This window comes from Onychomys torridus, chromosome 3, assembly GCF_903995425.1.
Source record: "Onychomys torridus chromosome 3, mOncTor1.1, whole genome shotgun sequence".
Classification (NCBI taxonomy): domain Eukaryota; kingdom Metazoa; phylum Chordata; class Mammalia; order Rodentia; family Cricetidae; genus Onychomys; species Onychomys torridus.
Genome location: NC_050445.1, coordinates 111463336 through 111534460, shown reverse-complemented (window position 1 = coordinate 111534460; position 71125 = coordinate 111463336). Strand labels below are relative to the sequence as shown.

General features: G+C 46.0%; 2 protein-coding genes and 1 pseudogene across 2 annotated transcripts; all 3 read right to left on the bottom strand.

The window, feature by feature from the left end:
- Window positions 1-7060: 7060 nt before the first annotated feature.
- Snrpg (small nuclear ribonucleoprotein polypeptide G) lies at window positions 7061-16338 on the bottom strand. Its single transcript, XM_036181801.1, has 4 exons — window positions 16213-16338; window positions 11035-11057; window positions 10020-10144; window positions 7061-7234 (listed from the first exon to the last, which is right to left on the bottom strand). The coding sequence occupies exons 1-4, from the start codon at window positions 16242-16244 to the stop codon at window positions 7184-7186; spliced, it is 231 nt and encodes a 76-aa protein (XP_036037694.1). The 5' UTR covers window positions 16245-16338; the 3' UTR covers window positions 7061-7183.
- A 1136-nt stretch (window positions 16339-17474) lies between these two features.
- Fam136a (family with sequence similarity 136 member A) lies at window positions 17475-23547 on the bottom strand. Its single transcript, XM_036181657.1, has 3 exons — window positions 23402-23547; window positions 22475-22615; window positions 17475-18799 (listed from the first exon to the last, which is right to left on the bottom strand). The coding sequence occupies exons 1-3, from the start codon at window positions 23486-23488 to the stop codon at window positions 18611-18613; spliced, it is 417 nt and encodes a 138-aa protein (XP_036037550.1). The 5' UTR covers window positions 23489-23547; the 3' UTR covers window positions 17475-18610.
- Window positions 23548-39004: 15457 nt separating this feature from the next.
- On the bottom strand, window positions 39005-40622 carry LOC118579276 (annotated as a pseudogene).
- Window positions 40623-71125: the final 30503 nt, after the last annotated feature.

The window sequence follows — 71125 nt, the reverse complement described above, 5'->3', positions numbered from 1 at the left end:
GCTCAGTGGTAGAGCGATTGCCTAGCAAGTACAAGGCCCTGGGTTTGGTCCTCAGCTCCAGAAAAAAAGAGGTCATCTTCACATCTCTCCAGTAATGTATTTTAAAAATGGCACACAGCAGTCACAGTGGGTGAAAGCCTCCAAGAGAGATACCCCATGCAGACCACACTCATGTGGAGAGTTTTATTGGCGGGAAGGGAGAGAAGGGAACTGAGGAGAGGAAGGAGAAGAGAAAAAGAGACAGGAAAGGGGGGAGAGGAGGTGCAGATGCCACCTCATGGGGATAGAGAGAAAGTGGGCAGGCCCTACTCTTTTATGAGGGGATATAGCACAAACACAGAAAAGACCACATAGCAATGAATGCAGGAAGTTGTCAGGACCCTAAGTGGGCCAAGGTATTGCCTGTGTATTGGCCAGGTCCCCGAGGGTGGGTCTGAATGCTAACATCCAGACCCTGGACGGGTGCCATTCATCACCTGGGTGTTCAGAGAGGAGGTAGGGAGACCCTACACGGGTTATAAAGGACAAGACTCTTCTTATGGAAAGGAAATGTCAGTCTTCTCACTAGGAAAGCTGGTGTCTGAGCTACCATACTCAATAGGACTTATTACTAATGAAACCCACTAACTGAATAGCCACACCTTAGAGGACCAGGGTTACACCAGACAATAAAGGAAGCAAACCAGCTAACAGTTATGCACAGGAACCCTCAATATGGCAGTTGCCCAGTGTTCAGGGGTTCCAACATATCCTTTTGGGACCATATTCTTTTTTTTTTCTTTTATTTATTTTTCTTTTCTTTTCTTTTTTAATGCTGAATGTCATTTATTGAAGGAAGGAGGAGGTCTTAAATACAGGCTTACAGCACAATGGGGGAACCCCGGAGGGCAGAAGTTCCCTACTGATGTTTTACAATCTTGCATCTAAGCTGTTAGTGCCCAATATGCAGGATATAGACAAGGAACTTCCCTTAAGCATTCAGGAGGGTGGAACCCAGCAGGGAATTAGCAGGGAGGATATCAAGGTCAAGGTCAGCAAGCAAGGCAACAGTTACCCAAAGGGGGGGGCAGGGCCCTTCAGGTCCCCCCCCTTTTACTAAAAAATGAGCTTCTGATTTAGGTTGCGTGGGACATCAGCTTACCCGTCATAGAGATGCCTGCCCAGGCCACAAAGGCGCTGTCTTAGGTTGGTGAGCACCCCCCATGCATTACCCATCTCTGAATATTCATTATCATACAGGCTCAATCGTGTGAGAGCTGCAGAGTTAACTGTTGCCAAAGATCTCTAAGTGGCGCTGGGCTTACAATCTGTGTGTTCAACACAGAAAAGACCAACAGAAGTCTTAACCCACCCATAGCCGGTAGGCTAAAGGCAAGTGAGCCATTCCCTTCCTTAACGAGCCTTACTGCAAATTGGAGTCCTTGTAAGATGGTATCCTGAGAGCAAATGGAACTTGAGTTTGTAAATTTATAATTTTGAAAGCCAATCGAAATGTATATAACTATTGAATTAAATTTATCATGCCCAATAGAATGAAAGATTAACTAACTATGGTAGCTACTTTTGCTGCCAGGGTCTCCACTGTGCTAGCTGTAGTAACCAATTATGAAATGGCAATCCCCGAAACAGTAGTAGCGGTGGGACCATATTCTTTTGAAAATCAGCAAGTGGGTTTCAGCCCAGATACCTGAGGCCATGGGAAACTACACATTGGTTCTGGTTGATGTTTTCAGGGACTGAGACACATCCCTGAAACACAGGAAAATCTCCAAGTGGCGTGAGTTTACATAAAGACATTATTCCCAGCTCTGGAACATCTGACTTCTTAAGGAGATAATGGTCCTGTTTTCATCTCCATAATAAAGGAGTGGGGAGAGGCTGGAGGGGAGCAGAGCTCCAGGTCACTGGAAACACACTACCCAGAGACCTTGATTGACAGACAGCTAATGGAAAAGATAAACTGCACAGAGTGCAGGGAACGGGAAGATGACTCATGGGTAAGAGCTGTTCAAGTATGAGGACTTCAGTTCAGATCTCCAGGTTGCATAACAGCCCATAACCCTATGGCTGGGAGCAGTAGAAGCAGAGAGAATCTCTGGGCTTCAAGTCAGCGAGTTTAATTGAAATTCTTGCCCCAGGACTCACCTTACACTTTCCTTCTAGGAGATTGAGTCATCTTAGGAAAACAAACAAACAAACAAACAAACAAAAAACCTGAACATTCAGACACATGCCAGAGTCCAGCTCCAGTAGGGGTTCAGGTCCCAAAGAGGAGGTGTAGAGTCAGTGAAGGGGAAGGGAAGGGAGAGACTGAGAGGATCTGAGGGATCTGAGGGTGAACTGGCATGGCTGCCTGCTTATTGAAAAAAAAGCTACACCTATTATACTCAATAATTGCACAATAGTTTAGCAGACTCAATGATTCAGGGATGAAAGTGGCCATTAATTCTATCACAGCATTTCACTTGTTCCCTACCTCCACTCCCCGCCCCCTTCCTGCCAAAACAAAAGTGCTAAGTTCAGCAAGTATCTAAATGCCTATTGTTCTCTAAGTTCAGTAATTCCATCAGGAGCCCTCTTATATCATTGTAAGGGTCACAAGTTCCTTCTGCCAGAAATAAGGAGAATTACTGCTTTAAAAGAATTTATTTATTTATTATGTATACAGTATTCTTATGTAAGTATGCTTATGCTTACCAGCTAGAAGAGGGCACCGGATTGAATTACGGATGGTTGTGAGCCACCATGTGGTTGCTGGGAACTGAACTCAGAGCCTCTGGAAGAGCAGACAGTGCTCTTAACCACTAAACCATCTCTCCAGCCTGAGAATTACTACTTTTAACAAGCAGGAACTTTCCTCAAGGCCCTGAGGGAAATGGAAGCCCTTATCCAAATGCCTGACCTTGGAAAAAGAACTTCCCTGGGGTCCAGACACGCCACTACAATTTAAGAATCATTTTCCTTCCTCAAGGGGCACGATGCAATGTAAGCACTGAGCTGTTCCCTAATTGTGTCCCTTTGTGTCTTAGTCTTACTATATGGGCCTGTTTCCTCATGTGCTCCCAAAAGGCAAGGTCCTGGTGTCTTACTCTTTTCCATTATATGGTACCATTTTGATTCCTCTACACTTATTAACTGAACTCTTGCCCTTAATGGCCTCAGGCTTTGGATCTGGGCTGCACACCCTTCATACTTGGGGTCAGGTGTGTCCAATTAGCAAATCTTCAACCTTCCGGTTCTTCATGTAATCAGAGGGTCACAACGGGGATTCCTGTGCGCAGAGTCAACACACTATATGGTTCCACAGTGGTGGGAATTTTCCCCTAAGAATTACTTTGTTAAAGAGGTGCCATTTTATACATTTTCATCCTTCAAAGTCCACACAAAATTTCCAAAAGGAAGAGGCATAAGGGAACTCCCATAACACATAGAATCATTAAAAATCAAAGTAAAAGGGTGCTGGAAATCATGATCCACAAAGTCAAAATGCTGGAACTTTGTCAGGCAGCAATGGAAACCATGCAGTCCACACCAGAGGCCCAAGGATCAAGTAATGAGAAATGAATAGGCCTTATTGTGTGCTCCTAACCACTCACTGCTATGATGCTATGGTAAGGCAGGGAGGCCTTGGGGGGTTGGGCCAAGGTGCTCTGATGGGGGAGGGAGACATGCTAAGCAGACACAGTGGTGCTTCTGTGGCAAGGTGGGAAGTTACTCACACCCCAGGAACAGCATCCGCATGGAAGTTTATTTTGAGGGGAGGCGAGAGAGAATGGAGGGAAGGAGAAAGAAAAGAGAAAGAGGGGAGAGAGAGGAGAGGGAGAGGTTCTTTTTAAAGGGGACTTCATGTCAGGACGCTGGGTGGGCTCCCAAGGGGTGAGCCAGAATGCCGATACTCACACCTGCAGGTTTTAGTTATGTTATGGAGTCACAGCTGAATGAAAAGGACCACCAGGCAGACTCCACCTTGGTTACTTGCAGTTTTAGGCTGGGTGGTACTCCTAGAAGGCACCATGAATGAGATCACCATTAATTTTAATTTGTTCTTGTAGCCCAGACTGAGCTCACTGCAGCCCACTGTGGATGGATACATCCCTTACTGAAGTCCATCATTAGGCTGTAATAGGTTTTCTGCCCTCCTTCCCGCCCCATAAGAAGTTTCTCCCTGACGCAGTAAGCCAGACTAAGCTGAATTGAAAAAGAATAGCCAAGACTGAGTAAACGGGCTTTTTGGCACCTTTCCTTTGGAGGCTCTCTGAGGAGGCAGTTTGGAGAGGTGGTGGTGGGGAATGGGCGTTCCAGACCATGCAGGGGTGAGCTGGAGGCTCCAAACAGCGGCTGCTCTAGGCAAACTCATTGAGAGAAATTTTCTTTTTTTTTGGGGGGGGGGGGTGGTTTCGAGACAGGGTTTCTCTGTGTAGCTTTGCCTTTCCTGGAACTCTCTTGCTGGCCTCGAACTCACAGAGATCCGCCTGGCTCTGCCTTCAGAGTGCTGGGATTAAAGGCATGCACCACCACCGCCAGGTGAGAGAAATTTTCTATTTGACTCAGGAATGTGAAATTCATTTTCTCACTACCTGGTGGGAACTACTGCCTCTCTTTTTCAAAGCAGGACCCTATAATATTTACAGTTAAGGTGAGGGAGCCACGAGTAGGTCAATGCCAGTCACAGGATGGACCTGGACCTGAGGGATGACTTCAGACAGACAAGTTTGGCTACACAGGATGGCCTTATTTACTGAAAACTAAGTGACTCTCAGAGTTGCCTGAACTACCAACAGATGTGTAGGACGAATGTCATTGTCACAGCAGCTGCATCCCTGGGAGTCACAAACAAAACAAGTAACAGTCTCACTATATAGCCTTGGTCGGGAGCTTACCACAGAGACCAGGCTGGTCTTGAACTCAGATATCCAACTACCTCTGCCTGGCTGGATTAAAGCAGTGAGCACCATACCCAGTCACAACTAGAAGCTTTAGCTGAGTACACAGCAGCCACCTTTGATCATGGCTTGTTAGAGCTACTTGGCTGTTCTAGAAGCTCCCCTGTGTACCCTGTGAAAACCATCCTTCAGTTTTCAACTCAGGACTTACTCAGAGTCACAAAGAAGGTCTCAAGTCTTAGAATGACCGAGGGCTAGAATGCGGCCTTGATTAGGAGGCGGAAGTCCTGACTTGGGTGGAATTGCCATATCCAGGAAGGTTGTTCTCTAAAGCCTGTTCCCATTCTTTACAATTCCTCCCAAGCAAGGCATGGCAGCACACAGATTCCTAGCACTTGGGAGGCAGTGGTAAGCTATCGGAGTTTGAGGCTAGCCTGGCCTACACAGCAAGTTTCAGGATAGTCAGAGCTGCATAGTGAGACCCTGTCTCGAAACCAAAACTCCAACAAAAAAAGATTAAAAAGAAAACTACTGCCCACCTTATGCTTACATAAGAAGCAAGCAGCGTTACTTCCTATGTTACTGCTCTTGTACTAAACTTGGGGTTATTTCACCGGGGATGGGGTGGGTCACAGTTGGGTGTTTTGAACCCAGACCTTCAGCATGTTAAGCACACCACCCCAGGGCTACTAGTCCCATCAAAGTACACTTACAATGCAGTATCCTAACCTGAAATACTCTAAAACCTGAAGCTTTTTTAACATTTAACATAATGCCAGAACTTCTGTAACTCACATAACTTGTTGCAGGCAAAACCAAGCATGCTAAAACACTGTATAGTTTAGCCAGATGGCTCATTGGTATAGATGCTTGCTGCCAATCCCAATGACCCGAGTTTAACCCCTAGAACCCAAATGGTGGGACTGAATTGACTGCTGCCAAGCTGTCCCGACCTCCATACACGCACTGACAACACATATATACCCACAACAAAAATAAAAAATGTAATATCAAGAGGCAACACATATAGTAACGAATATATATGAACTTCTTGTTTAGGTTTGGATCCTGTGGTAGCTTCACTAAGAATGGTCCAAGGGGTATGTACTTGAATTCTTGGTCCCCAGTTGATGGAACTGTTCGGGAAAGATTAGGAGATGTCGAACTAGAGGTGGGCTTTGAGATTTCAAAAGCCCAAGCCTTTCCCAGTTAGTTCTCTGACTACAGATATAAGCTCTCAGCAACTGCTCAGCACCAGGCCTGCTGACTGCATGCTCCTTGGAGGGTCATGGACTCACCCTCTAAACTGTAAACCCTTAATAAACTTTTTCCCCCCCTATAAATTGCCTTGGTCATGGTGTTTCTTCACAGCAATAGAAAAGTAATGAAGGCAGATCCTATCCTAAGTTGGCTCATGGCATAAAATTAAATATTCTAAAATATGAAATAAGGGACTCAACCCAAATTTGAAGTCACAGGAGGCAAAAGGCACTAGAACTAATGTTTGAAAGCCACATGTTAGTAGCCAATCTGCTTAATGTTACTGATTTCTTATCTGCTATGGAATAATCCTGTATTCTGTGAATTATTCTTATTGGTTAATAAAGAACTGATGCTGGGCGGTGGTGGCGCACACCTGTAATCTCAGCACTCGGGAGGCAGAGGCAGATGGATCTCTCTGAGTTCGAGGCCAGCCTGGGCTCCAAAGCTGCAGAGAAACCCTGTCTTGAAAAACCAAAAAAAAAAAAAAAAAAGAACTGACTAGCTGGTAGCCAGGCAGAAAGTATAGGTGGGACAACCAAACTAAGGATGCTGGGATGAAAAAGGGTGGAGTTAGAGGAGTTGCCAGCAGACACAGGAAAAGCAAGATGAGCATGCTGTACCAAGAAAAGGCATCAAGCCATATGGCAGAATGTAGATAACAAATATGGGTCAATTTAAGTGTAAGAGTTAGCTAGTAACAAGCCTGAGCTATCAGCTGAGCATTTGTAATTAATATTAAGTTTCTGAGTGATTATTTGGGAGCGGCTGCTGGCACAGGAAAACTACCTACACTTACCTCGTTTCACACTGAGCCAAGAAGCTTCCACATGAATGCATGAAATAGCTCACCCAAGAACATCCGCTGAGAGAAGAGTAACCCCTCAACTTCTACATTCCTAACACCAAAATTGCACTCTGAGTATCACAAGAGTTTATTTAGCAAAAAGTTTCATATGAAAATGTACATGACCCAATTCTACACTCCAAACAGTCCTTAGGTGAAGGATGTGACTCCTCCTCTGCTGACCAGCCATTGTTTAGACTCTTTCCAAGGCTTCTAACATGATGATGCTGTTTCCTCGTATGACCTAGAGAAAGAAGTCAGTTGAAAAGAATAATTCATTTCAAAGACAAATCATAATACTTTCCCACCATGACACATCAGTGAGGCTTTCCTCAAGGCACAAGGACCAAGTTAATTTTTAAATCCAGACATGAATGAGGTATGGTGGCACAGATCCTTTAATCCTAGTAACTCAAGAGGCAGAAGGATCTCTATGAGTTCCAGGTCAGCCAGGGATGCATACCAGTTTTGAAAGGGGAAAGGGGTGCACAGCAAAACACAACTTGAAGCCTCCTAAGTCTATCAGAAGAGACTGTTATCAGAATTGAAAAGTAATGATTATTACTATAAACTTTTGATTTGAAATGATGCAAAACAATCATTTAAATGGAGTCTACCTTTACCCTGCTACTACCCAACCTTAACAAAAATCAGAAAGTCCAAGGGGTTGGGCACTCAGACCAATGAGGTTCTACTTTCACCATGGAAGGTGTGGTGGTTTAAATGACCCCCCTCCCCCCATAGGGAGTGGGCTTTGAGGTCTCAGAAGCTCAAGCCAGGCCCTGTGTCAGTCTCTTCCTGTTGCATATGGATCTAGATGTAGAACTCTCAGTTACCTCTCCAGTACCATGCCTGCCCGCGTGTCACCACACTTCCCATCGTGATCATGGACTAACCCTCTAAACTGTGAGAAAGCCTCAATTAAACGTTTTCCTTTATCAGCGTTTCCGTGATCATGTTGTCTCATCACACCAACAGAAACCCTAACTAAGATGGGAGGTGTAGGAGGATATGACCTCTTTTTCTTGTTTTGTTTTTTTTTTTGAGACAGGGTTTCTCTGTGTAGCTTTGTGCTTTTCCTGGAACTGGCTTTGTAGACCAGGCTGGCCTCGAACTCACAGAGATCTTCCTGCCTCTGCCTCCCGCTGGGATTACAGGCGTATACTACTGCCCGGCAGGATATGTGATCTCTTATCACCACAAGAAAGTCTCACAAACAAATCTGGGCACCACTTAGGAGGATTATGGTACATAAGATATGTCCTACAAGACAAACAGCAATTTAAAATCTGTATTCTATTGAGGAATACAAAAACCTTTCTTTTGTAGCCATAGAACTACTGCTTAATAGATGTAGCAAAGTCTGTGTCTAATATGAAAGCTCAGCTACATATGGTGATTGATTAAGCCTGTAACCCCAGCCCTTTCAGAGCCTGAAGCAAGAGTACCCTGAGTTCCAGGCCATTTAAAGTCAGACCCTGTCTTTTAAAAAAAAAAAAAAAAAAAAAAAGTGTGTGTATGCTTTCCCTCTGCTTCTGGTTTACCTTATTTTCTGTCATGAATGGCTGTCATTATGTTTAACATCCATGCCAAGAATGCAAAGTAGTGCCTTGTGTGTGCTAGGAAAGCATTATAACACTGACCTACATTCCTAGGCCCCAAACCTGATTATTTTATATGAAAATACTTCTTATGTGAAAGTTTTGCCTGCATGTATGTATACACACCATATACATGCCTAGTGCATAAGGCCTGGAGGGCACTGGATCCCCTGGAACTGGAGTTAAGGATTGTTGGGAGCTGCAGCGTGGGTGCTAGGAATCAAACCCAGTCCTCTGCAAGACCAACAAGTGCTTTTAAGTGCTGAGCCAGGGCTGGAGAGATGGCTCAGTATTAATAGCACTAACTCTATCTGTACCTCCAGTTCCAGAGGATCTAACATCCTCTTTTGGACTCCATAGGCACCAGGAATATACATGGTACACAGACATACATGCAGGCAAAACACCCATACATATAAGAATAATTAAACAAAAACAACCAAGCCATTTTTGCCAGCTCCTGAAACCTGTATCTTAACAAGGTATCCTGGGCCATCATATATGTTAGAGAATTTTTACTGTAACCAAAAGCCTGGTTATGTATGTCCATTTCTTTTTTTCAAAAAAATTATTTATTTGAATGCCAAATGCCATTTATTGAAGGAGAGAGGGGGTCTTAAATACAGGCTTACAGCACAATCTTGCATCTAAGCTGTAACGCCCAATATGCAGGATACAGACAAGGAACTTCCCTTAAGCATTTGGAAGGGTGGAACCCAGCAGGGAATTAGCATAGGGAGGATATCAAGGTCAAGGTCAGCAAGCAAGGCAACAGTTACCCAAAACGGGGGGGGGGGCGGGGGGGGGGGGGGGGGGGCCAGGGCCCTTCAGGTCCCCCCCCTTTTACTAAAAAATGAGCTTCTGCCCGGGCAGTGGTGGCGCATGCCTTTAATCCCAGCACTCGGGAGGCAGAGGCAGATGGATCTTTGTGAGTTTGAAGCCAGCTGGGTATACAGAATGAGATCCAGGAAAGGCGCAAAACTACACAGAGACAGAGAAACCCTGTCTCAAAAAAAAAAAAAAAAAAAAAAGCTTCTGACTTAGGTTGTGTGGGACGTCAGCAGGTTACCTTACCCATCATGGAGACACCTGCCCAGGCCACATAGGTGCTTTGTCTTAGGTTGGTGAGTGCCCCCCAGTATGCACATTACTTATAGGGCAAAGCTTTCCAACAGCTAACCGTTTTAAGACCTATGCTGAAAAGGCTCTGCAGAAATGAGATCTTATCTACAGGTACCTGGAATATTACCACAGCTGAATGTGTCCATAAATAAAAGCAAAGAGGAAATGCAAAGTCCCAATCTTTCCTTTTATTTGCCTTTCATTAGACAACTAACTTGGATTTAATCTGAGAAATTGATATAAGGGAAGTGAAGACATATCCCAAAAGACAAAAGAAAAGGACACCCTGACATCCACCTTACTTACCACCATGCCGATGTTATTCTGTTGCCCACTAGTTGCCATTTCCACACACTCATCAATCACAAGATTCATAAAGGGATCAAAGCCTCGGAGTATTCCCTGTACATGTCGGCCACCATTTAACTTCACTGTAAGGAGGGAAAAAAGTTTCAATAAAGCCCTTAACTGTTAACCACCCATCATAGATCAGGTAGGAAAAGAAAGGTTGTTGGGATGTGTGACCCCACTACCCTTCCTATCTGACCAACACTGGGTCTTCTTTTCCTATATTTTATAGCCTTTAAGATCCTATGAAGACATTACCTGTGATGTCTCATGACTATAATCCCAGCAGTTGGCACAATAAAGGACTGATTCAAAAGGAGTTTGAGACCAGACTGGGCCACATAGCAAGACCCCTTATCAATGACTCTTCACCAATAAAACCTCCTTGATGGGTTGGGGATTTAGCTCAGTGGTAGAGCGCTTGCCTAGCAAGCGCAAGGCCCTGGGTTCAATCCTCAGCTCAAAACAAAACAAACAAAAAAACTAAAAAACTTCCCCAACATAAATGAGTATAGTATTACCTTTACACAAAGGAACTGAAATGCCAAATAACAAGATTCAAGGTTAAGAGCTGTTATATAGTGGAGCAGAGAATCAAATGAAGGCTAAAGCGCCTGTATTTTAAAATTTCAATATACTACACTGCATGGGTCAGGTTTCTTCTATTTAAGTCTTTATTTTCTACACATTCACAGGAAACAGCAATTGATAAAGTTTCAAATATTACAATATAGGAAACTCCTAATTCTGTCAATGTCAGGGAGGCACAGATGGAATAACCTAAATTATTAGGTATTACCTGCCAATTAGAAATTAGGCAAAGAAAAGTCAAGCTAGAACTTTGAGAAACCTGATGAATGGAGATGAATTAGATGATTTATATACTTTAAATTTCTATACCATGTCTCCAAAGATTATATATTGCTAAGACAAACAGAAAGAAACTGAATAATTGAAACAGTGGCAAACTTACATGATAACTTCTTGTCCATAAATCTGAAAAAGCAAGAGTAAAAATTATGATTTACTTAAAGAAAAATTCTAAGCATAAACAAGCACAGAATCAGTTACCGTCACACATACACAAAATAAAATAAGCCTTAAAAAGTATTTTGCAGGCCAGGCGGTGATGCCTCATGCCTTTAATCCCAGCACTTGGGAGACAGAGCCAGGCAGATCTCTGAGGTTGAGGCCAGCCTGGTCTACAGAGCAAGATTCAGGACAGGCTCCAAAACTACACAGAGAAACCTTGTCTTGAAAAACAAAACGAAACAAAACAACCCAAAAAAGTATTTTACTCAGGTCAGTGGTGGAGTACATCTTTTAACCCCAGTACTCAGGAGGATCTGAGTTTGAGGCCAGCCTGGTCTACAGAGCAAGTTCCGAGACAACTAGGGCTGGTGAAAAGATTCAGTGGGTAAGGACATTTGTTGCCAAAACTGATTTTGCTTCCTGGAACCCAAATGTTGGAAGCAGAGAACGAATTCCTTAAAATGTCCTTCAACCTCCATATTTGGCACATGCTCTGGTACACGTACAAACCAATGCAAAAAGTAACTCTTGGGCTGGAGAGATGGCTCAGAGGTTAAGAGCGCTGCTTGCTCTTCCAAAGGTCCTGAGTTCAATTCCCAGCAACCACATGGTGGCTCACAACCATCTGTAATGAGATCTGGTGCCCTCTTCTGGCCTGCAGGGATATGTGCAGATAGAACACTGTATACATTTAAAAAAAAAAAAAAAAAAAAAAAAAAAAAAAAAAAAAAAAGATTTATTTATTTATTAAGTAACTCTTTAAAATTTGTACAATAGAAACACAGCATTTAAAATAGTAAAAATCTGGTATTGTTTTTGTGTGTGTACGAGTGTACAGTACCAGAGTAGTTGTCATTAGCAGCCAGAAGAGCATTAGATATCCTAAAACTCGTCCTGGGCAGTTGTGACTTGCCCCAGGTAGATGCTGAGAACTGAACCCAGGTTGCTCTTAATTGCTGAGTTAAGAGCCTCCAAATCCCACACTGTTGTCACTGGCTAGTATATTTAAACTATTTTAATAGGCAACATAGTGAGTATTTATACTAAGTACAAAGACTTTGTTACATTTTGGTTATTCCTAAAATAACAAAACTGTATGTCATTCAGCAAATATAGCTAACGTTGGCCTGAAATTCTGTAGCCCAAGCTGACCTCAATTTTGCAATGCAATCTTCCTGTTTCAGGTGTGTGTGTGTGTGTGTGTGTGTGTGTGTGTGTGTGTGTATGTGTGTTATAGGGATGTGCCAACAGGCCTGGCAATAAATAGTGTTTTATTTAACATTAAACATTAAGTTTAAGTGTTCAGGATACAGCTCAACAAGTATTAGTGAAATAAGTGTATACATTAAAACTTTAATTTGGATTAAATATGAAAATCTAATTCCATAAAGACATATAAGATCATTTAAGACAAGCAGTCAAGTCACTTAAAACTTACTGTGTATTTGTGTCTGTGTGAATGTATGCTGTGCATAAGTGGGTACTCAAAGAGGGTGTTAGATCCCCCTGAAAAAGCAGGAAGCACTCAGAGCCACTGAGCCAGTTCCCAAATCAGCTTTTTTGGGAGACAGAATTTCTGTCTTTATAGCCCTGGCTGTCCTTGAACTCACTCTGTAGATCATGCTAGCTGTGAACTCAAAAGATCTGCCTGCTTCTGCATCTGGGATTAAAGGAGTGTGCTACCATAGCCCTGCTAGCTAAAATTTCTTTAAAGCTTACTTTGTGTTCATCATGGTGCCAACATAGAAGTCACAGCACAACCTCAAGGAGTTAGCTCTCTCCCTCAACTGCTGTCTTCCAGGAACAGGCTGGACCATTTCCTTCCCTTTCTCCCTGTACTGATGATCGACTCTAGAGCCCCAACCATTCTAGGCCAATGCTCTTCCACTGACCTATACCTCCATCTCTCTTTTATCTTTCCGTTGGGACAGTCTTACTTAATGACCCAGGCTGGCTTTGAACTTTCAGTTCTTTGCCTCAACTTCTCAGTAACAGATATTTCAGGCTTGTGCTACCAGACCCGATTTCATCAAGTTTTAATGTATAGAACATCACAGAAGAATTCAAATATAAACTTAAGCCACAGAGTCTGATGGAAGTGGGAAATAGATATATCTACAAATAACATTTATAAAACTCTAACCACCACCCCTCCCCCCCTGTAGCCTTGGCTGTCCTGGAACTAGCTCTATAGACCAAGCTTGCCTTATACTCAAGAGTTCTGCCTGCCTCTGCCTCCCTGAGTGCTTGGATTAAAGGTGTGTACTACCATTGCCTGGCTTAAAATACTAAATTTTAATAGGAGTTATTTCAAAGCAACAAACACAGGAACATGCTTAATTCTTACAAGTCATGTATATTATTACCACATCATACAGACGGAGCACCAAGGCTCTGTGTGGTGGTAATGAGAACGGCCTCTAAAGGGTCACATATTTGTGTGCTTAGTCCCCAGCCGATGAATGTTTGGGAGGAATTAGGAGGTATATTCTTGTTGGAGGAGTTGTCCCTGGGGTTTTGAGGTTTCAAAAACCAATGCCAGTCTGGGCGCTGGTGGTGGGTTCCAGGACAGCCAGGGCTACACAGAGAAACCTTGTTTCCAAACATCAAAAGCAAACAAAAAAAAAAAACCAGGCCCAGTGTCTCTCTGCTTTGCTTGCTTCTCATCATAACCATGGGCTAACACTCTAAAATTGTAAGTGAGCCCCCAATTAAATGCTTTCCTTTATAAGAGTTGGTCAGGGCGTCTCTTCCCAGCAATAGGACAGTAAATAAGACATCAAGGTTTAGAACATTGTTCTCAGTCATATACCAAGTAAGAATATGGCTGCTGGACTGCAGATGGAGGGGCTTCTGGACTAGGAAATCTGGATTTGACTTTGCAGCAATAAAGTGTTACAGCAGAGTCAACCAGTGGCAAGATTTACTGTGGCAACAAATTCTAAGAGGTGCGAAGGATGGCCCTGTTGTAAAGAGGGTGCTCTTCCAGAGGTCCTGAGTTCAATTCTCAGCAACTACATGGTGGCTCACAACCATCTGTAATGAGATCTGGTGCCCTCCCCTGGCATGCCAGGCAGAACAACTGTATACATAATAAATAAAATCTAAAAGAGGTGGGGAGAAGAATGCACTTAGGCTAGGGAGCTCAACTTTGAAATTACTGAGATATCTGGCTAGATGTGATTAAGAACCACTGAGTTATACTAAACTAGGCATGAAAGCTGTAAAAGGATTTATGAGAAATAAAGGAGGCAGATCTAACAGTATTTCAAAATTCATTAAATCTAGGGATGACAAAGGTATCAACTTCAGGGAACAGGGGATAAAGTTCAGTGGCAGAGTAACATGCACAAGGCCCTGCCTCAACCACAACACCACAAACAAGCCAATAAACAAGTCAAACAAGACTAATACAGACACAATCACTAGTTCCAGTCTTTGAAAGGCCCAAGTAGTGTTTGTTAAGAGTCAAAGGGCATTTAAGATTACAAGGAGAGAACAGTCCTTTTGTTTAAAACCAATAACCATTTTTTTTTTTTTTTTTTGCCGATTTCCGATGAATCCAGACAATGAAAGACTTCATTCACTAGCTCTTTAATACAATCAACAGTGCACTCTGTGCAGTCTAGCGGCTATGTGCAGATCTCAGCATTACAAATGGGACAGGCTCTGACCAGTCAATGTCTGAGGAGACCAAAGCTTTAAACTAGGTCTTGTTTTACGGGGTGCAGGAAAAAACCCTGCAAAAACTAGTCTCCGGATTAGAAAATGGCTGTTCCTCCACGGACTAATTACCAAGGCCAGATACTACTACACATTCAAATTTAACCTGCATGCAAGAAGGTAAGCAGGTGTACGTCTTGCAACAGAAATCTAATCTTTGGGGCTGAAGAAATGGCTCAGCACTTTTCGCTTTTCCAGAGAACCCGAGTTTGGCTCTTAGTACCCACGCCAGGAGGTTCACAACCTCCTACAACTACTGCTCCACCGGATCCGACGCCCTCTCTGGCCTCCGCAGGCACTGCATCCACGTGCACAAACATAACACACACAATTAAATATTTCTGTGAGCATTAAAAAAAAAAAAAGGATTTATTCTCGATGAATGCAATAGAATGCGCACATTTATTTAAACAGAACACACTGCCTCACTATAGACTTAAAATTTTTTTGCCGGGCGGTGGTGGCGCATGTCTGTAATCCCAGCACTCGGGAGGCAGAGGCAGGTGGATCTCTGAGTTCCAGGACAGCCTGGTCTACAAAGCGAGTTCCAGGACAGCCTCCAAAGCTACAGAGAAGCTCTGTCTCGAACACCCCCCCCCCCCCGATTTTTTTTAAAAGGGGACAAGAAAGAGGAACGGTATTTCACATAAATACATTCTCTTTTTGTTTGTGACAGGGTCTCACTTTTTAGCCTAGACTGGCCTGGAACTCGAGGTAATCCTCCTGTCTTAACCTCCCGAGTACTGGCTCCTTAGACGAGCGCCACCACGCACAGCTGCAAATGATTTTTTTTTTTTTTAAATACGAGACAGGGTTTTTCTGTGTAACCCTAGCTCTCTTGGAACTCGCTTTGTAGATCAGGCTGGTCTCTGCCTCCCGAGTGCTGGGATTAAAGGCGAAAGCCACCACGCCTGGCTTTCCAAATGCACTTAAAAAACATTTTCATTTTACGTGTAGTGGTGTTTTGCCTGCATGTATATCTGTGTGATGGTGTCAGACCTTGGAGTTGTGACAGTTGTGAGATGCCACGTGGGTGCTGAGACTTGAACAAGAGTCCTCAGGAAGAACAGCCAGCGTTCTTAAGCGCCGAGCCATCATCCATCTCTCAAGCTCCTCACATGCACTTTTTAAAGTTGTGAGTTTCCGGTCCCTCACAGACAAGCCCGCGCCTCGGTGTTGACCGCAGCCTTGGTCCCGACCCTAACCAGCCCTCTGGCCGCCCATTCAGAGTTCAGCTTTGGGAAAGCGGAGGAACCTCCGCTGCGGTAACCATGCCGACCGGACCTCAGGGCCACTTCCGGCTCCCGCGAGCACCGGGACCTGCGGCCGCAGCCGAGGAAAGGCGAGAGGAGGGTTGGCGCGTCCCGGGGGCCTCGGTCGGGCCGGCTTTACTCACTTCTTCAGCTCGGGAGGGTGGGCCTTGCTCATGGCGACTTTTCAGCGGGCTCGGAACGATGGAAAAGAACGGGCGGGCTCACAAACGCACGCGCAGCAGCCGGGCGCCGATGTCTGACGTCACTACCGCGCGAGGCAGGCATCACTTTCATCTCGCGATACTGAGAAGGACGCTTGCACCAACGCCACGCTTCCCGTTGCGTCGCCAGTGACTGGCTAGGATTGAGAGGCGGGGCCTGGGCTAAGCGTCCTTTGTGTGAAATGGGGACGGCAGCTTTCGCGCTTCTTTGCCTTTCTCGTTTTTTCTTAATTGTCCCCTTTCCTCTTTCCCCATGCCCTCCCCGTTTTTGATGTAATTCAGTCGAGCCTCGAGCTCACCGTGTAGTGGAAGCTGGCTTAAAACCCATCTTCCTGCCTCTGCCTCCTGCGCTAGGATTACAGGCTGCCGCACCACGCTGTCCTTGATTTCCTAAGCGTACATCCAAATTAATCAATGGCTCCTCTGCACCAGAGCGGGAAGGGGCCGAGGCTGATTCTGGGATGTGAATCTGGAGTCTGGAGCCTTCTTGACCCACAGTCCTGCAGTTCTGCTTCCAGAACCCCACTTAGCACATCACGGCCCCTGTACATAAGACGTGAGGTGTACAAGAAAGCCCTGAGGTCTTGAGCCTGCCTCTGCCTCCTGGGTGCTGGGAGTAAAGGTGTGCACCTTCCTAGGGGTGGCCCCCAGTGACTTGGGCTTTCTCACTTCAGTCATCAAGGAAACGTCCCCACGGACATGCTGTCTACAGTTCTGTCAGTTGAAGGAAGTCCAACTGAGGTTCATACCATGTGACTAGTTTGTGTCGTTGACAAAATACCAACCAGCACAAGGAGTCTTAACTGTATGTATACTCTTCCCACCACTTGCCGTTAGGGGTCTCACAGTATGTAGCCCAGGCCGTCCTCTCAACCTTTAAGTACTGAGTTTACTGGTATGCACCCCTAGTCCTCTTATTTTCTGGAGGGGCTTTCGAGACAGGTCTGTGTAGCCTGGCTATCCTCAAACTCAAGAGATCCACCTGCCTCTGCCTCCCATGTGCTGGGATTAAAGGTGTGCACCACCACTGCTTGGCTCTGGGGATCTTTTTTACATTAACAGACTAAGCCATGATGCTCTGACTTTCCTTTAGTGCTTTCCATCTACTACTATGCACTCTCAGGATGTCTTAAGATTCAGAGGCATACTGATATATCACTACCCACTAGGAAAAAGTTGGAGTCCATGAAACTTTATTTAAAAACAAAACCACTTGGAAAATAGATCACAGGCTTGACAGCAAACTGACAAGAATTATCAGTTTCAAGTAATTAATTGATATAAATACAACATAGTGCTTATCCAAAAGAGAAGGTGCCATGGTGGGGCAGCAACACCGCACTGCAAAGCCCCAGGCAAAAATGGCGTTTGTTAGGTGTGCCCGTGGAGCTCTACAGTGGTCCCAGCTTCCCTTGGCCCAAGCTGCTTACTTTTAGGCTTCCTTGTCGTAGAGAATTACCTCTAAAAGGCTCTGTGAGTTCAAGGGGCCGAGGGAGTAATACTGGGTTTGGACTTTTATTCTGTAAATTTAGGTTTTCCCAAACCTAGTACTTCTCAACAGTTCCTATTGACTGTTTATTCTCAGCTACTGGTATGTGACTGACAATCCAACTCCCGTGCTCTTCATGGGGGTGTGTCACTTTGCCATGAAGTCAGAGAAGGAAGCTGTTTCCCATGCACAGGATGATACTGCCCTGCTTCTTCAGGGGCTTCCAGAACGACAGACTTTGAAGAAACGGACTTCCCATCTCGATGGCCAAAACTTACAAGGGACCTTTAGAAACTATTCAAACCCCTCCCTCCTGCACCTTAAACCCAATTTGTGCACTTGTATGTAAGACAACAGAAAAGATCTAGGAGGAAACCTTTTCCTCCCTCTAAATGACTGGCCCAGAGTGTTGTTTCGGAGCACGTGCAAGGTGTGTGTGGTGAACAGGAGCTTGGCAAAGAGACACACTTCTCAAACGTTACCAGCAGGTTGGAGAAAGCTGCCAGCTCAGATGTCTATGTAGTGGGAACCTAAGCCCTGGTATAAGGGCAATCTCTACTGCCAGAACAAGCACTGGCACACGACAGTTTACATCTAGAATTCTCCCCTGTGCTGGCTGTGATCCAAATGTTAGCACCAGCTTCTTCCCACTTCACCTTCTAAGATCCAGATGCAAAGGAGCTGGTGTGCAGAGGTGAGTGGCATTTGCCTGGAACTTGCTGAGTCCTGAATTTCCCTCATTCATAAACATTGCTTATATAAACACTGCTAAACTTCCGTTCTTCCTTGTAAATGGCGTGCCCTCAGCCCCACGCTCACTGGTAAACAGTTTTATTTCCCGATGGATGACAGAGACTCCTTCATCTTTTTGGTCATTGTTGGGATGAGGTGCATGTGGTCATCCACACACTTGGCCACACAGCTGTCCAGCTGTCGCTTCACCTGCAGCTCCTTATTTCCTGCGTCTATCGAGTCTTTGGCTTTGTCGTTGCAATGCATGGTGCACCGGGCCAGGCGGTCCTGTGGTGAGGAGGAAGAGAGAGAAGGCTGAGGAGCTGGCTTCTATTGTCTGAGTGTTGGGCCCATGCTAGGCTCTGGGCTACAGGCTTCATACTGATTGCCTCTCTGCCCGTTACTAAGTGCAATATTTTCTTAGCTAAAACAAAGTACCACTGGGAAGGCGCAGAGTAAGCACTGTTAGAAAGCAAAGGAATGAAAAAATGAATTTTATTCAAGATGGTGGCAGCAAACAAACGACTATTGTTAGATTTTTTCTTTTCTTCCATTTTTCATGTGCGGTGGTGTGTGTTTTTGGATGTGTGTATTTGTGGAGGTGGAGGCCCAAGGTCCACGTTGGGAACCATCCTCCATTGCTCTTCCATAGTCACTGAAGCAGGGGCTCTCAATCAAACTCAGAGCTCACTGATATGTCTAGTCTTGCTTGCGAGCTTGCTCTAGAGAGTCTCTGTTTCTGTCTTCTGAGGCTGGAACTACAGGTGGGCTGCCATGCCAGAGACAATGGTTTCTAGTGAGCTGAACTCCGAGCATGTGTCGCATGACAAGTGCTTTAACCCCTCGATCATCTCCCTAGAACACGTTTTAATTCCTTAATGCCTGTCTTTGCTACAGAAAAACAATCCAAACATTTGTCAAGCATCTACCGTGTGCCAGGCTTTCTTCTAACATGAAGTACAGAGAGGATCAAAGCATAAGTGTTCCTGCTCACATGGGATTTACAGTAGACATGTGAAGAAGAGACCTGGACATGTGAATCAGGAGTTCAGGAGTAAGGTGAGCTCTGAATGCAAGCACGGTCAGGGGTATTTGACATTCTGGCTTCTCTTGGCCATTCTGCTATCTACAAACTTTATGCTCAAGAAATGTAAAACTACCGGACGTAGTGGTACATGCTCCTAATCCCAGTACTTGAGAGGCATAGGCAAGGAAGGATCTCTTTGAGTTCAAGGCCAGCCTAGTCTACGAAGCAAATTCCAAGACAGCTAGGGCTGAAATCCCATCTCAAAAACAAACAAACAAACAAAGCCGGGCAGTGGTGGCACACGCCTTTAATCCCAGCACTTGGGAGGCAGAGGCAGGCAGATCTCTGTGAGTTTGAGGCCAGCCTGGTCTCCAAAGCGAGTTTCAGGAAACACGGTGCAAAGCTACACAGAGAAAACACTGTCTCGAAAAACCAAAAAGGGTTGAGGATTTAGCTCAGTGGTAGAGCGCTTCAAGCGCAAGGCCCTGGGTTCAGTCCTCAGCTCTGGAAAAAAAAGATACATATAAATGTCTCAAAATAGTATAAAAAGGTTTTTAATTTTATGTTGGGCTGCGTATGGCCCAGAAGCCACTGCTTGGGCACCCCTGCCATAGGATATTAAGTTATGAGAAAAGAAACCGGGCAGAGGCTGGAAAAGGAAAAAGCCAGCAAAGGCGGCAGAGATAAATGGCCTAGAGGGTGGAAAACCAAGAGTGAAGTGTTCTGTGGCCAGATGGTCAGGGCAGAGGGCTGAGCACTGCCTGCTGGACCTAGTCCCATGGGTACCCTCCTCATCACCACCATGAACAGCTCCAAAAGTAAAAGTTAGCCTGGAGTGATTGTGAAGGGAAGGAGAAACTTCTATAGCAACCCAAGAACCAACTTTTTAAAGATCTCATCTAGAAACTTCTCCAAATGAAAAGGTGCAATGCTCTGCCGTTACTACTTCACAATGGCTGGGCCTTTGAAGAGTTTTGTACATCAGAGTGTGAGAGTGTATCCCACGTTAGGTGGAACAAGAGTGCTTGCTTCCAAATCCGACAAAACACACTTAGAGGGAGGGAGAAAAATGAAGGTATTTTCAGGAAAAGGAGATTTTAGAGTCACTGTAGGGCTGGTGTCACAGGCTTGTAATCCCAGCACTTGGGAGGCAGACACTAGGACTGCTCTGATTTTCAGGCCAGTCTGGGCCACAGAGCTGAGACCCTGTCGCAAAAACCTCAATACTAATGCTTTTTATGACTGAGTTGTTTGCACCATGGAAGTCTCTCTCCAGGTGTCCAATAGGTGACATTTTGGGAAGGGTTTAAGACCACAAACACTGTGAAGGACTGACTCTAGTCTGCACCTTTTAAACTGTGTGTGTGTAACTGGCACGTGTGCTGGGTAAGCCTATAATATCAGAGGACAACTTGTGGAGTTGCTTCTCTCCTTCCACACCCCCCCACTCCTCTGTGTAGTTTTGGAGCCTGTCCTGGATCTTGCTTTGTAGACCAGGCTGGCCTTGAACTCAGATAGCTGCCTGGCTCTGCCTCCTGAGTGCTGTGATTAAAGATGTGCGCCACCATGCTACTCTCCTTCCATCTTTATTTGGATTCTGGGGATCAAACTGGAGTTGCCAGGCTTGTGTAGCAAGTACTGAGCTATCCACTAATCTGCATCTTTTGCAGACCTTAGCCCACTTCTCAGGAAATGTCATTATTTTCAAAATGAATCAGAGAGGAAGACCTCATGAGATCCTCCTCTTAGCTGAGGGGCTACTAGCAGTCCTGTGTTATGTTGTGTCCCCCCCCCCCCCCCAGGGTTTCTTTGTGTAGCACTGGCTGTCCTGGAACTTGCTCTGTAGACCAGGCTGGCCTTGAACTCAGGGATCCTCTTGCCCCTGCCTCCTGAGTGCTGGGATTAAAGGGGTTCGCCAACACTGCCTGGTTGATAGTTTAAAATATTTATGTTTGTGTTCCTGAATATATGTATGTGCACCATGTGTGTGCAGGAGCCCGCAGAGGTCAGAAGAGTTGTCATATCCCATGGAATTGGAGCTGCAGATGGTTGTGAGCTGCCATGTGAGTGCTGGGAACCCAACCTGGGTCTTCTTTAAGACCCGTAAGTGCTCTTCCTCACCGCATCTCTCCAGCCTTGAGCTAATGGCAGTTCAAGGTTGCTGCAGGAAGAAGAGTCCTTTGCCTTTAGTGATGCCAGCACTGTAAAACTGCCCTTGCTTGTGCAATCTACCTTCATTAAATCCAGAGTGAACAGTGAAAAAAAGGAGGAGGAAGACTTGTAAAAAGGGGTCCAGGAGAGGAAGGGTAAAAATGTTCTCTAAATATATTACAGGTATAGAATAGTCAAAGAGTTGAATAAAATAATTCAGATTATGGTTTACTTTTTTTTTTGAGATTTTACCTTTTATGTGTATGAGTGTTTGCCTAAATGTCTGTGCACCACACGTGTACAGTGACCACAGAGGGCCGAAGAGGGCTTCAGATCCCCCGTGACAGGAGTTATAGATGATTGCCAGCCACCATGTGGGTGCTGGCACCTCTGGAAAGCAGCCAGTGCTCTTAACTGCTGAGCCGTCTCTACAGCTCCAAGTTCAAAGACATTTTAAGGCGTTTTATACGACACAGCATAGGCTGTATTTGGCACTCAGCACATCAAATGACAACCCAAATGGCATAGACACTTGGCTATAAACTCCCTTGGTAACTTTCTATTACTATGGGTAAATTACATCTCCTCTCTATGGGAAAATATGGAACAACTTAAAAGCACTCAACTCCTAGGGCTTTTTCCAAAATTTCAAACCCCAAGAATACCAGTTAGCCAACAGACTGCCACCGGTCTTAACAGAACTAAGGCCCTAAAGCAGAATAAATGCTTCTCATCTCCTGCCAAAGAGCTGTTCAAGGACTTGAGAACTCTGAAGCATTCCTCACCTGGAACCTTTCCAGCTCACTGGTCACCAAGGCCTGAGCTTGAGCCAAAGGCGCATGGCAGCGCTCGATGCATTGGTGCACCTGCTGCATTGATGCCTGGTTGTCCTCACAGCAGTTGGCGCTACACCGGAACATGAGGCCCTGGGGAGTGAGAGCAGAGCCTGGTTAGAAAGGAAAGACTCCCAGGACAGCCCTCAAGGACTACAAGGGCTCAGAGGCTATGCTTCTACCTGTATGGTGCTCACCATCCTTTGCTTCACTTACCCTGAGAATGTATCATCAGGACTTCCTAAGACTGGGACGATTACCCCGCCTAGCATTTGTGGGACGCTGGGGATATGCGTACTTGGGAGAGCGCTTGGCTAGTTCTAATTCAGCCCCGTGTTCCATGCCGCACGAACACCAGGGTGGTGGCTCATGCCAGGAATCCCAGCACTCGGAAGGTGGAGGAAGGGAGATAGAGTTGGAAGCTAGCCCGGGTTAAACGAAAGCCTGTCTGTTGCTACTAGTTCACTGGTACATAACGCACCCAAGACTGGGCGGAAAAAAAAAAAAACCACGTTCTGAAACCCAGGTATCCGCAGCGGAGTTCAGAGGTCGGCCTGGTTAGTCAACGCCCACCAGGGACAACGCACACAGTCGACTGTGGGGTCGTAAGGTCGTGAAGGCAGCAAGGGAGGCGGGGCCGCGCCCACGGGGTTCAGGGATCGTGGCATCTGGACCAGCACTGGACAGCCCGAAGAGACTTCGGCCTGGTGGTTCTCCTGAGCGGGCCCCTTCAGCCTCGCGCCGGATCACCTCACGGGCGGCCGAACACGCGTAGCCGAGGCCAGGCAGGAGCAAACGGCCCCGCGCAAGGCCCCGGGCTCGAACGCCACCCCCGCCCGAGCTTTCCGATCCCACCCCAGTGCGGGGCCGCGCCGCTACCTGCATCTTCCGGATGTTCTCTCTCTCGACACTTTTCACCATGGCGTCCACAGCCTCCTGCACTCGAAGTTGCTGCACCTCCGCCATGGCGACCCTGAGCTGCGCCGCGCCGGCGCCCGCGTGCACTCGCTGCGCCCCGCCCCCTGCGCCCGTGCCGGGTCCTCTAGCCCCGCCCTCGCGCCCCGCCCCTCCCGCCCTCGCGCCCCGCCCCTCCCTCCCTCGCGCCCCGCCCTCCCTCGCGCCCCGCCCCGCCCTCGCGCCCCGCCCCGCCCTCGCGCCCCGCCCCGCCCTCGCGCCCCGCCCCTCCCGCCCTCGCGCCCCGCCCGCCGGGTCACCGGATAGTCTACCCGGGTACCTTGCCCCACCCGCTGGCCATCGCGCACCTTGCGCTCAGCACGCACTCCCTTCCCGGACCCTCGTCGCCCCCTGGCGTCCAGATGGAGCAACTACAGACAGGAGACGGTGCGCTTGCCGCAGCTTCTTCAGTAGAGCCAAGATTTTTGGTGTCCAGGGAGCTCCTGGAGGGTCTGCCTTTTTTCCTTCCTCCCTTCCTCTCCCTCCCTCTGTCCCTTCCGAGTAAAAACAAAAACAAAAACGCACCAACAATTAATGTAATTATCAGCTCTTGGGTGTACCGTTTGATCAATTATTATTTTGTCTTGGTTTCTTTTTGTTGCGGAGTAGAATTTCAGTGGATGTATATACCACGATTTGTTTACTCAGTTTCCCAGTTGGTGGACGTTTTTGTCGAGTTATTAGTTACTGTGAGTAAAGGGTGCTCTTGAGGAAGTTATTTGTAGATATGGATTTTCTTCACTTTTGGGTTAGGGTTAGGACAGATGTGTATTTTTACATGTAGTTGTGAAAGGGATCAGCTTAAAGAGCAGTGCGGGGATAGGGAGGTGTGTGGCTATCGAGACTGCATAGTGTTTATGCTAGTAATAGCGAGCTGTTCTAAGCTCCGGGATTGCTTTTATCAGCCATAAGCCTTCACCCTCCCTTTTCTATTGTGTTGCGCTATCATCTGTCAAACACACGCAGCCGCTGGTCTAGGTAGGGGCGGTGCATAGAGGAGCCTCAGTGCGAAGGAAGCGGGCAGCTGCAGGCGGTGTTGGTTGGTAGGGCTGGGCTGTAGGTGGTCCCACTGGAGAGAAGGCGGTCCGAGTGTTTCAGTGAATCTCTCCCCTAGGAGGTGAGCTTGCATTGAATCTTTGGATTGAAGCAGAAGGTCTTTGCCTGGCGCTCAAGACGGGGAAAAGAATGCTAGGTAGGCATGTAAGCTGCAGTGGACGGAACAGAGAAAAAGGTTGTTACAGATAAAGGACGAAACAGAGAAAAAGCTTTGTAGAAATCGCCTGGAGTGGAAAAAGATTGGCGGTGAGTGCGGGAGACTTTAGGCTCTTGCTGCTACTGGCCACTAGATGGCAGGATAACTCCGATTTGAGGGTAGGAAAAGCCTGGCACAACCCATTGTCCTTTGAGGAAAGCTGCGCTCCTCCATGGCTGGGCTGGGCAGTGGGCACAGGACATGTTCACTATCTCAAGCCAGGCTTACAGGGGGCTCCCAGGAGCAGCTGGAGTCAAGGCAATGACAGCGGCTACCAACAGTCCAGATGTTTTACAAGTATTTTGGTCTGAAGTGGGCTCTTCACTGTCCATTTTTCTCCCATTGGGCAGAAAATCCAGGCAGACAAGGTAAAGGCTCGGGAACATTCAAGTCCTAGTGGGGCAAGACACCTCACCCAGCCTGTGGAAAGAAGTCTCTCTTGAGACTGACTTCATGATTCCAGATCCCATAGAAAGTTCTTTATAATAGCACAGTCCAGCACTTCTCTCTTTTCCCTTTATTCCTAAAAACGTTACCTTGGAGTTTCAGCAACCTCCTCTACATTAAGGCTCAGTTAGTTACACTGTGATGTGATCGAACATCTTTGCTAATACGACTTTGTTAGTTTCAGTATGCAAGATAGGGTGACTCTAGTATTTATGGAAAGTGACTCCTGACATATGTCAGAACATGGCCAACTTTAGGACAGTGGTCACTTTTTAAGGGACAGATCTCACAGAGTGAAGACAACAGGCCAGGCTTCTCTGCAGCTCTCTGTGGGACCAAGAGTTAAAAAGCTAGCTGTCTGTGCTGTGACCTCCATTGAATATTCTCTGATTAATGGTCCTGACCAGTACTTGTCTCCTCCATCCTTTTTGTCATGGATGCTCCATTGAACTAGTTCATATGATATGAAACGCCACTCCACGTCCTCAAAACTTACTTAAAAAGCTCATACATCCCTTGTTCTTGGGATTGCTTTGGAGACTTTCTCTGAAGAGGCTTCTCTGTCCCCACTCGTTCCTCTCCTGGCAGCTATCTTTGTCTCTCCCTCTTTTAAAATATATTTATTTTAAGAGTATGTGACTGAATGTATGTGTGTACACCACATGCATGCAGGAGCTCATGGAGGCCAGAAGAGGGCAGCAGATCCCCTGGAACTGGAGTTACAAGTGATTGTGAGCCACCGTGTGGGTGCTGGGAATTGAACCTGGGTCCTCTGCAAGAGTGCAAGTGCTTTTAACTGATAAACCACTTCTCCAACCTCATCCTGTTCTCACTCATAATAAAACCCCTCTCAAATTTTAATTTTTTTAGTATTTATTTATTTGAGATAGGATCTCACTACGTATCCCTGACTGTCCTGGAACTCACTAGGTAGACCAGGCTAGCCTCAAACTCACAGAGATCCTCCTGCTTCTGTTTTCTGAGTGCTGGGATTAAAGTCACACACCACTATACCTGGCATTGTTTTTTAGTGTTTGAGACAGGGTTTCACTATGTAACTCTGGGTGGTCTGAAACTGATAACTCTGTGTGGCCTGGAATTCATTATATAGGACAAGCTAGCTTTGAGCTCACAGAGATCCACCTGCCTCTCTTCTTGAGTGTTAGGATTAGAGGTGTTTTAAAGGGAAGCCTTCCCCTCCTCTTCTGGGGTCAGTTATGTGGTCTCCACCTGCTCCTCCATATTCAGTGACAGTATGGAAATGGAGGAAGAAGGAAGTTAGAATACAAGTATCACGACTTGAGCAAGTCCCTAGGGCAGGGCATTGTCATTAGAACCCTCGGAGAGGTTGAACACTCCGGTGAAGAGGCATGCATGCGTTTAGAATCCCAAGAAGGTGATCAGACTCAAGAGGGGTGATGGCCATGTGGTACATCTCATAACAGAGAGGTTCAGGCAGCCCCTAGGTACTCCAAGACTCTGTGATTAGTAACTGCCTCACAACAGCAGGAAGTAGGGGTGCCTCCGACATCTCTGTGTGGGCTCTCTGGTTCCTACTTAGTGTGACCAGTGCTGTAGGAATCAAAGCAGAACAGATCATGATGGAGCAGAAGGCACTGAATTAGTGCATCGTGCACAGTAAGGATCAAAGAACCGTTTTGTGTAAGTTTCTTTCAGGGGTGTGTGTGTGTGTGTGTGTGTGTGTGTGTGTGTGTGTGTGTGACAGGTGTGCACAGTTGTAAATTATCTCTTTCCTTTTTTTGATTTTTTTTTTTTTGTGTGTATATGTGTAAGCTTGCATGAGTATATGTGGTTCAGATGCATGCAGGAGCCCTTGGAGACCTGAAGAAGATACTGGATCTTGGAACTGGAGTTACAGGTAACTGTGAGCTACCGTGTGGGTTCTTGGAACTAAATGTCCTGTTCAAGAGCAAGTGTTCTTAACTACAGAGCCATGTTTCCAGCCACCCCTTCTTAATTTTTTTTGAAATTAATTTTAAGTGTGTGTGTGTGTAAGTTCATTTAAGTGTGTGTGTGTCTGTGTAGGTGCATGTGAGTATGTATATAGGTGCATGTGAGTTTGGGTGCCTGAAGAAGCCAGAAGAGGGTGTTGGATTCTCTGGAGCTGGAGTTAGAGGTGGTTGTAAGCTGCCCAAGGTTGGTAGTGGGAAGTGAACTCATGTCCTCTGTAATAGCAGTGTGTGTCCTGAACTGCTTAGCCATCTCTCTAGCTCCCCAGTTAGGATCTTCTGCTCTGGATTATGATCGGGATGGTTAAGGAAGTCTGGAGCTGGGGAAACAGAGTCTGCAGATTCCGCTGTGGGCTGAGCATCCAGCTTCCTTGTGTGTCCTCAGCCTCTAACTATGCGGCCTCCAGCACTGGAGCCACCGTCCTGCCCTCTGGACAGTGTGGACAGTGTTATTAACTCCTAGGTGTGGTGCTGGCTGTGAGCCTGTGGCTGTGAGGAACAAGGTAAACAGTTATTACAGTTGCTGGAAATGTTGTGTTTCTCTCTCTCTCTCTCTCATTAGTGTGGCTGTCATAGCCGATCAGCGATGGCGTGGATAACAGTTTGGGGCCAGCAGTGGCCACTATCTAAGTTACTGGTCTTGTTGCTGTGACTAAAGACCTGACAAGAAGGGAAATAAGGGGCTGGGGAGATGATGGCTCAGCAGTTCAGAGCACTGGCTACTCTTGCCCGGGACCCAGGTTCAATTCTTAGCACCCACACGGTGGCTGACAACCATCTGAAACTCCAGTTTTAGGGGATCAGATACTCTCTTCTGAATTTTTTCAGCACTGTACACTCATAGGGGCACAGACATACAGGCAAGCAGACATCATACACATGAGATAAAAATGAATACATCTTTTTTTTTCTTTTTCCAGAGCTGAGGACCGAACCCAGGGCCTTGCACTTGCCTAGCAAGTGCTCTACCACTGAGCTAAATCCCCAACCCCCAAAATGAATAAATCTTAAAGAACTTTGCTCTTGCACAGGACCCAGGTCCATCCCCAGCACCCACATGTGGCTCACAACTGTCTATAACTCAGTTCCAGGAGATCTGGCTCTTCTTTTGGCCCTTGGGCTTTCCTTTGTCTAGGACTTGATTTCATTACTTGTAAAATGAACTGGTTAGCCCATCCCTATTGCTGGTTAAATGGCGCCGCTCATGGCTGGCCGCTGGCGGAGAGTGCTGGACAGAAGAGTCAGTGCAACATAGATACCTTTTAGAGCTTTATTGGGAGAGAAAGCGGGGGGGGGGGGAGAAACAGAGAGACAGAGAGACCATGTGGAGGGAAGAGAGTGGAAAGAGAAAAGGGAGACACACAGAAGGCCTGCCTGCTTTTTAGGCTGGGCTGTGTCCCAGGATGATGACATAATTAAGGACAGAACCCTTACACCTATGTTTCCTGTCAACTTTCTATCAAAGAGGCTGAAAGCCCTTTTCTAATTGTGAAACATATACTGAGCTGAATCTGGAAGTGTTCGAGGGGAGGAGAGCTCAGCTTTCTGCTACTATAAATGATTACCCTGGCCCATCAACTTAGAAGTGAGGAAAAGCTTTACTTTGGCTCCAGGATTTGGAGGCTTCAGCCCATGAACCATTGCCTGTCACTTTTGGGCCTGTAGGGGGCAGCACACCATGGCAAAGTGTGCAGTTGGGGAAGACACTTATTTTAGGGCAGCTGGGAAGCAGCAAGGAGGAGCTGGAGTTCCAATAGCTTCTTCAAGAATACTCAGTTTCTTCCCATTGGGTCTCACCTCTTAAAGATCCACAATCTCCCCATAGTGCCACAGACCAGGGGGCCTTTGGTGGACATGGATCCAAACCATGACAGGGTCTTTCTGAAGACTGATGGGTGTAGTGGGGTGTTGGGGGCACAAAGGTCCTTGCACCCGCAGATTACTAGGGAAATCCAGAATGCTAAACACACAGTGGCCTCTTCTCAATGGAGGCGTTAGAATATCTGTTTTCACCTGGTGGTGGTGGTGGCGGCGGCGGCGGCGGCGGCGGCGGCGGCGGCACACGCCTTTAATCCCAGCATTTGGGAGGCAGAGGCAGGCAGATCTCTGTGAGTTTGAGGCCAGCCTGGTCTACAGAGAGAGTTTTAGGCTGTCTTGAGAAACAAAAACAAAAACAGAATACTTGTTTTATTGCCTAGAAGGCTGGGCAAAGCTTTTGTTAATGATCTGGTGACCTTTATGTTATCTTTGGAGGCAGACCTCACCCAAATTTCATAGAATGATTATCTCAGACTCCTCCCTCCCTGGTCTGTTATCTATCCTTAGAGGAGATCTCACGAGTACTCCTCGACCGCTGACCTCTATGCTAAGGTCAGAAATCACATTAGAATCTAGACCTTTTGGCTATAGAGTCCACCCTCATGGTCACGTGTAAAGAAGTTTCTTAGTTGTCACACCTTAAGCTTTATTGTGCACCTAGGTTGGAATGATTGATCCCTGGAAACTTTTCCCCAAACTGCACTTGTTTTAAATATACTGACAATGAATCTGGCATCAGACTCCCTGAAGTATGATCCAGGTTGAAGTCAATCTAACCAGGTTTTCCTTCCTTCCTTCCTTCCTTCCTTCCTTCCTTCCTTCCTTCCTTCCTTCCTTCCTTTCCTCCCTCCCTCCCTCCCTCCCTCTCTCCCTCCCTCCTTCCTCCCTCCCCATCTCCCCATCCCCCCGCCTTTTTTTTTTTTTTTTTGAGACAGAGTTTCTCTGTGTAGTTCTGGCTGTCTTTGACCAGGCTGGTCTCAAACTTACGAGATATGCCTGCCTCTGCCTCCCGAGTGCTGGGATTAAAGGCATGCACCAGCATCATCCAGCTGAATTGGGTTTTCATACTTACGTCTTCAAGCGTTCACTTCCCTGTTTGACACCCGTGGGGATCCCCTCAGTGGGCTGGATGAGTGCTGACAAAATGTGCTGATGAGGTTCCTGGGCTCAAGGGACTAGAAGTGGAGTTTTACGAGGGGACCCAAGGTTGCTTGGGACTCATTTAATCTATTGTGAACACTTTACCATGCAGTGCAGACGGCACAGACACACCCAGCTCAACAGAAGAGGGACAGATGGGCTGGGTGACATTCCTTTTGGAATATCAGGATGTCAGTGACTTCACACTGCAGGAGGTCTCTGATTAGAGAGGATGAGAGCCGTACAAGAAATAAAAAGTTGCCTTCCACTTTTGAAAATATGTATGAATGTGTGATGGAGAGGCGGGAAAGATGAAGGAGCAGTGTGGTACAAGTACAGTGGAACCAAGATGCGACATCTGTGATTGGTGTGAGAGAACGCGTGATTGGTAGAGGAACAGAGGGTCAGCAAGAATTCTTTTTTCTTTTTTTTTTTTAGATTTATTTATTTATTATGTATACAGAAGAGGGCGCCAGATCTCATTACAGATGGTTGGGAGCCACCATGTGAGTGCTGGGAATTGAACTCAGGACCTTTGGGAGAGCAGTCGGTGCTCTTAACCTCTGAGCCATCTCTCCAGCCCCAGCAAGATTTTTTGTAATTTAAATTTTTAATTTTCTTTTGTGGGGGAAGCTACAAGGATGGAGAACAGACATGGGAGGACTGGGAAATGAGTGGGATTGGGGTGCATGTGAAATTCCCAAAGAATCAATAAAAAGATGTTTAAAAATAAATAATAAATAAATAAAATAATGTAGATTGATTAGTGTCATTAAGTCGATGTAACTGAGGCTCTGGGGTGTGCAGTGGGTGCGAAGAGGTGCCATGCTGATGGGCTGTGCTGGGGTGGGTGAGATATGATAAAAGGGCTGAGGAATTCTGCTGCCCCCTCCCCCCCATGGCTCTGGGCCTTAGGACAAACAGCCTCAGCTTGTGGCTCCTCAGGAACCCAAGACAGGCAAGACCGTCTAAGTCCAGCTACATTCTTAGCGGACTTGTTCTTCCACTGAACAGTGTGAGCTATGATAATGGAGACAACGACCAGGAAGAGAACCATGGAGGGCATTCAGCAGAGGGCAAAGAAGGTATTAGAGTGTGTGTGTGTGTGTGTGTGTGTGTGTGTGTGTGTGTGTGTTTGCATACTCATGTGTGTATGCATCTGTGCAGCCACATCTGGCTTTTAAAAAAAGTATTAAAAATTTATTTATATACTGTGTCTAAGTATTTGGTCTGCATGTATGTCTGTGCACCACAGCATGCCTGGTGCCCAGGAAGGCCAGAAGAAGGCATTGGGTCCTCTGGGACTGGAGTTACAGACAGTTGTGAGCCACCATGTAGGTGCCAGGAATGAAATCCCAGGCACCGCAGCAGCCAGTGATCTTAACTGGCTGAGCCACCTATCCAGTCCCAACACCTAGCTTTTCACGTGAGCACTTGGGATTCGGTCTCAGGTCCTTAAGCAAACACAACAAGAGCTCTCACCCATTGAGTCTTTATTTAGTTTTTGGTGTGGCTCAGGCTGGCCTTCTTCCTCTTGTCTCAGCCTCTGGAGTGTTGGGACTGAAGGCAAGTAAAGCCAGAAGTCCATGGAGTCTGCTTAAAGGGCAAAGGGATTTATTTATTTATTATATTTTTTTGCAAAGGAATTTATTAGGGGAGAAAGACACCTGAGTCAATCTCACATCTGCTGTAGGATGTTCTGTATGTCAAATGTGCTGCTCTGATTAGTTAATAAATAAAATACTGATTGGCCAGTAGCCAGGCAGGAAGTATAGGCAGGACAAGGAGAGAGAATTTGGGGAAGTGGAAGGCTGAGGTGGGGAGACATGCCAGCCACCTCCATGACAAGTGAGATGTAAGGTACTGGTAATCCACGAGCCACGTGGCAAAGTATAGATTAATAGAAATGGGTTAATTTAAGATAGAAGAAGTAGATAAAAAAGAAGCCTGCCACGGCCATACAGTTAATAAGTAATATCAGTGTCTGAGTGATTATTTTATACGTGGGTTGTGGGATTGGGGGGGCTTGGTGGCACCTGGAGAGAAGCTCTCCAGCTACACACATCCAAACCCAGGAGTGAGAAGAGAGAGCCTACTGGTGTCTCAGGTCTTAAGGGTAGCCCTGGGCCACACCTCAGAAGCAGGTACTTCAAGGTCATAGACAGAACAGCTATCCACTACAGGTGTGTACCACCACACCCAGCTGAAGCATATTCTTTAAATTTTTTTTGTAACATTTTATTTATTTATTTTGAGTATGTGTGTGTATGGGTGCATGCATGCCACAGCATATGAGTATGGAGGTCAGAGAACAATTTGTAGGTATAGCAGGCTTTCTTTTGGGCCACCAGCCTGCTCCCAAATCATGACATGGAGACTTATTGGTTTTGAATGCTCAGCTGTTTTTTGTTTTACCTCTTTTGGGGGCCTGCCACCCAGCTCCCTAATAAATCACATGTGGAGGCTAATTATTACTTATGAATGCCTGGCCTTAGCTTGGCTTGTTTCTTGCAGCTTTCCTTAACTTAAGTTATCCCATCTACCTTTTGCCTTTGGGCTCTTTCTTTTCTATTCCTGTATACTTTCCTCTGTTTCCTGGCTGGCTGGCTGGCTGGGTGGGTGGCTGTCCCCTGGAGTCCTCCTCCTTCTCAGGCTACTTCTCTCTTTCCAGATTTCTCCTTCTATATCTTCTCTCTGCCTGCCAGCCCCACTTATTCTTTCTCCTGCCTTGCTATTGGCTATTCAGATCTTTATTAGACCATCAAGTATTTTAGACAGGCAAACTAACACAGCTTCACAGTAAACAAATACGACATAAACAAAAGTAACACACCTTAAAATAATATTCTACAACACTCAGCCTTATCTTATGCTTGACCCACTAGCTCTTCTAACCTAAATTAACCTGTTTCTCTTCATCTACATTTTGCCTTGGAGCTTTTTACCTTTCTTTCTTTCTGTGTGTCCTACTCCGAATGTCTGGCTGGCTGGTGGCTGCCTGGCCTGGATGTCTCCATCTCTTTCTCTCTCATTCTCTCTCCTCCTCTTCTCTCGAGTTTAGATTCCTTCTCCTACTTATTCTCTCTGCCTGCCAGCCCTGTCTATCCCTCTTCTGCCTAGCTATTGGCTGTTCAGCTTTTTATTAGACCAACCAGGTGCCTTAGGCAGGTAAAACAACACACTGCTACTTTGTTAAACAAATGCAGCACAAATAAATGTAACTCACTTTTATGTAAAGTAATATCCCAACAGGCGGTGGCAGCACACGCCTTTAATCCCAGCACTTGGGAGGCAGAGCCAGGTGGATCTCTGTGAGTTCGAGGCCAGCCTGGGCTACCAAGTGAGTTCCAGGAAAGGCACAAAGCTACACAGAAAAAAACGTGTCTTGAAAAAAAAAAAGTAATATCCCACAACATAAACAAACGTAACACACCTTTACATAGTTAAAATAATATCCCATGACATAATCAAATGTAACACATCTTTACATGGTGAAAGCAATATTCCACAACATGCAGGAGTTGGCTCTTTCCTTCCACCACGTGGGTCTTGAGGACTAAACTCATTTTATCAGGCTTGGTGACAAGTGTCTTTACTTGCTGAGCCAGCCTACCAGCTCCTAAGCATATTGTTTTCTCTTAAAAAAGATCAATTTTTTGTTTTTATTTGTGTGTGTGTGTGTGTGTGTGTGTGTGTGTGTGTGTGTGTGTGTGTGTCTGCTCAAGGGGGCCAGAAGAGGGCACCTGATCCCCTGGAGCTAGAGTTACAGTTGGTTGTGAGCTGCCAAAGATATCATCTGGGAACTGCACTTGGGTTCTTTGCAAGAGCAGAATGCACTTTAACCACTGAGCAATCTTTTCAGAGAAGAAACCCTTAGGTCATACCCCGCACTGACCTACCAGGTAAGATGTGCACACCTATGCAACTGTGGTTTGGGTACTATGGGGGTAACCAGTCATCTTCTGGTTGAACTTGAGGTTTGCTCCACAGGAGAGAATCCAAGTTTAATACTATAAACCTGGTCAAAAGGCTGAGGCTTTCACAGGTCCTGGGGCAGCAAAACTCAGTTCTGGGCACATCACAGCAGAGGCTGACTGTGGTATATGCCTGTGATCCCAGCACTGGGCAGGTGGAGGCAGGAGGACCAGAAGTTCAAGGTTATCTTCAGCTATGTAATGAGTTTAAGGCTAGCCTGGACTACGTGAGACCCCTGGCTCAAAAAAAAAAAAAAAGGAAACAAATGTTTGTTAAATATGCTTAAATGAAGAGCCTGGAGTTATACCACAATGTGTTAAATGTCATTACATATGGGTCATAGTATTAGAAGTGATTATAATTTTCTTTAGAATGTTTACATGGGTTTCCAAATGAGTCTGTCTCAACTGGATTGAAGTTCTTTTTTTTTTTGCAAGTGTAGTGGTGTGCGTGGTGTGAGTATGCATGTTTGATCAGGTCCTCTTGAGGAACCCAGAGTCCACTGATCTGGCTAGTCTAGCCAGTCAGCTTGCCCTGGGGACCCTGGTCTCTGTCTCCTGAGTGTTGTGGTTACAGGCAGCCATTTTACCTGCCTGACATTTACATGGGTTTGGGGGTCTCAACACTGGTTGTCATGCTTTATCCACTGAGACATCTCTTTAATTATGTACAAATTCTTCTGTTGCTGGGAGTGTAGGTCAATGGTAAAGCACTTCTCTAGCATGTGTGAGGCCCTGCATTCTAACCTCAGCAATGAAAAAGTAATTATCTAAGAACATTCCATCCTAATTAGTGAGCATGGCCGAGAGTGAAGACTGACCAGTTTATGTGAAATAACTTAAAATGATGATTACTTTTGCTAACAGCCAGGTTATCCACAAATCCTCATGGCTCTGTCACCTGCCCAGGTGTACAGCCTGCCAGAGGGTGGCATGGGAAAGGTAGCCCGTGGCGGGGAGCAGCCATGAGGGGTTTATTTTCCATCCTGACAGGTGGGCCACTTGTAGTCACAGCTACTCCACTGTCCTGATGACAGGCCTCACCGGGTGTCCTCTGTGACACATCCTTTCCATTTGGATCCTAGAACACTGTTGGGCCTCTTGGGTGTGGGCCTATGCCAGCTCAGAGCGTGTTTGCCAGCCTCCAGCCCTGACTCACGATGTCTTTGGTACTGAAAATCTGATTGCTTCATCTGGAGTTTATCTTCTTACCACTGTCAGGTTGAAGAAAGCACTCCCCCACTCCCTGCTTCTGCTGCCCTGCCCATACAAAGCACTGGACAGTTGGACAGCCATGTCTTTCTGATGGGGAGCAGGGTGGAGAGGGATATTCTGAGGTGTCAAGATCGACACGTGAGGAAAAAACAATGGCAGAGGAAGACAGGAAACCTTATCCACGGCTGACTGTGAGTGTCAAAACAGCATGTGTAGAGAAAGCACTCCCACCAAAGGCCAGAGCAGGAGCGTCTATGTAAATGACCTGTAAGGTTGGAGACTCATGCTCAGGGCCTTTGGACTTGGGACTATTCCTGGTCCATTCCCACTCTTAGGAAAGCCTTTGCTCTATCACTCTCTCTCTATTTTAGTTTCTCTCTCTCTCTCTCTCTCTCTCTCTCTCTCTCGTGTGTGTGTGTGTGTGTGTGTGTGTGTGTGTGTGTGTGTGTGCGCCCATTTATTTTTCTTAATAAACTGTCTCTATTTCTATCAATATCTGTTTATCCCTGGTCCAACTCCTTGCTCCTGTACAGTGGAGTGTGGAAATTTTATCAGGTGATCCCTGGAGATTCATGAGAAAGCAGGTGACTGGAGTTTAGACTGTACACAGGTGGTGGCAGCTGGAGCTTTGGCTGCTGATGTATATATACACAAACATACATACACACACATATGGGGAGGGGGTTTCTCGTGTGTGGGAGAGAGTTTCTTTTGATTTTTGGAGAGAGTCTGACTCTGTAGCCTAGACTGGCCTAGAACTGTGATCACATTGTTGTGTATATGCACAAGCCCATGTGTGTGGGTGAAGGTCTGAGGATGACTTGGGAATGGTTCTCTCCTTCCACCTTGTTGAGGCAGGGTATCTTTCTACTGCACTGTATACTCCAGCCTAGCTGCCTGCCAGCTCCCAGGTGATTCTCCTGTCTCCACTATTTCCCATCTTGCTATAGAAATGCTGGGATTATAGGTGTGTGCAACTACATCTGCTTTTTAAAGTGAGTTCCAGGAATGGAATTCAGATCACCAACCTCCATTATTCTTTTTGAGGCATAGTCTATACAGCCCAAGCTGGCCTTGAACTCACTATGTAGTGGCAGCTGAGGCTGGACTTGAACTTCTGATCCTCTTGCCTCTACTTCCTGAGTGATGAATATTATAGGTATGTGCACCATGCTTTATGTCCTGCTAGGGTGGAACCCAGGGCTTTGAGCATGCTAGGCAAGCATTATACCAGCAGATTGTTAAAAGACATTAAAAACTAAAGGAAGTTCTGGGCAGACAGAGGAAGAATGATTATTCAGCACTCCCATGGTTCTGGACCAGATCATCAGCACTTCAACCTCTAGAAAAACAGAAATAAAGTTCATTTTAAAAAATTGATGAGGGCTTGTGTGATGTTTCAATGAGTTTCAAATCCACGATCCTCTGGGCCGAGGGCTAAGGTGCAGTTTTGGGTCCCAGGCCTTTGATCCTATAGGTTTGAACAGTGGCCCAGTAATCTGCATTTCTAGTAGGTTCCAAGCGATTCCTATACAGGAGGTTCAAGGAGAAACATGCCACAAAAATACCTCAGAAATCCCGTAAATATAGCAGAGCTAGCTCCGAGAAGACCACAGAGCCATGCTCTACAGTCAGAATACACAAGAACCATGGCATGCACTGTCATGGGAGTTGACTCTTGCTCTCACAGGCGATGGATCTCTACCCTCTCCCAGTCTGTGTGAGGAAGTTGGAGGGCCCGCCTATGACTGACTCCTGGGACCTCTGATGGTTAACCTTGATTGCCAGCTTGATGGGATCTGCAATCACCTAAGAGACAAACCTCTGGATTTGTCCTTAAGGGAGTATCTAGATTAGGTTGACTTAGGTGGGAAGACCCAACATCACTGTAGGAGGGGCCACTTGACAGGATGGATTCCCAGACTGAATCAAAAGAAGAAAGCAAGTTGGGCACCAGCATTTTTCTCTCTCTGCTTCCTGTAAACACCACGGGACAAGATGACCAGCTGCCTGATGCTCCTGCTGTGCGGCTCCCCACCATAATGGACGATACCCTCAAACTGTGAGCTGAAGTTGCCTTCTGTATGTTTCCTCAGCCAGGTATTTTGTCTCAGCACAGAGAAGAGGAACCCTGGTACAGAGTCCTATGGTTCACAGCCCCTTGGTGCCATAAGGTGACACATTGGCCTCGTTGGGGGTTGGTTTCTGTAGCTTCTGGGATTATAACAATAGGTCGACTTCCCAGAACTTTAAAAATGTAACATGATTCACAGGAACAAAGACATATGGTGCTCAGGGTCTTACAAATGCTAAGCAATTTCTCTACTACTAGGCCATACTACCAGCTTAGTAGGTTTCATACCCCCCCCCCCCCCCAACCCAGGGCCTTGTAGGCAGGCACTCTACCACTGAGCTAAATCCCCAACCCCCATAGGTTTCATTTTTTAATGTCTTAAAAAATTTACTTATGGCATCTCTTTTTCAGTTATTTTACACTAGTTTGTTATTTTTATTAATTGTTACTATTATTATTTGTTACTTTGTGTATGCAAAGACACATTTGTGCATATGTAAATATTTAATATATGTATTAGAACTTACTGGGTTTTTAAAAAAATTCTTTTTTTTCGAGACAGGGTTTCCCTGTGTAGCTTTGCACCTTTCCTGGATCTCGCTCGGTAGACCAGGCTGGCCTCAAACTCACAAAGATCCGCCTGGCTCTGCTTCCCGAGTGCTGGGATTAAAGGTGTGTGCCACCATCACCCAGCCTGGGTTTGTTTTTATTGTTTGTGATATATGGTTTCATGGCCGACCACCCCGAATTGGACAGCCAATAAGAGGGCTCACACCTGGGAGAGGCTCATTCTCTATTCCTCAGCAGTCAGCAGTTGCCTGGCATTGTCTGGGAGTGGGGCACCACAGCAATTTCTGCATTGGCAGGTTCATTGGCATTGCTACTGTCCTGGTCTTGTTGATGTCACTTCTGAGAGAGACTATTTCACAGAGGGTTTCCTGTGTTCTGGATCCTACAATCTTTTCATTCTCCTTTCTGCCATGTTCCTTGAGCCACAGGTACAGGAGCTGTGATGTAGACATGTCCATTGGAGCTGGGCTTCCCACAATTCACTAATCTCAGCATTGTGTCCAGTTGTGGTTTTCTGTGATGGTTTCCATTTGCTGTAAAGAGGACCTTCGTGGATGAGGGATGGTGGCTACAACTTATCTGTGGGTGCAAGAATAAGATTTAGAGCCAGGTGCGGTGGCTGCCAAATTTATTTTTTAAGGAAGTCAGGAGCAGGATTTTTTTTTTTAAACTCACATTCTAGCCTTGCTGGGCCCCTAAAACAACATCCTAATTTCATCCAAGAAGCAATTACAGAATAGATTACATTGCCCCTTATCAATAAAAGGCTGGAATGTTAGTCAGGAACAGTTATACATTAATAAATCTGCCTGATAAATTACAGCAGCAGCAGCAGCTCTGAGGCTAGAGCTGCCCTGAGAAGCAAGGACTGTGCAAGACTATGCAGCTGCTGCTGGAGAGGAAGTTATGAGTTCACAACTGTGAAGGTGGTCAGTAGGCTGGCAATGCCACCTCCAGGATGGCCATTGGGCCACCTTTGAGGCTGAGGCTCACAGGCCATGGACATACAGTGAACTAGAGTGTGAGGCAAGCCATTGAGGGATGCTGGTGCTCCCATCCATGAGCTCCTCAGTCTAAACTGGTCATGGATAGCTGCAGTTCAAGGAAGGGCTGCCATGGCGGCCACTCAGATCTGACTTGCTCTTGACAAGGCCCCTGATGCTCTGCAGTAGTTTGAAGTAGATTCAGCACTTGGCTCTCCTCTTGGCTGGTGCCCACACCCACAGAGGGTGGGGCTGCCACAGGGATGAGGGGCAGGAACCACTGCAGGATCAGCTTCAGGGAGGTGCACCTGATCTGGACATAGCTCTCACACTTGCTCTGCAGAAGTTTCTCGATTTGTGGTAGCATGGTAGTGATGCACAGGTACAGCTCCACAGGGAAGTTTTCTGGTTGACAATGTTCAGGAGATCCACCACCACAGAGAGGTCATTGATGGCTGCTGCAGAGTCCATCCATTTCTTGATATCTCCTGGGGTCCACATGGCATGTCCAGTGTCCAGGTTCTTGTGGCGGCTGATGAGCACCACACACATGGTGTTTTGGCCTCTATGTATCTGTGACATGGCATCCTCATCCACAAGTTCTGCCTGCTGGGGGGCCTTCATGGTGGGCAGTAAGTCAGAGGCCTTTGGGCCAATGGGCTCATTCCATGTGGCAGCGATGGTGATAGGCTCACCCTTGGGTGCAGAAGTAGAAGTCATGACAGGAGGTGGGGCTGGGACCTCGAGATTTGGTACCAGCAACTGCACATCCGTGGCTAGGCTGGGTTATGACGCCTCCTTTCCTGTGGCTCTGTCATCCTCTGGGGGTGCTGGAAGGGCTCGCTTCTCCGGGGTGGTGTCTGGCGGATGCTATGCTTGGGCTGGAAGATCTCATTGTAGTCCTCGGTATTCTGGATCTTGGCCCAGGACTCAGGCTTGTCCTTGTCATCTTTGCTGGGGCTGTGCAGCTCACTCTCTGAGCTGTGCTTTCCTCACTGAGGCTGTGCCGGGCCACTTGTAGATGTGGTGGAGGGAGGCACCAGGGTTGGTGGTGTGCTGTGTCAGAGGCTACCTAGCCTGCACAGGGTCCTGGGTCACAGTGCCTGTTCTGGTGACTCCCATCAGGTCCACTACACAAGAGGAGACATTACTCTGGGAGAAGGCCACACCTCTTGGCTGGTCTACTCATGGTCAGGTTGGCCACCTTGCCCCAGCTGACAATGACTACATCAAAACAGCACTCAGGCTCCCAGTCATAGACACGCAGTGAGTCCTGCAGCCATTGTACAAGCAGCAGCCGTCAGGGCTGAAGAGGATGCTCCTGACAGGCCCTGGACCCCCCTCAATGCAGCTCACCACCTGGAACTTCTCCAGGTCCCAGAAGAGGATCGTTTTGTCAGAGCTGCAAGAAGCTAGGAGATACTCATTGGAGTGAAATCCTGCCATGTTGACCTGTGTAACTAGGGAACCCAGACATCATCTTGCCAACTGCCAGATCCCAGAGCTTCACAGTGTGGTCACCTGATGCTGATGCCAGCTACTTCCCATCACAGCTGAACCAGAGACACTGCACAGCTTGGCTGTTCCCCCTCCCCCCAATCAGAAGACACAGCCTTTCCTCCTGATGTCCTGAGCTCGATGTTTGTGTCCTGGGAACCCAAGTCCACAAATTCACCATAGGGATGGATAACCAGGTTGCACATGTATTCAGAGAATTTGGGCAGCTTTAATCCCAGCCCTTGGGAGACAAAGGCAGGCATGAGCCCAGTTGGGTCTACATAGCTAGTTCCAGGTCAGCCAAGGCTATACAGAAAAATTCTGTCTCAGAAAAACCACACACACACACACACACACACACACACACACACACACACACACAGAAAGAATAAGATTTGGAATGTAGTAAGGATGGTAGTAGATTCTTTTCTAAGGTCCTTGGCCTCCTTAGCTCTAGGTAGCTGGCTAGGTTTCCAGTACCAGGCATGATTTCCTTCTTGTTGAGTGAGCCTTAAGTCCAATTAGACAGCTGTTGGTTGCCACAGATATGTGAGTGACACTTCCATTGTGTGGGAGCCCACAGAGCTTTCCTAGTGAAATCTGAGCTTGCTTTACCCAGCAGGACTACATAAGAGGACAATTGGACCACGGGCCCGGGTACCAAGTGTTTGGAAGAGTCTACACTTGGTTGTATCTCGCAAGGGGGAGGTCTTTTACCCCTCCCCTTGGCATTGTTATAAAGAACCATTTTGAATAAAGTTCTGGGGCATTGGATATTGACCCAGGCCCTCCTGAAGCTGTCCTGTGTTTACTTCTTCTCGGTTAGGCCTACCATTCTACCTACTGTTTCTTATTCCTCTCTCCTCCTCATAGGAGCCTGCAAAGGGTGGGGGCTGGTCCCTCACACCATTGTGCGTGTCCCGCCATGCTGCTCATTGCGGCTCATAGCTGTGGCAGCTGAGTACAACTGCTTAATTGCTTCCTCCCTTGGCAGCTTTGCGTAGTGTTTTCTGGAACCGTGGGAGCTGGACCACGTGAAAGAGGCTTTCAGGTCAGATCCAGTTTGAGTTGTGTGTCCTAGGTGTGTGGTGTCTTCAGCAATAGGGGCCCACTCCTGAGAGTTAACCAAGGAATACATCCATATTCTATATTTTCAGGAGTCACTTGGATGATGCTGTCCAGCTCTTTGAAAGGAGGTTTCTTGTGACTGGTAGTTGGGTTTTCGTTAGTCCATGGTTCTTGTGGAGATCACTCTCAGCCAAGTGCTTAACGTCCCTTAAACATATATAAGTATATGAGTATATGTGTGCATATGTATACATGTACACTTATGTGTAGAATGCATAATCTCAGGTGAATCTAAAATAATGTGATTTGTGGAGGCTTATCAGAAAGCCTGATGTTGTCTCTCCTCCTTCTGTATTGGCCTCCTTCCTCCTCCTCAGATGGAGACTGTCTCAGTGACTGTCCTGTTGCTGAGAAGAGACCCCATGACCAAGGGCAGCTCTTATAAGAGAAAGTGTTTAATTGAGACCTTGCTTACAGTTTCAGAGGTTTAGCCCATTATCATCATGGCGGGGAGCATGTGCCATGCAGGCAGACATAGTGCTGGAGAAGTATTTGAGAGAAATATCCTGATCTGCAGGGAGGGAGAGAGAGAGAGAGAGAGAGAGAGAGAGAGAGAGAGAGAGAGAGAGAGAGACAGAGAGAGACAGATTCTGGAACCTTAAAGCCCACTCCCATTGACACACTTACTCAACAATGCCACACCTCCTGGTCCTTCTCAAGTAGTGTCACTCGCTGGAGAATAAGCCTTCAAATATATGAGCCTATGGGAACCATTCTTATTCAAACCTCCACAGAGCCTCCTTCCCTATAATTCCATTTCCCACTTCATGTCACCTGTATCCTGTTGTTCCCCTTCCAAGCTTCCCCCAACCCATGGTTCCTTTATACTTTTCTGGTTTCTGTGGTTACTCCGTGTTTTATAGTTGCATCTGAGGATTTGGAGCTAGGAGCAGATGAGAGAGAACATTTGTCTTTCTGAGTCTGGGCTACTCACTCAATATGATCTTCTTTAGTTCCACCCACTTACCTATAAATTTCATAATTTCTGTTTTCTTTACAGCTGAATAGTACTCCACGGTGTATGTGTACCACCTTTTCTTTCATCTCTTGAGGACATTTAGGTTTTCTCCAGTTCCTAGGAATGGTGAACAGGGCAACAACAAGCATCGCTTAGCTAGTGTCTGGGGAGTAGATGTCCAGTCTTCTGGGCAGATGCCCAGGAGTGGTGTAGCGGGGTCATCTGCTGGTTTTAGCTTTATCTATCTATCTATCTATCTATCTATCTATCTATTTATTTATTTATTTAGGTTTTTCGAGACAGGGTTTCTCTGTGTAGCTTTGCACCTTTCCTGGGACTCACTTTGGAGACCAGGCTGGCCTTGAACTCACAGAGATCCACCTGACTCTGCCTCCCGAGTGCTGGGATTACAGGCGTGCACCACCAGCGCCCGGCTTACTTTGAGTTTTATGAGGGTTTTGTATTGCTTTCCAGAGTGGCTGCACCGGTTGACATTCCTGCCATCAGTGAACGAGGGTCTGTCCCTCTTTCTGCACAACCCACTGGCGTTTGTAGTCAGCTCTGTTAATCTTGACCACTCTGACTGGGGTGAGACAATATCTCAAAGCTGTTCTCATTTGCATTTCAATCGTCACTCAGGATGATGAACACTTTTTGAGGTATTTTTAGACATTTTTATCTCTTCAATTGAGAACTCTCTGTTCAGATTCCCAGCCCATTATTAAAATGGGTAGGTTCTACTTATGATTTTGGATTCATGTACACGTGCAAATATTGACTGACAAAGTCTCCCAAAACTTTACCTTTGTTACTACATTTTCATTTCATTCTCTGCCATTCTGCTTCATCTTGAGTTACACTGATTATAATATAGAGAACTGATTTCATGGTCATCTCTCTCTCTCTCTCTCTCTCTCTCTCTCTCTCTCTCTCTCTTTTGGAGCTGAGGATCGAACCCAGGGCCTTGTGCTTGCTAGGCAAGCGCTCTACCACTGAGCTAAATCCCTAACCCGGTCACTGCTCTCAATGCCGATTGTTGCATGAAAAACCATCTCAGGGGCCTAAGAGACAGCTTAGCAGTTAAGTGCACATACTGTTCTTACAGAGGAGCATGAAAGTGACTCTGGCCTCTATATGCTCTAGCATGCCGTGTGGATTTCTGAATCTATCCGTGTGACCACACATCCACACATATATGACCCACATACATGCAAACACACATATATACGTGCATGCATAACATACACACACACACACACAAAACCTTAATACTTTAAAACAATAATCATTTTATTATCTTTCATGTTTTCTGTGATACAGGAATTTGAAAAGGGCTCAGTTGGAATATTCTGACTTAAATGTCTCTTCAGGCCTGGCTGTGGTGGCACACACCTTTAATCCCAGCACTTGGGAGGCAGAGACAGGTGGATTTCTATGAGTCCAAGGCCAGCCTGGGCTACAGAGTGAGATCCAGGAAAGGTGCAAAGCTACACAGAGAAACCCTGTCTCAGAAAAAAAAAAAGTCTCTTCAGTTTAGTAAGTACCCAGGGCTGCACCAGAATGTCCTGAAACTGCCTCTCTTCACTGACCTCTTCTGTGGGCTTTCTGCAGGGCCTGTGTTAGACTTCCTCACAGTATGCTAGCCCAAGGGTACTGTTACTGATGAAGGTGCGGCAGGGTCCCAAGCACCTAGTAGAAGTTAACCAAGCCATGGAAGTCACAGAGCATTGATTCCTCAATGACCTCAACCCCACCAAATCAAAGAAGGGAACTCCATCTCATGATGGCTGGAGTGACAAAGCCCCATTGTGAGCAGAGGGCTGGAATGGGAGGGAGCCCTGCCCACTGAAGGCAGCAGTGCAATTTGAAAGACATTCCTCAAGAGGGCACTGTGGAGCTGGAGAGATGGCTCAGCAGTTAAGATCACTGACTGCTCTTTTAGAGGTCCCAAGTTCAATTCCCAGCAACCACATGGTGGTTCACAACCATCTGTGATGAGATCTGACACCCTCTTCAGGCCTGTAGGCATACATGCAGATAGAACACTGTATACATAAATACACAAATCTTAAAAAAAAAGAGGGCACTGTTGTCACAAGACAGTCAGTCATTTTAGCCGAGGAGATGAGCAGAGAGGAAATTTGGTTGGCTAAAGGTGAAGCCTTGGTCTTCTTTCTTGTTACCTGGAACTTGTGGTGGTGGGAACAGGGTGCTTGTCCTCATGGAGGAGAACCCAGTCAGTGGACAGCACGCCCAGAAGAGGACTTTGCACAAAGGGTCTGAGTTGAAAGCTAGGAATTGTGCCTGTGGGTCCTCAGGCACAGGTCTAAGCTTTGGGTAGGATGCTGCTCGTGCTAGTACCCCTGCAGGACCTACAATCTGTAGAACCGTGGGAAGGGACGGCTTGAAAGACCGATGAAGATGTGTGAGTGGATGGGATTGTCTAGTGAGTGTCTGAAGGAAAAAGGGCCAGAGAGGCTGTCAAAGTTCGTAGAGAAGAGCTGGTAAGGAAGACTAAGATGGTGAGATCAGAGAAGTGGAAGACCCAGTGTGAACAGTGACTCGGGCTGGGGCAGTTTCTAGGAGGAGAGGGTGGTCCTCCTGGTCAAGTACACTCACAAGATCTGGGGCTGGGAGTGTGGCTCAGTGGGTAGAGTGCTTGTCTACCGTTTGCAGAAGCATGGGTTAAATCCCCAGTACCTCATGGTGTGGGGATCCAATGCCTGTAACCCCAGCACTCAGAGAAGACCGAGGAAGGAGGATCACAAGTTCAAGGTCATCCTTGGCCTTATAGTTGGAGGCCAGACCTGGGCTGCACCCGTCTCAGTCTCAAAACAACAGCAGAAGATCTGAAAACAAGGAGTCACTGTGACTTTAATGATGACATTCGCAGGAAGCCAGGCAGCCTGTCATTAATCCAGATTATGGGGAGGACAGCAGCTGGAAAGGGGGTTATGATTCTTTTAGGTTTGTTTACTTTTGCTTTTTGAGACAGGGTCTCTGCAACTCAGGCTGACCTGGAACCTGCTATGTGGGTCACAATGTGTAGTTGGACTTTCTTTGGACCACCAGCTCCCAAATAATGACATGGAGACTTCTTATTAATTATGAAAGCTTGGCCTTATCTTAGGCTTGTTCCCAACTAGCTCTTTTTTTTTTTTTTTTTTTTTATGTGGAGCCGAGGATCGAACCCAGGGTCTTACGCTTAGCTAGGCAAGTGCTCTACCACTGAGCTAAATCCCCAACCCCCAACTAGCTCTTAAAACTTAACCTGTTTATATTAGTCTACATTCTGCCACGTGACTTGTTACCTCTCCTCATCTGACTTCCTCTGCATCTGGATGGTGAATCTCCTGACTTCCGATTCTTCCCCTGAGTTCTTCTCTTTCCCTGGAAGTCCCGCCTGTCCTCTCCTACCTAGCTATTGGCTATTCAGCTCTTTATTAAACCAATCAGAAGGTGCCTTAGGCAGATGAGGTAAAACAGAGACATCTTCACATAGTATGAGAAAATATCTGGTAACAACAATGGCCTCAAATTTACAGTGATCTTCCTGCCTCAGCATCCCAAGTGTTAGGATTATAGACATGAGTCATTGTTGCAGAATATTATTTTTAAGATGTGTTACATTTGTTTATGCTGTGGAACATTTGTTTAATGATGCAAAGATTTGTTGTATTTTTTTGTCATTTGTTTGTTTTTGTTTTTTCAAGACAGGGTTTCTCTGGTGTTTTGGTGCCTGTCCTGGATCTCGCTTTGTAGACCAGGCTGGCCTCCAACTCATAGAGATCCACCTGGCTCTGCCTCCCAAGTGCTGGGACTAAAGGCATGCGCCACTACTGCCCAGCGATTTGTTGTATTCTTTTATGTTGCATTTGTTTAACTTTGTGAAGCTGTGTTACTTTGCCTGTCTAAAACACCTGATGGTCTAATAAAGAGCTGACCAGTCAATAGGTAGGCAAGAGAAATGATAGGCAAGGCTGGCAGGCAGAGAGAATAAATAGGAGGGGAAATCTAGTCTTGAAAGAAGGAAGGAGGAGTGAGAAAAGGAGGAGAGGAGGACATCAGGGACCAGCCACCCAGCTACGCAACCAGTCATGGAGTAATAAAGAAAGAAAAGATATACAGAAATAGAGAAAAGTAAAAGCCCAGAGGCAAAAGATAGATGGGCTAATTTAAGAAAAGCTGGCTAGAAATAAGCCAAGCTAAGACTGGGCATTCATAAGAAAGAATAAGACTCCATGGGGTTTATTTGGGAGCTGGGTGGCCGACCCCCAAAGTAGCCAAAGAGTTAAAAACAACAATAACAACAACAACAACAACAACAACAACAACAACAAACCAACAATAAGCCATCAAACCAGGCTCAAGAGATTACTGTGTTTAAAATCTTGGGCAAGGGCTGGTGAGATGGTTCAGTGAGTAGTGTTCTTTGCCAATAGTGAGTACTTGAGTTCGATCCTCAGGACTCCTATGGTGGAAGGAAAGAATCACCCCTCACAGTTTGTCCTCTGACCTCCATACATGCACTCCCCAACTCCAATAAACAAATAAATGTAACTAAAATGTGTTTAAAACCAAAACAAAAGCTTGGGTAAGACTGAGCTTGTGTACAGGCAAGGAAAGGGTCAGGATGAGAAGTCAAGGCTGGAAGAGAAACATTTGAGGTGTTTTGGCCTGGGAAGAAGTGGGGTATGACATCAGGTGAAGAAGGGTTGAGCCTTGTGAGGGGTAGCAGATGCTTTTTCTTCAAGAAGAGTCATAGGGGGAGAATGGTGGGGGTGTAGAGAGGGTCAGCTTCCTGAGCCAGCTCAAGTGTGCAGGGTGAGCAGTGCAGGGAGTGGGTGCTGAAGAGGAATGTCTCAGAGATGAGAGAAAGTCTGTTTGGCACTGCCCACACCTATTCTGTATACCTACCTAGCCTAGTGCTTATATATGTTGCGGTTCCACAAAAATGATTTTCTCCTTATAATAATACGGAAACCAGAAGGTATGACTATCTGAGGCCCTGACCTCTTTCTGGATGGACTGGCTGGTTTTGTTGTCAACTTGACACAAGCTGGAGTCGTCAGAGAGGAAGGAGCCTCAGCTGAGGAAATGCTTCCATGAGATCCAGCTGTCAGACATTTTCTCAATTAGTGATCAATGGGGGAGAGCCCAGTCCATGGTGGGTGTTGCCATACTGGGCTGGTGGTCCTGAGTTCTATAAGAAAGCAGGCAGAGAAAGCCAGGGGAAGCAAGGCAGCAAGCAGCACCCCTCTGTGGATTCTGCATCAGCTCTTGCCTCTAGGATCCTGCCAGGTTTGAGTTCTTGTCCTGACTTCCTTCAGTGGTGAACGACAATGTGGAAGTGTAAGCTGAATTAAATCCTTTCCTCCCCAACTTGCTTTATGGCCATGGTGTTTCGCTGCAGCAAGAGAAACCCTAACAAAGACACTGGATGAGGTCCTTGCTGTGTTGAGAAATGAAAAGAATTTTTTTCATGAGAGAAAGGGAGGCGTGACATTCCAGGTCAACTCTGAAGCTCAGAGCATCACAGGGCTGGCACCTTGCTGAGTCAAGTTGCCTAGGAGACAGGAAATGACAGCTCTGACTCTGCTGTCTGGAAGGAGGGGCTGGTGTGGAGAGTGTGTCCTTATGCCTTTTACCCAGGGAACAGTGAAGGGAGGAGGGAAAGCCGGTGGGAGCCAGTTAGGTGTGCTTGGGGATTGAGGAGGTCACCTGGGGTTGGATGGTGTACTGAAATGATATGGCCTTGGCCTTCAGTTCCTTTTTTGTCCATCTTTTTTCATTTTAATGTGTGTGTGATATGTATGCATGTATGTATGTGTGTTTGCATGTATGTGGGTCATATATGTGTGGATGTATGGTCACACGGATAGATTCAGAGGCCCAAGGTTCATGTTGGGAATTATTCTCAATAAAAATTCTCAATTATAATTCAATAGAATTCTCAATTCTCTTACTTTATTCATTGAGGCAGGGTCTCTCAATCACACCCAGAGCTTACTGATGTGGCTACTCCCCATAACCCACTTATTGTAGGGATCCCTGTCTCTAACTTGCTGGGCTGAAATGACAGGTGGGTCCCAATGCCCATGTGGCCTGTACTGGGACCTGGGGATCTGAACTTAGCTCCTTATGCTTGTGTGGAAAATGCTTTAACTGCTGAGGCATTGCCTCAGTCTGGTCTGATTAATTAACCTGGTTAACCTCAGTTAACTTAATAAAGATAATCTCTCACAGATGTTTGTGGAGGCTTGCCTCCTAGGTGTTCCAGAGCCTGTTAAATTGAATAATCATCCCCCAGCCGAGTTAAGACCCCCAAATGGCTTTCAGTCCCTGCTCAGTTCTAAAGGTCTCCAGTCGACTCTGTGTGCAGGTCTTCAGAATAGCCCTTCCCTGATTTCCACACACTCCCCACCTCTGGATCTGGAGGCATGTGGGGGTGGTGAGTGGGCCCCAGGGTGGGATCAGTGCGGCCCAAGAATCATGAGTAACACTAATATCTCTACAAGAGCTTGAAAACTGGCTTTGGGATGGGAGTCAACGGGATGACAGGAGGTCAGGATCCAAGTTTTCCTCCCTTCCTCCCTTCCTCCCTTCCTTCCTTCCTTCTTCCCTCCCTCCTCTTTCCTTTCTCTCTTTCTCCCCTTCTCTCTCTTTCTTCCTTCCCTCTCTTCCTTCCTTTCTTTCTTCCTTCTTTCTTTTTTCTTTTTTTTTTTTTCCAGTCAGGGTCTCACTATGTAGCCCTAGCTGTCTTGGAACTCACTATGTGGACATGGTTGGCCTTGAACTCTCAGACATGTGCCTACTTTTGCCTCCTAAGGGCTGAGATTAAAGGCGGCATCACCATGCCTGACTTTGAGGTTTATATTTTTTTTTTCTGAAATAAGGTCTCTTGTAGCCCAGGATGGCCTCAAATTCATTATTTAGTTAAGACAACCTTAAAGTCCTGATCCTCGTGCCTACCTCCTGAGTGCTGAAGTCCTGATCCTCGTGCTTACCTCCTGAGTGCTGGAATTACAGGTGTGAACTACCATGCTTAGTTTACAGTGCTGAGGATTGACCTATGGTTTCATGCATGCCAGGCAATCACTCTACTAACTGAACTATATACACAGACTTCAAGACACAGAGTCTGGAAATAATAATCCGACAGAGGTACAGTTCACATATCCTACCTGAGGGCTTTTAGCAGCGCTCTTACCCTGTGAGGAAAAGTCACGAAACACGACAGAATCCACTAACAAGAGTTTTATTAAAGAAGCGAAAAGGATAGATGTGACCAGGCCTGCTGAAAGGACATGTAGGGAAGAAGTGGGGGGAGAGGGGAACATGGCCCTTCCTTTTACGGGCCACCCTGAGCATGCGCACACAGGCCCATGTGGCTACTCCATGCATGTGCACATGGACCATGTGGTCCCACCACACTCCAGCCCAGGTTACTTAGGATGCATGACTAAGTGTCTCGGGGCATGGCTGGAATTCCTGTCATCATCTGCTGTAGCTTGGACGTGAAAAGTCCCCACGGGCTCATGTGTTTGAGAACATGGTCCCCAGCTGACGGTACTGTTTGGATGGGTGTGGAACCTTTAGAGGATGGAGACTTGGGGGAGGAAGTGAGTTTGTAGAGGTGGGCCTTGAAGTTTCCTAGCACGTCACTTCCTGTCCATGTTCTGCTTCCTGATAGCAGGTGCAGTGTGACCAGCTTCCTCATGGTCTTGCTGCCGCCTTCCCCGCCATGATGGGCTGCATCTCCCAAATGAACATTTCTTCCTTTAACAACAATAGGAAAAGCAGCTATTTAAAGTGTGGGATTTGGGGCCATAGAGATGGCTCAGTGGTGAAGAGCACTTACTGCTCTTGCAGAGGACCCAGGTTCTGTTTCCAGCGCCTACACAGCAGCTCACAAGCACTCATTTCCAGAGGTTCCTGATTCCTCCATAATTATTACATGTCAGTGATTTAATACTTAGAGGAGGCATGTAGAGCAATGGCGGCCCATCTACAGAGAGCTAATGGATTCAGAAGTGACCCACAAGCAAAGCCTGTGCCTTAGTTTCCTCTCTTATGGCTGCGATAAAACACCATCACCAAGGAGCTCATAGAAGTTCTAGAGGGGCCATGACACTGGAGCAGCATTCTGAGAGGTCACATCTTAAACCACAACCAGGAAGCAGAGAGAGTACCCTGGAAAAAGCATAAGGCTTTTTTTGTTTGTTTGTTTGTTTGTTTGTTTTTTTTGTTTTTGAGACAGGGTTTCTGTGTAGCTTTTCCTGGAACTCACTTTGGAGACCAGGCTGGCCTTGAACTGACAGAGATCCGCCTTCCTCTGTCTCCCGAGCGCTGGGATTAAAGGTATGTGCCACCACTGCCCTACATACAAGGCTTTTTAAACCTCAAAGCCAGCACCCAGTGACATACTTCCTCCAGCAAGGCCATACCTCCTAAACCTACACAGACAGTGTCACCAACTGGGACCAAGTGTTCAGATGTCCAAGAATATGGGGACATCTCACCCAAACCACCACAGTGTGCACTACACTGAGCTGCGACCCTGTGCTAATGTTGAAAAGAGGCGGCTATGCTGAGTGATGCCAACTTCACCCAGAGCAAACAGAACCAGAACAGAGGACAGATAGGCTTTGTGGCAGGCTCACAGAATCTGAGAGAAAGATGAGCTTGGTGTTAGGGATGGAGAACCATGGCTGTGGAAGAAGGGATAAAGAAGACCCTGTAGATACTGCCATAGTCCTCAAGATTCTCACTGCAGAAAATAAATCTCAAGTCAGGAACACACTCAGATATAAATATAAAGCACAAATCTAGAGAATGATATGAGCAGAGCATCTGGATTCTTCCTGGCTCTGGAGTTTGAAAGAAGCCCAGATGGGCAATAGCACTATGGCTTCTCAATGGGGACCTGTTGTAAGAGGACCAGGTCACTGTGGTGAGATGGGGATTCGAACCACAGTGGCTACAGAATGGAACGATGTCATGCAGAAGTTCTGGAGTTCAGAGTTGTTTTGTCACTCCTGTGATGAGGTATTTGAATTATAGACCCTACATTTATTTTGTGTGCACATGTGTGGATATATGCAGATGTGTGTGTGGAGATCAGAGGACTTGTGGGAGTTGGTTCTCTTTTGTACCATGTGAAGCTTAGGGACAGAACTCTGGTCTTTAGGCTTGGCAGCTGAGCCATCTTGAAAGCCCTTATATAAGAATTTTATTTTATTTTTTCTGAGATAATGTCTAGTGTATCCCAGGCAAGCCTCGAACTTACTCTATGTATGAGGGTGACTGTAACTCCTGATTTTCCTTCCTCCATTTTTGGATTGAAAGGATGAATGGCGCTGTTGGTCAGTGGAAGAGTCACGGGCCACGGCAGACCCAATGTTAGTTTTTAGAACTTTATTGGAGGGAAAGGGGGAGGGAGAGTCAGGCCTGGCGGAGGGAAGAGAGCAGGAACAGAGAGAGGAAAAACAGGAAGAGAAGCAGAGAGAGAGAGGGAGAAGAGAGAGAGGGGAGAGGGAGGGGGAGGGGGGGAGAGAGAGCGCACGAGCGAAGCATGGGGGTCCATGTAGGCTTTTTAAGGCGGTATGTAGTAGTCCGCTGATGACGTAAGGTGTCAGACAAGACCCCCGACCCGAGCTGCACATGTACAGAATCCTAACACTGAGTACTAGGATTACAGGCATGAGCTACCATACCTGGTTTATGTGGTATAGGGGATTGAACCCAGGGCTTTGTGCATGCAAGACAAGCACTCTACCAACTGAGCCACATCCCCAGACCCTACTGTAATTATACAGGGTGGATTATCCACTTACCGGCAATGATGGTTGAGTTGTCATTAGCTTAGCATATGGGGAACATGGTTAGCTGACAGTGCTTTCAGCTTCCAACATTGCTTCTCTTTTGTTTTGTGATATGGCATGATTACTGTCTTAGGGTTTCTACTGCTGTGATGAAGCACCATGACCAAAACAACTTGTGGAGGAAGGGGTTTGTTTGGCTTATACTAGTCCATCATTGAAGGAAGTCAGGACAGGAACTCAAACAGTGCAGTAAGCTGCAGGCAGGAGCTGATGCAGAAGCCATGTTTATTGGCTTGCTCCATATGGTTTTCTCAGCCTGCTTGCTTTCTTTTTAAACATTTATTAATTGATTCTTTGGGAATTTCACACCATGCACCCCAATTCCACTCATTTCCTAGTCTTTCCATATCTACTCTCTACCCTTGTAACCTTCCCCCTCCAAAGGAAAATAAAATAAAATCAAACCAAACCAAACCAAACAACAAACAAACAAAACATCTCTCTAACTCTGGGCAATGCCCTGCTCCTCTCTTGACCTGCACACCCATCACAGCAGGGTGCATCTGTAGTTCTGCTGTTCATGTACCATTCCACTCCTCCCTCTTTCCTGCCTCTCCATCATGCATTCGTTCATTGTAGTGGCACTGGGAACTGTTGGGTATCATGAAGTACACCCTATCGCCCAAAGAGCTTTACTTGCAAGTGTTCATTGTAATGAGTCATTGGTCTGGTTCAAGGCCTCTGGCTTCTGCTACACCATCAATACTGGACCCTCACCAAGACTCCTCTCGGATATTCTGCTGTTGCCCAGAGTCATGAAGATCCTGGGACTATGCTTCCACAGGTGGGCCCCCTCATGTGGTCCAGCAGCTCATAGATGAGGTAGATGTTGCAGTGGGCCAACCCAAAGCCCTCGATCTGGGCCTGGGTGGTAGCTGAGTTGGTCAGCCTGCCAGCTCTCATCCATGCCTCTGAGGCTAGCTCTCCAGAAGGTGGCAGCCAGTGAGGGGCAGGGCCAGCTCAGCCCAGCCCTCAGACATCAACATGGCTTCAGGCTGCAGCCTAGACCATGGACATCCACATGGCCCTTGGCGGTAACATGGGCCATGGACATCAACACAGACCCCTGCTCTGGTAGGGCCACTCAGACATGGCCCTTGGAGGCAGCATGGGCCTGGAAATGGCCACCGCCTTAGGTGGCAGCACAGGCCTCTCGCATCAGGTTGCTCCTCAACACCATCTGGCCTCCAGGGCCTCCTCTCTCTGGCCTGCTTCTCTTTCTCTCCTCTCTCTCCACCATCTACTTACTCATTGTGCTGGCCCGCCCACACAGCAAGGTGGCGGGCTGGCCTCTGGCTGTCTTCTGGTCGTTGTCTTCCTGCCCGCACCTGAGGTGGCAGGTAGGCCTCTGTCATCTTGCTTTCTTACAGGACCAGGATGATCTGCCCAGAGGTGGCCCCACCCACAATGGGCTGGGTCCTCCCACGTCAGTTGCTAATTAAGAAAGTGCCTACAGGCCTTCCTTCAGTCCGATCTTATGGAGTCATTCTCTCAGTTGAGGCTCCCTCCTCTCCAGTGACTCAGGCTTGTGTCAAGTTGACATAAAACCAGCCAGCACAGTTACCCATACATGATGGCAGGTCATTTCCTGGAAAGTCTAAGGGAGAGGGGCATTCCAGAATTCTGCAGGAGCCTGAAGTACTGATCACCTGAAGAGGGACACGGTAGACCCCTTGACATAGCCGAAGACCAGGAGGCTATCGGAATGTAGGAGGCCAGTCACTGTCCATGGGCTCCTAGCACTGAAAATGGGAACAGGTTTGGCTGTCCTGGTTAATTTATTATTATTTCGTTTTTGCTTTTGAAGAGGTTAAAGTTGGTGACAGCACCAAGTTTCTCCAGGAATCCCAGGAAGTCAAAATAAGTATCCAAGCTGTGATGGCTATTCCTGGTTGTCTGCTGGACTATCCGGAATTAACTAAACCCAAGCAGCTGGGCACACCTCTGAGGGATTTCTTTTTCCTTCCTTCCTTCCTTCCTTCCTTCCTTCCTTCCTTCCTTCCTTCCTTCCTTCCTTCCTCCCTCCCTCCCTCCCTCCCTCCCTCCCTTCCTCCCTCCCTTCCTTCCTTCCTTCCTTCCTTTTTTTTTTGGGTTTTTCAAGACATGGTGTCTCTGTGTAGCTTTGGAGCCTGTCCTGGAACTCACCCTGTAGCCCAGGCTGGCCTCAACTCACAGAGATCCACCTGCCTCTGCCTCCCGAATGCTGGGATTAAAGGCGTGCACCACCACCACCCCAGCTATTTTTTTTTTTTTTCTTAATTAAGTCATTTGAAGTGGGAAGACCTGCTTATAATCCAGATCTTTGAGGTGGAAAGGTACACCTTCAATCCAGAACTTTTGAGGTGGGAAGATAATCTTTAATCCAGGTCTTTTGAGGTGGGAATACATTCCTTTAATCTGGACCGCACCTTGTGCTGGCAGCCTATATAAAGGACATGGAAGAAGAAAGTTTGCTCTCTTTGCCTGCTTGCTTGTTTGATCTTACTGGCAAGTCCATCCCTTCATTGAAATTATAACCTACTTTGGGATTTCAGCATATACTAAAGACCAATTGAGGCACCCAGTTTCATGGACTGAACTGGATTCTTGGACCTTCCATTGGCAGGCAGTTATTGTTGGGCTAGCTGGACCACAGCCTGTAAGCCATTCTAATAAATGCCCTTTCTCTGTATACATAGATTCATTCTATCAGTTCTGTTCCTCTAGAGAACCTCAACTAATACACAAGCCTTCAGCATCTTCCCAGGATGGGTCTCCTTTGGCTCTCTGGAAGAAAGATGCATCTTGAACAGGTGACCTGTGTGATTCAAGAATACACCTGAGTAGCCACAGAAGTACCAGAAGTGGAGGTGGAATAGAGTGGCAGAACACTTGGGAAGTGGCCTCTATTTCTTTCCCACCAAAGAAGACAGCTTTGTAGATTCAATGGGGGATTCTCAGGAACCTAAGAAGGCTAATTGTATGTATTCCTGTAGACCTGATGGGTCTAGAAAATAACTGGTTTAATCGTATCTGATAAACACTTTTCATTCTTTTTTTCTTTTTCTTTTCTTTTCTTTTTTTTACAGCCTAGTGGTGTGGCGGTTTGAATGTACTTGGCCCCCATAAGCTCATAGGGAGTGGCACTATTGGGAGGTGTGGCTTTGTTGGAGTAGGTGTGGACTTGTTGGAGGAAGTGCATCACCTTGGAGGAGGGCTTTGAGGTCTCATATACATTCAAGCCATGCCCAGTATCTCAGTTTGCTTCCTGTTGCCTGCAGGATCAAGATGTAGCTCCTTTTCTACTCCCAGCTACTTCTCTAGCACCATGTTTGCCTGCATGCCACCATGTTCTACCATGATGATAATGGACCAAACCTCTGAAACTGTAAGCCAGCCAATTAAATGTTTTCCTTTATAAGAGCTGCTGTGGTCATGGTGTCTCTTCACAGCAATAGAAACCTAAATAAGACAAGTGACCTACTTTTCTCATTCTATTTCTAAAAAGGTTTATTTTTCATGTACATGAATGTATATTTACATGTTTCTATGTGCACCATGTTCATGCAGTGGTCCAGAAGGCCAGAGAAGGACATAGGATCCTCTGGAATGGGATTTGTTGTGAGTTCCATGAAGGTTCTTTGCAAGAGCAGCAAGTGCTCTTAGCTGCTGAGTCATCTCTTTGGACCATTTTTCTCACTTTTTTTTTGATTTTACTTATTTTGTTGTTTTATGTGTATGAGTGTTTTGCCTGCATGTATGTATATTCATAGCATGTATTCTTAGTACTCTTGATGGTCAGAAGAGGGAGTTGGATTCCCTTGGACTGGAATTGGAAACAGATGTGAGCCATTGTATGGGTGCTGGGAATTTAACCCCATATATCTGCAAGAGCAACGAGTGTTCATAACAGCAGAGGCAAGTCTCCAGCCCTGTTTTTCTCATTCTTAACGTGGGGAGACTTTTACTAGAAATGTTACATATGAGTATTACACCAGCTTTCATGTATTAGCATATTTTAAATTTAACTGGAAACAATCAGTGCTTTAAGGGGCAGAAATATATTGAATAGTAAAACTGAATCTTTAAGTTTTTTTTCTTAAATAGGAGCTTTTTATGTTTTATTTTTTCTGTGTGCACTTGTGTACTGCATGGACAGGGGCATGCCATGGCAAGTATGTGGAGATCAGACAACAGTTTGTGGAAGTCTGTTCTCTCCTTCCACCATGTGGTTTCTGGAGACGGAACTCAGGTCGTAAGACTTGGTAGCAGGCACCTTTGTCCACTGGGGCATATTGCCAGCCCTAAAGCTGAGTCTTTTAATTTTTTTTTTTTTTTGAGACAACGTTTCTCTGTGTAGCCCTGGCTGTCCTGGAACTCACTGTGTAGACTAAGCTGGCTTTGAACTCACAGGGATACACCTGGCTTTGCCCCTGGGTGTGCTGGGATTAAAGGCACATGCCACCACTTCTGTCTCCTAAAACCAAGTCTCAAAGGTAGAGAAAAAGAATGGTAATATGATCACCATTGATCACCATAGACACTTCCTGCACTGGGCATCTAAGACCATGGTCGGTGTCTTTCACCTTCCTCCTCATTGGTAACAGGCTATTATCCCTGCTTCTTCCTGGCACTGACCAATTTTGATGGTCCAGTAGAAAGGAGTACAAAAGCAGATGCTTAGCCAATCAGGACACTGCACCCATTTGCCTGTAGTGATTGGCTGGGATGAGTGTGTGATCTAAACAGGGTTCATCAGAATCCTTTCTTGGTTATTCTGTGCTGGTGCTAGGAGAAGAGGCTCTTTCTTCACTCCTGCTGCAAAGAGGGAAGCTGCCAGATGGAGAAGCACTCCTGAGGAGTCCTCAGAGGAGGAATTGCTCACCAACTCCAACACCTGCTATGAGAATTGTAAACCCCATCTTAGTGTTCTCTTGCTGTGGCCACAGCAACTCTTAGAAGAGAAAGCATTTAACTGGGGCTGGCTTACAGTTTCAGAGGTTTAGTCCATTTTTATCATGGTGGGGAGCTTGGCAGCATGCAGGCAGATATGGTGCTGGAGAAATAGCTGAGAGATTTGCATCTGGATCCATAGGAAGAGAGAGAGCCACTGGGCCTGGCTTGGGCTTTTGAAAATCTTAAAGTCCATCTCCAGTGACGCATTTCCTCCAACAAGGCCACATCCTTTCAAATAGTGCCACTCCCTAATGACTAGTCATTCAAATCTATGAACCTATGGGGACCACTCATGTTCAAGCCACCACAGGTCCCATTCACCAAAAGATAAGGAGGGGACCTCAGGTGACTCAGCCTGTAAAGGCTAACTTCTCAACAATCATTCTCCTCAACTCTTTGTTTGTTTGTTTGAGACAGGGTTTCTCAGGATTTCTCTGTGCAGTTTTGGTGCCTGTCCTGGATCTCGCTCTGTAGACCAGGCTGGCCTCAAACTCACAGAGATCCACCTGTCTCTGCCTCCCGAGTGCTGGGATTAAACGCTGCCTGGCTCAACTCTTTTTTAATAAGAAGGAGCTAAGGTCGAGAGAATATGAGAAGCTGTTGATGGCTCTCCTGTCAGCTCTGGTAGAGAGAAGGTTAATCCAGACAGTCAAGTCTCTAGAAGCCATGCCATTATGTTATATTACCCTCCCACGGATGGCACAGCCACAGAGGGCCTCTGGTCTAGCAGCAGCTCTGTGCTACTCTTCACCTGGTAGGTGGGCAGTCACCATTTTGAGTCCTGAGTATCACTGTCTGGGCTGAGCATTTTGCTTGAGGCTTATAGAATGAGCAGGTTCTCAGCTCACAGATGGAGAGTGGGCAAAGTCTTGCTGATGGTTATGGTGTATGTCATGCTGAAGGTGGGACAGGCTTCCAGAAGCCTGAGTCTTCAGACTCAGGAGAACTGGCAGGAAAATGCTGTAACTCTGGAGGGCACGTGGGAATCACAAGCTTCAGGGGATGGTGGGCAGTGCTTTTTCCATAAAGCTGGCTCTCCTCTCACCAATTATTTCCCCCAGGGAGACCTCTGTCTACTTTTGCTTTTCCAGAAAGGTCAGGCAGTTGGGAATGTATTATTATTATTATTATTATTATTATTATTATTATTATTATTTTCATCAGGAACTTAGGCTTCCCATTCAGGGAGTGAAATTTATCTTTCTTCCTCCTCTCAGAGTAGGATGAGCTCAGTAGTGGTGACAAGAGTAGCCTTCTGTCCTTCCTTTTCTTCTCCAAATGCTGAGAGAAGTGGGAGGTTAGCTTGCAAATGTCACAGAAGCTATAAAATGCTGACTGCGGATGCCGGGAATAACTGGGGTTGCTGGGTTGAGGAGATGGGCGCCACCATCATCTGCTAAGAATCCATTGTTCTACAGCTGCCTTGGACACAATGGTGAGACTGAGGCAGGGGAACGGGGGAGGGTGGCTACAGTGGCTGGGTGTGTCTTTGCAAACTCTGGCTTTTTGGGGGTGGTTAGACGGGTAGGGCAGGGTCAACTTGCAGCCCGCATGTGGGTTTAGAACATCAAACAAACAAACAAAAAACAAAACAGGGCCACAAAATCCTAACAAAACAAAGGAAAACAAAACACAAACAAAGAAAGGGAGTCAGAGGCATCTGTTTGGAAAGAGTTTGAAATTCATTGCTTAAAAGGAAACGTTGAAATCACCAAAGGGAAATCTAGAATTTTCTTCAGTATTTTGTATTTGAAGCTCCAAATGATAGCCGGCTTCATGACCTTCGTAGAGCAAAGGTGCTGTTTGGATCATGAGTCTGTGTAGTCAGGATGACCTTGAGTTTCTTTGTGCTGGGATTACAGGTGTGCACTACCATGTCCATGAACATGGAACCCAAGGCTTTGTGCATGCCAGGCAAGTGCTCTACCAACTGAGTCATATCCCCAGCCCTGGGCTAGGAGTCCTCCCGGGTTTAATGGTGCAGGGATTCCCTTGTAGGCAGCAGATGGTATGATGGCAGACTGTGAACAGGCCGTTTTGGTGTGTGTGTGTTTGTGTGTGTGTGTGTGTGTGTGTGTGTGTGCTGGGAACTGAACCTAGGTCCTCTGCAAGAACAAGAAGTGCCCTTATCTGCTGAACCATCTCTCTAGCCCTGGAACACACCCTTTCCAAAAGGCTGGAGAGGGCCAGAGGGCTAGCACTTCAGGTGGGATCGAAAGCTATTTTTTTTCTTTTTTACTTCATTTTGTTCCCGCTCCCCTCCCCCATGTTTTGTATGCATACACATTTATTAATATCAAATTATACAGCATGTGGTTGCATTCTCCTTATGGAAATTGCTACTTTAGGGACTGAGGAGATGACTGTCTGTAAAGTACTTGCCTCATAAACACGAGGCTCTGAGCGGGACTCCAAGAGCCCACATTAAAAAGTTGGTGGGTGTTTCATATCTGTAAACCTAGTGCTAAGGAGGCAGAGACAGACGGATCCCTGGAACTCGCCAGCCGACCAGCCAGCCTAAACTAGTCATTGAGTCCCAGAGGTCTCAAATCCTCTCTCAAAAAATGTTGAGGTGCTGAAGAGATGCCTTAGGGTGAAGAGCACCGACTGCTCTTGCAGAGGACCCAAGTTTGGTTCCCCACACCAGCAGGGTGGCTCACAACCTTCTGTGACTCTAGTTGCAGGGGGTCTGACACAATTTTCTGACTTCTCTGGGTACCAGGTACACATGTGGTACACATGCATACACGCAGGCAAAACACTCAAACACACAGAATAAAAATAAGTCTTTTTCTCTTTTATTGAAAATAGATTTTTCCTTTTTCTTTTCTTTTCTTCTTCTTCTTTTTTTTTTTTTTTTTTTTTTGGTTTTTCGAAGCAGGGTTTCTCTGTGTAGCTTTGAAGCCTGTCCTGGAACTCACTCTGTAGCCCAGGCTGTCCTCGAACTCACAGAGATCCACCTGCCTCTGCCTCCCTAGTGCTGGGATTAAAGGTTTATGCCACCACCACCTGGCAAAAAAAGATTTTTTTTTCATACAATATATTCTGATTATGGTTTCCCCTTACTCCTCCTAATTCCTCCCCACCTCTCCCTGCATTTGGATCCAAACCCTTTCTGTCTCTTGTTAGAATAAACAGGCAGGCTGGAGAAATGGCTCAGTGGTTAAGAGCACTGGCTGCTCTTCCAGAGGTCCTGAGTTCAATTCCCAGCAACCACATGGTGGCTCACAACCACTTGTAATGAGATCTGGCGCCCTCTTCTGGCCTGTAGGGACACATGCAGGCAGAATACTGTGTACATAATAAATAAATCTTAAAAAAAAAGAAAATAAACAGGCATCTAAGGAATAATAGTAAAATGAAATAAAAGAAAATAAGATAAAAACCAAACAAATCAGAGTATGACAAAACAACCAAATGAGAAAAAGAGCCAATGAAAAGGCACAAGAAACTGATATAGATATAGACATACACATTCACACACTCAGGGATACCATAAAAACCCAAACTGGAAGCTATAATACATACTAGAAGGGTGTGCAAGGTAGACAAACAGAACAAACAATGCCCCGACTTAACATTATGAGACAAAGAGCCTCCAAAGATGCACTGAGTTTGTTCTGTATTAGCTATCTACTGCTGGTCTCCACTTCAGGGGTTTATTTCCCCAGGGAGACTCCCTTGGAGAATACTAATTTTTCATTTGCAAGTGGCTATCATTAGAGATAGCGTCTGGGTTAGGGATGGGGACATATGTGAATTTTTTTCAGCTCTAGGACCCCCCTTGTGCAGACCTGTGCAGGCCCCATGCATGCTGCCTCAGTCTCTGCAAGTTCATATGTGTGCCAGCCCTGTTGTGTCTGCAAGGCCTTGGCTTCTTAGTGTCCTTCCTCCCCTCTGGCTCTTATACTCTTTCTGCATCTTCCTCTTCCTCAGTGTTCCCTGAGCTCCGAGGGAAGTGAATTGATAGAGATAAGGCAGAGTGTTCCAAGGTCTCTCACTCTCTGCATATTGTCTGTCTGTGGGTTTCTGTATTTGTTCCCATCTGCTGCAGGAGGAAGCTTCTCTGATGATGGCAGAGCAAGGCACAGATCTATGAGTATAGCAGAATGTTATTAGGAGTCATTTTATTGCTCCTTTTTTTTTTCTTTAAGATTTATTTATTTATTTATTATGTATACAGTGTTCTGCCTGCATGTGTCCCTGCAGGCCAGAAGAGGGCACCAGATCTCATTACAAGTGGAGGTGAGCCACCATGTGGTTGCTGGGAATTGAACTCAGGACCTCTGGAAGAGCAGTCAGTGCTCTTAAGCTCAGAGCCATCTCTCCAGCCCTTTATTGCTCCCTTTAAAAGTAGGACAGTAGTATTTGGTTTTCCCCTAGGTCCCTGGCCTATCTAGTCTCAGGTTCTTGGCAACCCAAGCAGTGTTGGGTATGGGTTCCATCTCATGGAGTGGACCTTGACTTAAACCACATACTGATTGGTTAGTTACTTCCAAAAACTTTGGGCCATCATTGCACCAGTATGTCTTGTAGGCATGTCACTCTTGTAGATCAAAGGGTTTGTAGCAGGGTTGGCGTTTGCCTTTCACCTTGGTAGCATGAAGACTACCTTCTACTACCACAAATAGTAGTCTGTAGAGGTGAAGGCTCTAGGTCGGCACCAGCTTGACTTCTCCATGTTTGATGAGTTGGGTAGGTGTTGTCTTCAGCAATAGGGCTCTGCTGTCATGTGGAGAGCAACCTATAGTCTTGGTAATAGCCTGGGTTGTTTGGGAATTCTCATGGGATTCCTCTGGTGAACAACTTGATTAGGTATAACCCATCCTCAGTACTGAAAGCTTCATTTGGTGATGAGAGATGTCCAGTTGAGGCTCTGTCTCCCCCAATATTTGGTGATTTCATTTAGATCACCTTTATATATGTATATATTATAGGAAGCTTCTACTCTGTTTCCATACAACCCTCAAATGGCTCTTAGTTTTAGCTGTCCCTTCCTGTATTACCCCCCTTGCCCTCTCTTCCCTTCCACTCCCTGTTTGATCCCCTCATTCCAGTCCTCCCACACCCATCCATAGCTAGACATTCTATTTCTCCTTCCTAGGAAGATCTATCCCTCCCCCTAGTCCCCTACTCCCTGCTTAACCTCTGTGGTTATATGGGCTATACCTTATCAGTGACTTAACAACTAACATAAGCTAATATATACCTTATTTGTCTTTCTGGGTCTGTTACCTTACTCAGGATGATTTTTTTTTTTTTTTAGTTCCATCCATTTTCCTGTGAATTTTATTATTCAAGTTTTTTTTTTTTTTTAACTTCTATAGACATACCACTTTTCCCTTATCCATTTATCCATTGGTGGACATCTAGGTTGTTCCCAATTTCTGATTATTATGAATAGAGCAGCAATGAACATGCTTGAGCAAGTGTCCCTATATTAGGATGAAGCATCCTTTGGGTTGATGCCCAAGAGTGGTATTACTGGATCTTGAGGTAGATTGATTCCTATTTTCTTGAGGAACAGCCAATACTGATTTCCAGAGTGGCTGTACACATTTGTGCCCCCACCAGCAATGGATGAGTGTTCCCCTTACTCCACATCCTCACCAGCATAAACTCTGATTTGTTCTATTGATCTTGGTCATTCTGAGAGGTATAAGATGAAATCTTTTTTTCCCCCCAGAGCTGAGGACTGAACCCAGGGCCTTGCGCTTGCTAGGCAAGCGCTCTACCACTGAGCTAAATCCCCAACTCCTAAAATGAAATCTTAAAGTAGTTTCGATTTGCATTTCCCTGATGACTAAGGATGTTGAACATTTAAGTTTTTCTTGGACATTTAACTTTCCTCATTTGAGAATCCTCTGTTTGGATATGTACCCTGTTGTTTTTCATTCAATTCAGTAGCTGCCCCTTAAGCGAGTTCTATCCTAATCGGCAATTGCAACTCCGCAGCTACCAGGAGCAGTTTGGTCGCACTGGCGATAGCCAGGTTGGAATTCTGTCCCTTTAGGTGCTGGCTCCAACAGATCTCTGTTCCTCTATAGAACTCAGGATGAAATCCTGCTCACTCAGAGAGGCTGAATAGCAAGTAGCTAACCTTCTCTCCTAGCTCGCATACCCCAAAACAGCACATCCTTCTGCTTTGCTCCCACTTAAGAACCCTAGCTACCCATGGTTCCTCCCTTCCACTTCCTGTCAGCTAGTTGCTGACTCAGCCTCCTAACCCCAGGTTAATTTTATTTAATCAAACAAATGTAACATGTCTTTGCATCATTAAACAAATGTTTCATAGCATAAGTGAATGCAACACATCTTAAATTAATATTCTACAATAGTACCCCATTTTTAAATTGGGTTATATGTTTTTTGGATGTGCTGTGTTTTAGTATTTCTATATTTTGAATATCAGCCCTCTGTCAGCTGGATACTTGGTAAAAATCTTTCCCATTCTGTAGCCTGCTGCTTTATCTATTTAATTGACTCCTTTGTCATGTAGACGCCTTTCAGTTCGTGAGGTCTTGTTTATTAGTTGTTGTTCCTAGTGCCTGTACTATCAGTATTTTGTTCAGAAAGTCCTTTCCCATGCCAATGAGTTCAAGACTAATCCCCACTTTCCCTTTGGTCAGATTCAGTGTATCTATCTGGCCTTGTGTTGAGGTTCTTAGTACATTTGAACTTGAGTTTTGTGTGGGGTGATAAATACAGATAAATCTTGCATTCTCCTACATGCAGCCATCCAATTTGACCAATACCATTTGTTGAAGATACTGTCCTATTTCCAGTGTATATTCCAGCTTCTTTATCAAAATTCAGGTGTCTATTGGTGTGTGGAATTATTTTTTTGTTCTTTAATTCTTCCATTGATCAATGTCTGTTTTTGTGCCAGTACCATGCTGTGGAGGTATGGAGTGAACAGCTGGAACCTCCAGCTCACTCCTGCTTGATCCAGAAAGCCCTATTTTTCTCTCTCCAAACCCCACTCTTTCAGAGAATCTCCAACAAAGAAAAGGCCCCAAAAAGCCCGGTTCTGCATCTTGGCGGCTGCGGCAGCTCCTCCTCTGAAGTTGCCAGCAGCCCAGGACCTTGCTTAAAGTGGTCAGCTTTTGACCATACTTGGGCACAAACCCAGCTTATGGCAGATACATCATCACCCTTTGCCTACATGGCATATGTGTATCCTATTTTAGGTTGGCTGTGTGACTTCTCTGGCCCTGATCTCTGGAGCTGGAGGACTCACCTGGGAGTTGCTTTGCTCAAACATACTTGTTCTTTTTGCTTTATCCGTTCGGCTCGATCTGGCTTACTGTATCAAACCTATTATCGTGTTACAGAAAACCTATTATGGAGAGAGTATAAAACCTTGTCTTGTTCCTGATTTTGAGTTTCTCTCCATTTAAGTTGATGTTGGCCATGGGCTTGCTGTAAATTGACTATAGTATAGAATATAGAGGTATGCTCTTTGGATCTCTAATCTCTCTAGGACTTCTGTCATGAAGGGGTGTTTGATTTTGCCAAAGGCCTTTTCTGCATCTGAGATAATCACATTTCAGTCTGTTTATATGGTAAATTATATTTATTAATTTATGTACTTTGAACCTCTATGCCTCCTACATTGGGGATGTAGCTCAGTTGGTAGACTATTTGTCTAACATACATTCATATTGAACACATTGTGTTCAGTCCCCAATACTGCATAAAATTGGTCATGGTGGTGCATACTGTGGAGCTCAGCTCTTGTGGAGGAGGATCAGTAGTTCAAGGTTATCTTTGCCTACATAGTAAATTCGAGGCTAGCCTGGGCTACATGAGACTCTGTTTTGAAAAACCAAGGACCGCTGGGCGGTGGTGGCACATGCCTTTAATCCCAGCACTCGGGAGGCAGAGCCAGGTGGATCTCTGTGAGTTTGAGGCCAGCCTGGGCTACCAAGTGAGTTCCAGGAAAAAGGCGCAAAGCTACAGAGAGAAACCCTGTCTTGAACCGCCCCCCCCCCCAAAAAAAAAGAAAAACCAAGGACCAAAAAGAGAGATAGAGGGAGAAGAAGATGGGGGGAAGGAGGGAGAGAGAGGAAATTAAAACTTGGAAAGCTAATTTAAGGCTCCAACGCCAGTTAAGATAGAGACTGGATTTGATTTTCAGATCTGTATGACTTCAAAGAGAGTTACATGAAGCCTTACCAGGAATGGAACATATGCTAAGTAAGCTCTCTACTACTGTACTATGCCCCACAACCCCAGACTACTATTCTTTTCATCTTACCCAAGGTGTGAAAGCCATTAGCTAACGTTTTTATGGAAAATTACAATGTAACAATTATTTTCATATATAACTTCTTTGCCAAGAAAGGAGGCAAACTGGTCTGTTGGAACACGTCTCAGGAAGTTTATTAAAAACGTAATTAGATGGTGTTTTGTGTAGTCATCACATTTGACAGGACAGCTGTTTGTGGAAGGAAAGCCAAGCTCATAGATCTTTTCTGGGACAGCTTCCAGAAGCAGGCTGACAGTTCTTAGGGGCCGTTTGAACCTCTCTCTTTCTTAATTCTGTCCAACACCTGGTCCCACCTCAGGTACTCTAGGAGATGCTACAACGGTCTGTGCTTTGGCTGAGTTATTGCGAACTCAACTTGGCCTATGTGTCCCAGCACATAGGATTGGCTGGAGGGAAGACTAAACCTCCAATTACTGTAACCTAAAATGATTTATGGACGTGAATAATAATTAAGATAATGGACAGCCATTGTCCTACTGAGTCCTTCCTTCCTACCTTCATTTTTTCTGATGTTGAGAAGCTTGAAAGTTCAAAGATGAATAAAACCCATTTCATGCTCTAAAGAAGCTGTGAAGAAAGACATGAAATTGTATGATATTTTGTTTGTGTTCTCACAAATAAAGCTTGCCTGGAGATCAGAGGGCAGAGCTAGCCACTAGTTAGCCATAGAGGCCAGGCAGTGGTGGCACACACCTTTAATCCCAGCACTTGGGAGGAGGAAGCAGGAAGATCAGGAGTTCAAGGCCACTGGGCTACATGAGATTGAACCATCCTAAAACAGAAACAGAGTCAGGTGGTGGTAGTACATGCCTTTAATCCCAGCACTAGGGAGGTGGAGACAAGAATATAAGGCAGGTGGAGACAGGATCTCCCCCATTCAGTCTGAGGATTTGTAGAGATAAGAAGCTTCTAGTGGCTGCTGCCTTTCTCTGATCTCTCAGCTTTCACCCTCAATGTCTGACTCTGGGTTTTTATTGTTAAGACTAATTATAACCATACTTCAGATAACGTATAATTAAGTTATAAACATTGCATCTTCAGGATGTGGCCAAAAGCTATTGAGTTAGGAGGGTGAGATGGGGAAAAAGGCAGGAGGGTGTGAACTGAGTGGGGACACAGTAAGGTGGGTAGACCTCTAGCCCATGAGACTGATGGGTAAGTTTAGACATGGCTGAGGTGGGTGATAAACTCCAAGGTGACTCAGGCAGAAGCTGGCCAATGGGTAGATTTCTTAAATATGGAAGCAGGTAGTGTTCACACCATGGAGCCAAGAGGACAGGTGGTCTGGCTATTCGTGGCGATTAGTCAGTGGTAGCAGGCTTGCCAAGGGATGAGCAGTGGGTCTGACTCTGACTTTGACACAGTCTGTGACATCAAAGCAAGGCCAGCAGAGTAGATATGGCATCCCCGGGGCTGGGGAGTAGGGGAAGGGAGGGCCCAGAGCTGAGCACTTGAGTGACAGTCCAGGAGACCTCTTTAATTATTTATTGTTGCAGAATAAACCACCCCAAAGCTGAACATCTTAAGATGGGCACTCTTTTTTTTTGTTAGTTTGTTCTTTGTTTTCGAGACATGATTTCTCTGTGTAGTCTTGGCTGTCCTTGGTTGTCCTGGAACTTGCTCTGAAGACCAGGCTGGCCAAGAACTCAGAGATTCATCTGCCTCTGCCTCCCGAGTGCTGGGAATGAAGACATGCCACCACTGCTAGCTCAAGATAGCCACTGTTACTACTTGCTTTGTGTATGTGTACGTATCCTTACGTGTGTGTGTGTGTGTGTGTGTGTGTGTGTGTGTGTGCCCAAGGCTGATATCAGATGTCTTCTTTGATACTCTCCACTATATACATACATACATACATACATACATACATACGTACTCTTTCATATAAAAAGAAAGAAGTATTTTAGTTTGAAGTTACAGTTCAGTAGTTAAAAACACTTCTGTTCTATCGTTAGGACCAGAGTGCAGTTCCCAGCATCCATGTCAGATGGTACACACCTTTAATCTCAGCACTTGGGAGGAAGAGGGAGGCAGATCTCTGAGTTTGAGGCTAATCTAGTCTGTAGAGTGAGTTCTAGGACATCAGGGCTACAAAAAAAAAAAAAAAAAAAAAAAAACCCCAAAAAAAACAAAAACCAAAAAAACAAAAAACAAACAAACAAAAAAAAAACAAACCCAAAAAAACAAAAAAACAAAGAACAAAAAACAAAACAAAAAACACATTATCATCATCATCATCAAAATAAAAAATAAAAATAAAAAGAGGCCACCAAGGCACCTAGCCAACAGCCAAGACCCATTGCCAGAAGTGGAGATGGAATCAGGTCGGCCCTAACAACTACTGTAGCCACATCTATCCACAGCATCACTGAGCAGGTCCACCTAGATCACACAAGAACTGCCTGGCAGTATAAAAAACTTGAAGCTGAGTGCTGGAGAGGTGCCCAGAGAGGCCCCCAGAAGAGGACTCTGGACCCCGTGAAGCTGGAGTTTTAAAAACCTTCCTTAAGTTTTTAAAAAGGATTTATTTAATGTATATGGGTACTTTGCTTTCCTGCATGTCTGTACACCATGTACTTGTAGTACCCACAGAAGCCAGACGAGGGCACCAAATCCAGCTAGAGCTGGAGTTAGAGACATTTGTAAGCTGCTATGTGGGTACTGAGAATTGGTCCTAGGTCTTCTGCAAGAGCAATAAGCACTCTTAACCACAGAGCCACCTTAATTTTTCAGAAAGGGTCTCTCACTGAAACTGGATCTCATTGATTAGGCTCTGTCTTAGGGTTTCTATTTCTGTGAAGAGACCATGACCACAGCAACTCTTATAAAGGAAAGCATTTAATGGAGGCTCATTTATAGCTCAGAGGTTTAGTCCGTTATTGTCATGGCAGAAAGCAAGGCAACACGCAGGAAGACATGGCACTGGAGGAGATGAGAGTTCTACATCTTGATCTGGAGGCAACAGGAAGGAGTTTGTGTACCATACTGAGCATAGCCTGAGCAAGGAGACCTCAAAGCCTGCCCCAACAGTGGCATATTTCCTCCAACAAGGCCATATCTACTCCAACAAAGCCACACCTCTTGTCTTACGGTTTCTATTGCTGTGAAGAGACTCACTGACCACGGCAACTCTTATAAAGGAAAAACATTTAATTGGGGTGACTTTACATTTTCAGAGGTTCAGTGCATTATCATCATGGTAGGACATGGCAGTGTGCAAGCAGACATGATGCTGGAGAAGGAGCTGAGAGTGGAGAAGAAGCTACCTCTTGATCCCACAGGCAACAGGAAGTGGTCTGAGATACTGGGTGTGGTTTGAGCATATATGAGACCTCAAAGCCTACCTCTACAGTGACACACTTCCTCCAACAAGGCCACACCTACCCTAACAAAGCAACACCTCCCAATAGTGCCAATCCCTATGAATTTATGGGGGCCAAGTACATTCAAACCACCACGTTCCACTCCCTAGCCCCACAGGCTTGTAACAATACTATAATGCAAAAAGCATTTAGTCTAACTTAAAAAGTTCCTATAGTCAGTCTATCACAGTCTCAACAATGTTTGAAAGTTCAGAGTCACTTTTGAGATTCATATAATCTCTTAACTGTAGTCCCCTATAAAATCAAAATAAAAAACCAGATTACATACTTCCAACATATAGTGGTACAGAATATACATTACCATTCTAAAATGTAGGGAAGGGAGCATAGTGAGGAGATATTGGATCAAAGTTGTTAATATTCTGACCTGACCCTTGGAATCCCACCCCTTGGTGCTGCCCTGCATCCTGACATAAAAGCCTCATTTTAAGGAAAACGCCCCCTTCCTCTCTCTCTCTCCTGCTCTCTTTCTTCCCTGCCGTGAGGTGCGCACACCTCTGCTTTTCCTCTCTTCCTCTCTCCGTTCTGTTTCCTGTCTTTTTATCTCTATATTATAATAAACTCTGTGCAGATGCAGCACCTGGGTTGTAAATGAATGTCTGCTGCCACTGCATCTGCCCAGCATGCCAGCATGTTTTCCTGCACTTACAGTATACCCTGGCCAGCTGTGTCCCCTGTGTGCATATATCATAACAAAAGTAAGACCCCAAACCAGCTGGGCCAACTCCAAACTCTACATCTCCATGTCTGATGTCAAAGCACTCTTCAGATGTTCAACTCCTTTCAACTTTGGTGACTGCAATACACTTTTTTGCGGGGGGTGTGGGGGCTGGTTCCACTTCCTGTTAGCAGCTTTCCTTAGCAGGTATTTCACAGCTCTGGCATCTCTAATATCTTGGGGTCTTCAAGGCAATCCAGGCTTCAACTTCATGGCTTCATGCAATGGCCTCTGTAGGCCTCCATTCAGGGACACCTCTGATACATGCCTGGCCTCAGTGGCTTTCCTTAGTCATGGAGGGAGATTCCATAACTCCCTTCTTCTGTCCTTGACTCTGAAGTCAGAACCATATGGCCCAAGTTCTGTTGGTTGCTAGGGATGGAACATGGCCCACTTGTTCAATTACATCTTCACCAACTTTATGTTTTCCATGGTGTCCTTCACTGTCTAAACTTGACTGTCCTGGAACTTGGCTCTGTAGACCAGATTGGCCTCAAACTCAGAGATCTACCAGTTTCTGCCTTCTGAGTGCTGAAATTAAAGGTGTGCACTACCACACCTGGCTCTAAGCTTTTCTTTAATTCCTTTTCAAAAGTTGGGAATTTAGCTGGGTGGGATCTTGCCCTGAGGGGTCACCACTCCCTTTATTCCATTCCCTTCCTTCCTTCCTTCCTTCCTTCCTTCCTTCCTTCCTTCCTTCCTTCCTTCCTTCCTTTCTTTCTAGATTTATTTATTTATTATGTATACAGTGTTCTATCTGCATGTATGCCTGCAGGCCAGAAGAGGGCACCAGATCTCATTACAGATGGTTGTGAGCCACCATGTGGTTGCTGGGAATTGAACTCAGGACCTCTGGAAGAACAGCCAGTGCTCTTAACCTCTGAGCCATCTCTCCAGCCCTCATTCCATTTCTTAATCGGTTTATCTCCTTGAACACAGGATTTAACTCCATTCTACTTCCTGGTGTTCCTTTTCTCTTCAAATTTTACATTATGTATTTTCCTTTTTCAGCTTGCTCCTTTTTGTTATAAATCTTCATCAGAGTTAACTCTAATAACCACAGGACGGATTCTATATTAGGCTGTTTTGAGATTTCCTCTGCCAATGGAATTAGTCCAAAGCTCTTCACTTTAGCCTCAGGCAGACTTTCCAGACAAGGGCAAAAAGCAGGCACATTCTTCACCAACATATCACAAGACTGGTCTTTAGGCCACATACTAACAGTCTTCTCCCCTGAAACCTCTTGATCCAGGCACCCACAGTTAAATCACACTCAGCACCACTGTCTTCCATCACCTCCTATAAGGCCCATTAAGCAGCACTTAGAGTGTTCAACTGCTTTTCTAACCCATAGTTCCAAGGTCCATATTCCTTCAAACAAAAGCACGATCAGGACTATCACAGCAATATCCTAGTCCCTGGTACCAACTT

Excerpts from the sequence above, each read along its gene's own strand:
- Snrpg (XM_036181801.1), bottom strand. The coding sequence starts at position 16,244 with ATGAGCAAGGCCCACCCTCCCGAGCTGAAGAA. Across the intron at positions 11,058-16,212 it reads CACCCTCCCGAGCTGAAGAA|ATTTATGGACAAGAAGTTAT; the intron begins GTGAGTAAAGCC and ends TTGCTTTTTCAG. Across the intron at positions 7,235-10,019 it reads AGAATAACATCGGCATGGTG|GTCATACGAGGAAACAGCAT; the intron begins GTAAGTAAGGTG and ends TTCTTTCTCTAG.
- Fam136a (XM_036181657.1), bottom strand. The coding sequence starts at position 23,488 with ATGGCGGAGGTGCAGCAACTTCGAGTGCAGGAGGCTGTGGACGCCATG. Across the intron at positions 22,616-23,401 it reads AGAACATCCGGAAGATGCAG|GGCCTCATGTTCCGGTGTAG; the intron begins GTAGCGGCGCGG and ends CTCACTCCCCAG. Across the intron at positions 18,800-22,474 it reads GTGAGCTGGAAAGGTTCCAG|GACCGCCTGGCCCGGTGCAC; the intron begins GTGAGGAATGCT and ends TCCTCACCACAG.